A 60,948-nucleotide genomic window follows, 5' to 3' on the forward strand; every position below is an offset into this window, starting at 1 on the left:
ATCTCTGAGGGTGTTTTAGAATTTAGGGTAGTTTTAATTGACTTAGGATCCTTTGGGTTTATATAGCTTCTAGCTTTGCTATTCCAAGTGTGGCCTGTGGATCAGCAGCATCCACATCCCCTGGGAGTTGGTAGGAAGGCAGTGTCTCAAACCGCACCCTAGGTCTGCTAAATCTGAGTCAATGTTCTAACAAGATCCTCTCCAGAATCACAAAACTTGCATATTCAAGTTCTGTGGTAGTTTACAGGCATCTGAGGCCACTTCTAGGTATTAGGTCTCTAAGGTTGTTAGATACATTACCATAGGGTCATTTAAATGATTGGATTCTTTAGTGTGCTTAGACTCTAAAGAATATCCTGAAATTATTCATTCAGGATATTTTATGCATTTAGAGTTAGGATTGTTTAGGGTTCAAATGTCTTGAAAGTCTTACAGAGATTTTTAAGGTTTAGGTTCTATTTTGATTGCTTAGAGCTTTTTAGGGGTGGTTTATGTCACTTGGCACCATTTATAGTCATGGAAGATTATTTAGCATTTAAAGTTGTTTTGAGTAATTTATACCTCTTCAGAATCTCTAAGAGCGTCTGAAGTCTTATACCACTTTGGGTAGTTTAGGATCACAAAGGATTTAGGACCATTTGAGGTGATTTCGATAGCATGGGATCATGTAAGTTCATTTTAAGAAGGATTACACTTGTTAGTGAGTTTGGGTCAGGACTTAGAGGCTGTTAGCATTGGCACACTTGGTGTTTGAGGTCTTCATGTTTATGGTACATTTGGATATTTATTCGTTCACTACACAAATATTATCAAGGTGTTGTAAATCAAAGAAAATGACCGAGATGGGTCTCAATCATTTTAAGAGGTTTATTTGTCAAGGTTAAGGACACAACCAGGAAAAGAACACAGAAGCTCAGGAAAAATCTGTGGTCCTTTGCTTTTTCCAAAGGGCATCTGGAGACCTCAATATTTAAAGGGGAAAAAAGCAACTATTGCGGGAAAAAGGAAGGAACTTTACAAAAGGGTGGGCAATGAGAAAGGCAAGCAGTTGCATTCTTTTGAGTCTTCTTCTATCAGCGTTCACTGAATACACATTATACATGCAAGAAAAGGGTAGAGGAATAGTCACTTATGCATTCGTCTGATGCTCAGTGAATCAGCATTTTTACATAAGGTAAAATAAACTTAGGGCAGAGGAAGCAGTCAGGTGGACAGAGAGATGACTTTTACTTCTGTCCTTTGTCCTATCCGTGTGAAGGTCAGGGTGAAATTCAATAGAACTCTTTTAAGGTAAAGATCTTGGGACCCACGAGGAATTTCCTTGTGGGCACATTGTGAGGGAAGTATGTAGCTCTTTTTATCTTTGCAGCTATCTTTTTCTGAACAAAATGGGAAGCAGGTTTGCATGACCCATTTCCTAACTTGACTTTTCCCTTTGCCTTAGTGAGTTGGGGGTCCTGAGGTTTATTTTCCTTTCACAGTGTCTACCAAGAATCAGGTGCTGCTCTAGGTGGTTGGGATGCCTTCACAGAGCTTAGGTTCTAGTGGAGGAGATACATAAGTCAACGAATACATTCAGACTGAAAAAAAGCACTTAGAAGAGTGTGGAAGCAGAGGATAGCTGGCAGGAGAGCAGCTGATTTGGGTGTTCGGGGAAGGCCTTGCTAGGAAGGAAGAGTTGAGCTGAGACCTGAATCAAAAAGGAGGCAAGCATGTGATGAGCTTGGGTGAAGAGTATCCCAAAAAGACCAAGTGGCAAGTGCAAGTCCCAGAAGCAGGACAGGTCTGGACATGCTTGAAGAGCAGCAAGGCCAGTGTAGCTGATCCCAAGAGGAGGCCTGAGGAAGACCATGTAGGTCTGAAACTGACCCAGTTGTCCCATAGAGCTGATGTTTATGGTTTCTTTGAATAAACAGAGAAATTGATCCTCCCAGTCTTAAAACCTGAGAAAATGACACTTGTCTTATCTGAGTTCCTTTCTCAGGAAACCAGCTATCAGGCCTTCTAGATAGCATCAAGGATCTGACACTCACCAGATCATTGTATCTAGACAATGAGAGGCAAAACCCCCTTACCCATCATGATTGTCTAAGCAACCACCTGCTTCCCGTTAATCAACTCTTCTTGCTTACCCCTTGCTAATTCCTGTTTTCCCACACATGGTTACATTTATTTCCTGCTATATAAACTCCTAATTTTAGTTGCTCAGGGAGATGGATTTGAGACTGATCTTCCGTCTTCTTAGCTGCAGCACCTGATGAAAGCCTTCTTCCTTGGCAAGGCTCATTGTCTCAGTGATTGGTTTTCTGGGAGGCGAGCAGTAGGACATAGACTGAACCCCTGGTTGGTTCAGTAGCAGGTCCAGGTAGGCTAGATAAGGACTTGGGATTTTTTTTAAAAAAAAGGTTTACAGTCATTTAGGTCACTGAATATCATTTGGGTTCTTTGATTTTAAAGTTGGCTCATTCAAGGTTTAGGAACCTCTAGGGATGTTAGGAGCCACCAAAGATCATTTAGAATATTTTTGGCTATTTAGGATCTTTTACTATTATTTATGATTTTTGAAATTCATTTGGGATGATTTAGGGTTATTGTTGTTAAGGATTTGGTTTTAAAGTTTTTAGGTTTACAGTTGGTAGGAATGTGGCTGGTCATGTAGCATTTGCTGTCATTTAGACCTTTTTATTATATCTTGACTTCATTAAGGTTATTTAGGACCTTTTTCAATTATTACAGCATTTAAATTTTTTTCTAGAGTTTATGGTCACTAAAAGTTATTTAGCTTCTTTTAGGGTCCTCTGGGATCATCTAGGGTTGATTAATAGCGTTTAGGAATCTTAGTGTCATTTTATTGTTGTCATTTTAATTGTCTATCACCTTTAAATGTTTTACAGGGGATTGTGTTTCATTGTTAAGGATTGTTTAGATTCATTTAGGATCTTTTAAGGTTGGTAAAGTGGTCCTCAAATTCAGTGCATACAGGAGTCGGAGAGGAGGTTTGTGTATTAGTCCATTTTCACGCTGCTGATGAAGACATAACCGAGACTGGACAATTTACAAAAGAAAGAGGTTTAATTGGACTTACAGTTCCATGTAGCTGGGGAAGCCTCACAATCATGGTGGAAGGCAAGGTGGAGCAAGCCAAGTCTTACATGGATGGCAGCAGGCAAAGAGAGCTTGTGCAGGGGAGCTCCTCTTTTTAAAACCATCAGATTTCATGAGACATTCAGTATCATGAGAATAGCTTGGGAAAGACTTGCCCCCATGATTCAATTACCCGCCCCTCCACACCAGGTCACTCTCATAACACGTTAGGATTCAAGATGAGATTTGGGGGGGGACACAGCCAAACCATATCAGTTAGTAAGAAAGAGGCAATATTAAAAATTCTGCTGCCAATGCCACAGCCCAGAAGAATTGAACCACAATCTCTTGGTATGGAATATAGACATCAGTGTTCTAAAAAAACTCCCCAGGTGATTGCAGTGTTCCCCTTAGGCTCATTTAGAACAGTTAGTGCACCAGAAACATCAGCATCACCTGAGAACTTTATATTAGAGATGCAGATTCTCTGCCCTACTCCATCTGCTGAATCAGGAACTCTGGGGTTGGGGCCCAGCAGTCTGCGTTTTCACAGGAACCCTGGGTGATTCTGATGCTTCTTAGAGGTCAACCCCACTAGCATGACGTTTACAGGGATCTTCAGGATCCTTGAGGTTTTTTAGGGTGGGGGAATTCTAAGGGCATTTTAAGAACCTTAGAGTCATTTGGGTTATTTTAGGGTTGTTTATTGTCAACTTAGTGTGTGTATCCTGAGAAGGTACCAGTAGGCACCTGAGTGAACTATTTTTAAATTCAGTTTATTTGATAGTCATCTGAGTCAGCCCAGAAATCATGCTCACTGCCAGTGTCCTGGCCTCTATGGGAACGAAAGGCAGAGCAGCTCCTGAGCTCCTGGCTCAGGCCTCAGGCGCATGGGGTGGGCGGGGTGGGCTGGGGGAGCAGGAGTGTCCCATGTGCCCAGGCGGGACAAGGCACACATTTATCCAGAAGACACCAAGCAAAGGGCTTGGTTTGTGAATCAGGCACTGCATCTGGTACCCAATTCCTAATCAAGAGAACTTCAGAATATAAGAAACTGAAAGTAGAACTGTCTAACAGCACATTCTGGCTAACTTCAGGTTTCCAGGATTTATGGTGTGTATTTTTCTCTCCTTTTGAAAACTTTTGCATGTCCAGTTTCTGAAAGGAGAATTGAGAGTACAGATTGAAAATGTGTTTGGTGTCCAGGGTGACTGACTCTAAACACAGGGAATTTCCCAATTCCTCACATGAGGTCTCTAACCTCAGGCTCCCGCGTACTCGAGATGGCATGGCATGGTGACTGGTTTCCTCAAAGGCCTTGGAACTATTGACGCCATCCTTCCATTTTGCCTGTGTATTACATATGTGTGTATTTACATTACATATATATATGATTTTTGGTATATGGGACTGCATTTCCATTGCATAATGGGCCTCTTATTCTTCTAGGAATTCTGAAGTCTAGTGCTTAGAAAAACTGACCCTACCAGGGACACAAAGGCCTGACTGGCTTTAATCTTCTGGCCATTGTTGTTTTGTTGTTGTTGTTTTGTTTTGTTTTGTATGTGTTTATACGTTTTTGGATTCTCAATATTTTTGGAGTTACTAAGCAGGAAATTTTAATTTTAAAGCCAGTGTAATAGAAGCAGTAAGAAAATCTAATAGCACCACCCCAACATAACTTTTTTCATAAGCCTTTACATGTAGGCCTGCAATCATATTGAACATACTATTTTATTTACTTTACATAACAATATTTTCCATGTTTCTACATAAACTATTATGTAATTTCATTCTGAGTCTCACTCTGTCGCCCAGGCTGGAGTGCAGTGGCACAATCTTGGCTCACTGCAGCCTCCACCTCCCAGTTCAAGTGATTCTCCCGCTTCAGCCTCTTGAGTAGCTGGGATTACAGGCGCCCACCACCACGCCTGGCTAATTTTTGTATTTTTGGTAGAGACAGGGTTTCGCCAAGTCGGCCAGGCTGGTCTCAAACTCCTGACCTCAGGTGATCTGCCCGACTCGGCCTCCCAAAGTGCTAGGATTACAGGTGTGAGCCACCACGCCCAGCCTTCTACATAAACTTGATAATTACACTTCCAGTAGCAGAATAATATTCATGCTTACGGTTTTTATTTTACCTATACCATTATCACAAAGAAGGAGGAAAGCAAGGAAAAAAATGTACTTGGCTTTTTATTGGGATTACTTGAATGTTTAGATAATTTGGGGGAGATCTGTTAAATTTTCAATCCGTAAATGAGGTATATCTTCCCATTTTTTAATTTTATTTTTTAATCTTTTATTAGATTATACACCTAGAAATACATAGAAATACATTTTTATGTATCTTCCTTGTTTTAGCAACCTTGCAAAATTCATTTTATATTTCTAATAATTTATCTCTAGATTATTATGACCAACTTGAATTCAACTTTTATTTGTTGGTTTCTTTTAGTGGGTCATAGATGTCATAGTTCGCTTTTTTGCTTAGTGATTTTTGTGACAACTTGTGTTATAGTTAATATTTGGCTAAGGAACTTTAACGATTGAAGTTGAACACTACATTACGAAACGGGAACGGTTCCCTTTTCCCTCTCGCAGGGCGTGAGATAGGGACTGTGGCTCGCTTCTTCAGTGCCCTGCGGCTCAAACCTCTGAGGGACCATACAGACGGGCAGGCTGTGGGGCTCCGACCCCACACCAGTGTCCAGAGGGTGAATGTTTGCAGCTCCTAAGCCCCAGCGGGCATGTGTTACAGGGTGCTCTTTTAGTTTCGCCGTCCATAAGCCGCTTGTGTTAAGCAGCTCAATTAGACCCTCTACCTTGTCGCAAGGACAGAGGGCTTTCTGTATCCCGGTGTTCTTGCCTTGTGTACCGGAAAAATCGCATCACGGGTGAGCTTGGAGAATGAGTGCAAGGCTTTATTGAGTGGAAGTAGCTTTCAGCAGATGGGGGGAGGGGTGCCAGAAGGGAGATGATTTTCACCTGGAGTCAGGCCACTCGACCCCACGGGCTCTCCTCCAACTGCCCCAGCCAAACTCCATGCCCTTCTGCCAGTTCATGGCCTGCCAGCGTGCCAGTGCCCGCCGATGTGCTCCTCCCCACGTCCAGCCCCCAAGTGTTCCTCCGCTGACGTGCTCCTCTCGACTTTCAGCCGCTTCTGTCCCTGCCTTGCTAGGGTCTCGGGTTTTTATAGGCATAGGATGGGAGCATGAGAGGCCAGGGTGGTCTTGGGAAATGCAACATTTGGACAGCAAAGCAAAAATGCCTGTCCTCACCTAGGTCCGTGGGGGTAGAGCCCTAGCTAGGGACCACGCCCTCCTCTACCCAGCACTTCACTTCCCCACTTCTGTATCATTTAAAGGGACCATGCTCTTCCCTTCCCAGCACGTCTGTATCAATTAAGATCTTTCCTTGGGATCATTTTGGAATCAAGGCTCTTTGTAGTCCCAGACATTCAATATCCACAATGTGTGGGAGTTCTAAGTAGTTTGTTCCCAAAATTATACCCTAGACATCTCTGAGACATAATTACTTTCCATCAGCAAGACATACCCATGCTGTCATGTTCCATCTGTCCCAGTGTTTGGCACCAACTACCTTCTCAGAACCCCTGGGTTGTCCCAGGGAAGGATGTTGTAAGATACCCCACTCTCGGTGCTGTTGACCCCATAGATGGCTCTGCAGGTGAGGGTAGGTGGCATCAAGGGCAGCTTAGAGGGGCTTAGTGACTAGCAGGGGACATTCAAAGTCATGAATTATTGAGTTGTGGAAATTCCTTATGTATTTTGAACGTTAACCCCTTATCAGATACATGGTTTGCAAATATTTTCTTCCATTCTACAGGTTGTCTTTTCATTTCATTGTTTCCTTTGCTGTGCAGAAGCTTTTTAGTTTGATGTAGTCCCACTTGTTTATTTTTGCCCTTTTTTTTCTTTGAGATAGTGTATCTCTCTGTCACGCAGACTGGAGTGCATGTGATTTTGGCCCACCGCAACCGCAGCCTTCTGGGCTCAAGCGATCCTCCTACCTCAGCCTCCCGAGTAACCGGGACTACAGGTGCATGCCACCATGCCCAGCTAATTTTGGGGGGTATATTTTGTAGAGATGGGGTTTTGCCGTGTTGCCCAGGATGGTCTCAAACTCCTGTGCTCGAGCAATCCACCCACCTTACCCTTTCAAAATGCTAGGATTACAGGCATGAGCCATCACACCTGGCCTGTTTTTGCTTTTGTTGCCTGTGCTTTTTGTGTCATATCCTAAAAATCAGAGAACAAATGTTCAGTAACAAGGTAAGTTCTAGGGATCTAATATACAGTGCTGTGACTATAGTTAATAGTACTGTATTGTTTACTTGTAATTCACTAAGAAAGTAGATCTTTGACATTTTGGGCTGGATGAAGAAAAAAACAGTAGATCTGAAGTGTCCTGACATCACACACACATACACACACACACACACACACACACAATGGCAACTGTGTGATGATGGACGTGTTAATGTGATGTGGTAATCGTTTCACAATGTATATGCGAAATGTGTATGTACAACAATCATCAGGTTGTACACCTTGAATATATGTCATTTTTATTTGCCAGTTATGCCACAATAAAACTGAAAAATAAATACTTTTTAAATTAAAAAATAATAATATTCATGTTTATGGCTTATGAATTAGTAAGTCCAAGCTTAAAACTCCAATTAGAAAAATGTATCTTGCTCTAATGCAAGAACAATTAAATCGGGGTTAATAAAACACTGATACACAAAAATCCATATTATATTCTGCATTATGTCAAAACACATGTTTAGATTTCAGTTTTTCCTAAAGTTTAAACTTAACACTTAAATTCCAACTTATGGCTGCTGCTTAAAAACTTCTCATCAAAATTATGATAAGCTGCTCTTTGGCCAACTCATAGGGTGATCATATTTATCATCCATACTGGATCATTTTGAGAGTAAAAGGGGATGCTGTTAATAATTACATATAACCACAGAATAAAGTGGAAGTGTCCCAAGCAATCCAGGACTTATGGTCTCTGCCAGTGGGCCTACCTACCATTTTAAAACTTCTAAAGTTAACTTATACACTTATAAAGCATATACTTATAATTTATCACTTATATAAAGTTAACTTACTTATATAACATATACTGAAACTGTAAGTCACAATTTCTTTTTTGCATTATTTCTTCTTTTCTTCTTTCTGCCCCCATATGATCCGCAGAAAATTTTGCATGGTTTTAAACTAAAAATAGCAATGTTAATTTTACTCAAGTTCAGTTTTCAGCAGTGTTTTCTTGCATTTAAACATTTCAGCAACCTATTCAAATGTCTTCAAAACTTGACAGTGAAGTCTTGTACTCACAGCAAACTCCATTCAGTCATAGCCTCATTACCTAAAATAGATAATACCAAATTACTTCATAAAATCTGTTTCTATAAAACAAGCCAAGAACTGCCAGCACCTTTGGCAGAAGGCTATTAGAATTTTTTGGTTATTTTAGGCACTGTAACTCCTACAAGGCTTACTGCATTTTGGGGGGTCGTGGTTGGACTCCAGATGAACCATTTATCTTCAGTGTATATCACCTGCATCTACATGATGCACTGTACAAAAGTCTCACTACCTTGGAAGGGTTAACTGCTCATCTGTTTCACCCAACTTAAAAGCGGCAACTGAAAAGCTCTCTTTGAATTAAAAACTCTAAATATGGGAAATCGAAACAACACTCCAAGGGAACTGTGATTTATCCACACTTTCTTTCTGTCTCTCTCTCCCTCCTTCCCCATCTCTCTCTCTCTTTCATACTTATATATGCATTGTTTACAGAAGCATCATTAAAAATCTGGTCTTGGTTGTTACCTTCTTCTAGAGGCCAAATTATAATGGTCACTATTTCTGCTCCATGGCCAGGTTTCTTAGGAAGACAACCGTCAAATCTCATATTAAACTTTATGAACAAATGAAATTATTTCTGTGTATTAGTCAGGGTTCTCCAAAGATTGTGCGTGTGTGTGTGTGTGTGTGTGTGTGTGTGTGTGTGTGTGTGTAGAGAGAGAGAGAGAGGTGTGGGTGTGGGGAGACAGAGCTTAAGGAATTGGTTCACATAATTGATCCTGTAGTTCAAGTCCAAAGGCAGTCTTGAGGCAGAATTCCTTCTTCTCTGGGATCTCAGTCTTCGTTCTTAAGGCCTTCAACTGATTGGGTGAGGCCCACCCACATTATGGAGGGCAGACTGCTCAAAGTCCACTGATTTAAATGTTAATCTCAACTTAAAAAAAAAAAAAACAAATTCATAGTAACATCTAGTGTTTGACCAAATATCTGGGCTGTATGGCCTAGCCAAGTTGACATATAAAATTAGATATCATACCTTCCCCGTACCATAGGGTGGAACTTGGGCCCTAGTCTGAAAATCTCACACTTGGGGAGCCATGGGGGGATGCTTCCAACAGAAGCAAGCCCAGGTGCCCAACCCCTGCAGGGGGGCTTAGCCATTTTACAGGTGAGAAAACCAAGTCCTAGAGAAAGGATCATTGAGTTGGTCCCAGGGTCCAAGAGGAAGGGGTGGAGTGAGAGTGGAAATCCAGCCTCACTGAATAGAAGTTCCAAGCTCTTTCCTCCACAACTCCTGGCTCTCCAGAGCCCTCAACTGGCAGCTCCTAAGACAACCTTCTCATTTTACTTCCTATTTGGGACGTAACAGCCAGGCCCAAACATGTTCAAACCATAAACTTGGGGAAGAAAATTAACTTATCTGGTGGGTGCTCCTTCCTGTTCCTGTCACCCACCTTACAACCACCCTCTCACAACACAGAGCTCCCGCAGCCAGCAGTCACACACAGACCCATCCACGGGGCACATCTCTTTGAAAAGTGCTTTATTTCAGTAAGATCTAAGTCAGATGCATTAAAACATATCAAAATGTTACAAAAATGTATGGCTCCCTTGCTGAGGCCCTGTCAGATTATGTTAGATGAGTAAACGCATCAGTGTGTAAGTTCAGAACCAAACGTTGAATCAAGTCATGTACCATCGCTGAAAGGCAAGTTATAATTAAGAATACTTCACAAGGCTAAAACAATTGGGAAAACCCTTCAGAAACGCTAGCAATTACACACCAGAAACATCAGCCTGGAAACAGGTCTGCGATCTGCAGGGAAGACTCCAAAGGTAAACTGAGGGTTTCCCACCACAGCTTGTGCATCTTGTGCTCAGTTAAATACAGTTAAAACACAAGGGGCGCTTCAACACCCCCCTTGTGATAGGGCAGAGCTTTCTATTACATCTGGAAGAAGGGGGCGCCACATTCATTCTTATTTTTACATCTCTAGGAAATCATATCTCATCTCATCTGAGCGAAGCAAGACTTTGTGCAAAACGATTTAAGTGGAAACGTGAAAATGTGTGCTGCTATATCAGGGACGCTTATGGTGATCTCCTGTCTCCTATCTCATTCTTCACGTCATGGTTTGGCCGCTGTAAGACACTGAAATTGCCTTGTTCATGTAGAAATTTCTCTTTTGGCTGGGCACAGTGGCTCACGCCTGTAATCCCAACACTTTGGGAGGCCTAGGCGGGTGGATCACGAGGTCAGGAGTTCAAGACCAGCCTGGCCAAGATGGTGAAACCCCACCTCTACTAAAACCACACAAAAAAATTAGCCGGGCGTGGTGGCGGGTCCCTGTAATTCCAGCTACTTGGGAGGCTGAGACAGGAGAATCACTTGAACCCCAGAGGCGGATGTTGCAGTGAGCTGAGATCCCACCACTGCACTCCAGCCTGGGAAACAGAACCAGACTCTGTCTCAAAAAAAAAAAAAAGAAAGAAAGAAACCTCTCTCGGCGATGTATCTGTGACACCACATTCTCTGTGCTACAGAGCTTTGACATAAAACATGGTTTTTGGTTGTTTTGTTGTTGGTGGTGGTTTCTTTAAAGAGAATTCCCTTTTCTTAAGAGAGCTTCTTGCTCTTCTGTGGCCAATTTCTTCACTCTCCTGACACTTTGAAGTAACCACTCAACTCCACAGACTTCTTGTTGAGACTTTTTTGCATGGAAAACAGATATTTTGGGGGGGGCATTATATGCTACCGATATTAGGATAAAATGTGTTTACCTAGAGGTTTCTAGGAGAGAGTACTGTTCTCTTCTGGTGAGGGAAGAGAGGATTGTGAAAATATTTCTCCTTGAAGCATCAGCATGTCTCAGATCAAAATCTTGACCCGAGGCCTCAGCATTTTTCTTGCAGATGGGTGACTAATATCCAGAAATCCTCTTGCCTCAACTCAACTCCAAGTTGAAGTCCATCCAGCCTTGTGCACGTTCTTCACCAATACGTACAGGGAAGACTATCTTTTGTGCTTTTCAGCCTCTCCCCAAGATAATCCCCACCCCCTGCCATTTAAGTCATCACCTTCCCTCTCATGTGATCACAGAGAATGTGACCTTGTGCTTAATTCCACCATCCCAGCCAGATAGGCTCAGGTTTTTCCTTCACTTGATCACCTTGTAACATAAGCCCCTCCCGGGGTGGGGGTGGTGGGGAGACAGATGCAGCTAAACTGCTTTTCACAAGTTGGAAAAAAAACCCAACCCTATAAACTGGTCTTTTGTCCTTTACACAATTTCAGGTTCATTGCACGCAATTACATAAACTCCCACAAATCGGTCGAAGAGTTCAAAACTGCAAGACCATGTGATACCAGTGAGAAAATCTGCTCCACACTGTGGCAAAGTGTCTCTGTTTCAACTGCTGCTATTTCAAAGAACCCTTCCAAAATTTCTGATCAGGTTCTTAGGACGTGAGAAATGACCTCTCAAGAGGGCAGGACAAAATGGAAAAGTGTGGTCTGCATTACGTGGAAGTGTGTTGTGTGAGATGGGATCTCCTCTCACTTCCACCTCCTGACCTCCCATCTTTAAAAAGCTGAGTCTGCCTTAGTATCGCTCCCTTGGAAAGTGATCTGGCCAACTGGACATGTTGCAGTATTTCCCCATCTAACACTATCGTAGTGCTAGTGCAAATCAAAGAGAACTCTTATAAGCCAGAAATCGCTGTCCAGTAAGAGCTAGTGGTTAGTAGTTTGCTTTGTGGAAATTCTTCTCCCAAGTCCTCCAAGGAGAATTACTGGGGCCAACTAAGGCCCTGAACATTCAAAATAAAAATTACCAGAAGAGAAGTTCTCCAAATCATTTTCTCAATTGCAAAACTCAGGAGGTGTTTGCATTCACAGAACTGTTCTTTCCCAGCTGTAACAAAGGAAGCCTCTCCCGGTGGCTACTCTTTGTCTTCTTACCCCAGTTCTGTGCAGCTTGCAGAAGCCCTTCTGGGCTTCCACTCCATGCCCCACAGGGCTGGTGCTGCTGTCCCTATGGAGGAAGGAGACTTGCTATAAAACCCTTGGCGAAATGCCAGGGGCCGCATGCCATCTTTCTGCAGTCTACGTTAAGACCACAGCTGTGAGCCTTCTCAAGAAGCCATAGGTATGAATCGGGGGCAGGAGGGTGCCCAGGGCAGAAACGTCTCCACCAAAAAAGTCCACCTTCCTTTGGAGGCACCAACCAGGGGCTGTCCTTTCCTCAACTGCCCAGCTCTGCAAACATTCTGTGGAGAGAAGGTGGAGAAGAGATGGGCAGTGCCTCTACCCCAGCTAGGCTCAAAGACGCCTGCTATCAGGAGCTCCTGATCTTGCTTGGTCAATCTCCATAGCCAGGCACCCAGGTCCAAGCATCTGTCTCCCTCCTCAAACGATATCAGCTGCACTGATGCCCAGCTGCCTGTCAAGCTTCCTGATAGGAGTCCCAGGGCACAGACTGTTCTTGCCCTTTTCTCCCATTGGGGTTGGATTTAAAGATCACATAGGTGGCTGCTCAGAGGAGCTGAGGAGAAGCTCCATCCTCCCCATGCACCTTCACCAGGTGGCCTAAAGAGCTTCCCTGAACCCCACACTCAGTAGCAAGATGAGGCTTCATTCTTGGAATGCATCTCCACACACAAGGTGAGGGCAACTTGCAAGAACCCAGAGGTTGGAAAGAATGGTCTTGACTGCAAACATCGCCCCAGCTTCAAGTGCAGGAAGACCTTTGATGACATGAAGATGGGCTGCGTTCAAGGCACCTGTCATATCTGCAGGTAGCCTCGACATTTCCCTTCAACCTGAAACTTCCTGGCCACCAGGCCACCAGGCCCTGGCCACACTAGCTGGTCAGCACTGTGTACGCACCAGCGAGATCTTTGTTTCTTGAGACATTTCCTTCCACTCAAGGAAGCGCCATAGAGACAGGCTGTCAGCTGGGTACAGAGAAACACACAGGATCTTCTCTGTCTCCTAAAGGTAGCCATGGAGGCAGAGATGGAGGCAGAATCCACTCTTCACAGGTTTCCACATAGAACATCACATATGTCTTTGTCATTTAAAACAATCAACGTTTCCAGTGTAAAAATACGTGGGCTTATTGCATCTACCCCACGGATGGTTTATCTTTTTCTTTCCATCAGACTTGCCGCAAGGTTATGTGGCTGTTATTTTGTTAATTTCCAAGGCTCTTACATTCACTGATCCTTCTAGGCATACAGGGAGAATTTCTACCAACATATAAACAACCCAAATGGTGAACCTGGAGAACCCTCTTCCCTCTCTAAACACAGACAGACGTGTGGCTGCTCCCTGGCACTTGAGAGGAGAAATCTTTCCTTCAACCTAAATACCACTCAGATCAGTGGCTCCTCTGATTTTCCTGCTCACGAGCAGCACATGTGCCAAGCTCACGGCTCTTGTGCTGGTTGCCTGGAATTTAATTACATGTGAAAGTATCAGGTAGGCACATGGACACGTACCATGTGTGCACACACATGTACACACACACATTTTGGGTCCTCCTTATAACTAAAATCAAAAGTCCTTGTGAGCAGAAAAAAGGAGGGCAGGGGTCCAGGGATAGGGAGCTGTCTGCTGACTTCTACATCCAGCTCCAGGTAGCAAATGATGGCTTGGCCGGAGCTGGGGAGGTTTGTGTCTAAATGTTTCCATGGAAAGAAAGTGCCTAGCTTCCTGGGGGTCTTATGGGCAATGGCGGTTCCTGGGGTGCCCAGATCCCCTCGTTCTCATGGCTCAGATTGTTGCTGGGGTCTCGGCTATCTCCTCCAGCCTCTGTCGAATCATTAGCCGGAGCACGGTGTACCTGGAGACAAGAAACAGGCTCAGATGGAGAGCAGCCAGCAACACACCCCTGCCCAGGACCTTCCCGGCCACCTGGGTAACACCAAGGTCACACCAGGTAACAGTGCAGTCAAGTGCCCTGCTCCTTTGCTTCCATTACTGACCCCTCTTTAGCTACTTTGTTGCTTATGTTCATTCCTACAACACGATGAGAGGAAATAAAGAGGCCAAATCCAAATTAGATTATTTTACTATGGGTAGAACATCTAGCCAAAAAAAAAAAAAAAAAAAAAAAGGTAAAAAAAAACAACAGCAATAATAAGCATTCTACGAATTCAGTGCGTTTGCTTACTATGTCCAAGACACTATGCATAGTACTTCATATGCACAGCAGCTCATGAACCCTCACCTAGGCTAGATGATATAAAATTGCTAACAGTTGACCCTCTTGGGGATCCTACAAAAATGGCAACTTCGTATGGTTCAACCTTATAACAGAACCTGCATTTTGCAGAAGAGGCCATAGCAGCTACTAGGCGTGGAGGTCCGTGGCTTGGGGGGAGTTCTGTTTTCCCACGACTTCCCTGAGCCGTGGCACTGCAGCTGCAGGAGTGGGCACTGTTGTGCAGGGATCAATGGACATATTCCTTATGTTCAGGGATTTGTGCTGCACAGAAAAAGCTATTTTTAAAGTTTAGGACATAGTTGGCTGGGCATGGTGGCTCACGCCTGCAATCCCAGCACTCTGAGAGGCCGAGGAGGGTGGATCACTTGAGGTCAGGAGTTCAAGACCAGCCTGGCCAACATGGCAAAACCCCGTCTCTACTAAAAATACAAAAAAAAAAAAAAAAAAAGAAAGAAAGAAAAAAATAGCTAGATATGGTGGCGCATGCCTGTAATCCCAGCTACTGGGGAGGCTGAGACGGGAGAATCACTTGAGTCTGGGAGGTAGAAGTTGCAGTGAGCCGAGATCGCATCTCTGCACTCCAGCCTGAGCAACAGAGCAAGACTCTGTGTCAAAACAAAACAAAACAACAACAACAACAACAAAAACTTTAGGACATAGTAAGTGTTCAGTGTGTTATCAGACTAGTTATGATCATCGATACAGCAAATCCAGCAGCGGCTTTATTCTCCAGTGGCAAAAATGAATCATTAATTCCACCATATCTATGAAAGGCAGTCTCTTCTATGACTAAACATAGCAAAGAAATCACAAAATCCTTCCCAGAAAGCCGCTTTATTTTTCAATCCAAATGCAATTTCCAGAAGATAAATGTTACAAAGGGAGGAAGGGGGAGAGGAGAGGATTTTGGAGGCCAGTAGCTCAGGCTACATCCACGGCTAAGACAGCCTTCCTGAAATCCCTGGAACCTCCGGGTCTTGGTTAGCACTCCTTGCCTTCACCCCTTCAGGCAAGGGGTGGTAACACTAGCCCCAGGGACTGCACTATCCCTTGAGGTTACCCCAGACTCTGCCCAAGTCTTCGCAAATAGTCCCTTCTTCAAACACCCGTCAAAGACCCTCATCGGAGTGAGCATCTGTCTCCTGCTGGGAGCCTGATCGTATACTTAAGAAACCAGCGTACAGTCACCTTCCCTATTTCTGCATCTAGACCCCAAAGAAATTTTAAACCAACACCTTCTTTTCAGAGTCTTTCCATAAGAGGGAGGACAAGAGACACTTTGATGTCCCACATCAAAACGAGAAGCTGACACAAGAAGTAGATGAACACACTTAACTGTCACGTCCTCACTTGAAATCCAGGTTTGTCAATGGGCAGCCCTCCAAAGAAAGCCGAGACTCAGGCCCATGCAGCAGCTCAGCACAGTCCCTGCGAGGACCCAGCAGAGGCCCCTCTGTTGAGGCCCCAGGAGAAGTGCACCCAGTGCCCCAGAAGCCACACTTACTTGCGCATCAGCTTCTTTACTTCCCGATCTTCTTCCTCCTGGAGCTTCTGAATGAAGCTTTTAAGTACCGGCATCTCGAACTTTATATACTGGGCCACCTAGAGAGAAAGAAGCAAGTCTGGGTGAATGCCCTTCCCAGCATTATTCCAATTCCTTTCAGGGTTGTCCTTATACAAGGCACAAAGCCTTGGGAAGTCTATTTTTTTCAGAAACCCAGGATTTCCTTAAAGGCAGCAGCCAAGCCTCATTCCTCACCAGGGTGGGAAGGAGTCTGCGATGATCGCTTCGCTTACGTGACACCATCTCATAACTTCTCATTTTTCATGTCATGCATTCAATTCATGATGAGGTGAAGCCAAACACAGAAAAGTACTTTCTTTTGACACAGTGATGCAGAGAAAGAACTGAACCCATTATGTTTAATAAACCCCTTTGTTCTCCCCTAAGAGAATGGAAGGAATCAGGGTTCCAGATGACGATTTGGGTCTCAAGGCTCAAACAAGCATCCAAATATGAACTCGCTTTGGAGAGGCTGTGGGTGGCTATGGGGTGAGTTAAAGTTTAAAAACGGTGCCAGGCATCGTGGTTCATGCCTGTAATCCCGGCACTTTGGGAGGCTGAGGCGGGCGGATCACTTGAGGTCAAGAGTTCAAGACCAGCTGGCCAACATGGTGAAACCCCGTCTCTACTAAAAATACAAAAATTAGCCAGGCATGGTGGTGCACACCTGTGGTCCCAGCTACGCAGGGGTCTGAGGCAGGAAAATAGCTTGAACCAGGGAGGTGCCACTGCACTCCAGCCTGGGCAACAGAGCGAGACTCCATCCCAAAAAAAAAAAAAAAGTTAAAAAATGGCTTCCCTTTCCCCACAAGAATCCCCACCCTGCTCTATCAACTCTTCTCCCTGGGATAAGTACATTTCTCTACCCTATTAATGCTGAGCTTGTCCATGTGACTGGCTTTGGCCAGTGGAATGTGTGTGGACATGACACACCAAATCTGAGTGGAGGCTTCAAATATGCTTACATGATTTGGCCTGGTTTCTCATGCTCCGCCATCTGCCATGAGGACCACACCCATGTGCAGTAACTACTGCCCCAAAAGCCTGGGCCTCTGGGTGAGTCACACAGTGCAGACTTGAACTCAACCCATACTTAGAGTAGAGCCATTGCTACTAGACCACAGAATCATGGGCAAAAAAGCAAATGTTTGCTGTTGTCAGCTACTATGATTTGGAGATGTTTGTTACTCTGCAAAAGCTGGCTTCGAGAGAACCTGGTGCTGAAGAAGTAAAAGGGGGCATGGTCGTTGGTCAAAAAAGTCATTCTATACCCCAGTTACAGGTGGTCCAACCAAATCCCCACCCTCCTGAGGACAGATCGCCTGACCCAAAGGGAACTCACGTCGTAGGTGACTTCCTCCACCTGGTCCTTCTCCATTAGGAACACTTTGGAGATCTGCTCACATGGGCCCTGGAGGATTCGGGCAATCAGCGGGTAATCGGTGGCCTTCAGCTTCTGTTTCTCTGCAACCACACACACCCAGGAGCAGCCCTGAGAGGCCTTTCTCACATTAAGTAGTGGTTAATGCAGGGGTCCAAAGGCACCTTAGGAGATGCCGCCATATACGTCAGGAGACTGATTTATAAGTGAACTATTCCATAGGTGTTGTGAAAAGCAACTTCCTCCCACTCCTCACCCCTCAACAATACCACCATGCCTCAAACTCCTTGGAGGAATTGGGTTTATCTGTCTCTTAAGAAAATCTAGTTCCTCTTTTAATAGGCAGTTAGGTTTAGAATTTGTTTACTGGCCATATAAGGCAATCCCTAGTAGACTCATACAGCAAGCCCATCAGCCTTGAAGGCAAACAACATTTGGAAGTTTCCAAAACTCAAACAACAAGCAAAGGAGGCAGAGGTATTTTTTTAACTTGCTATTTTGAGTTAATTAGAAGTTTTAAAGTACACTGTGGTCTTCAGACTTACCACCACTCGTATGGACCACGTACAAGGCAAACTCCTCTGCTGAATTCTCAATCTGAAGCAGGAGCAAAAGATTCTTGTTGAAAGTTTCTATTTAAACATCCCAACTTCGAGGCTTTTCCTCTTCTTTAGCAATGCAAAGCTAAGTCAATTTTAGGCTGTTTTGAGGGGAGAGCTATTTATCTACAACTCTCAGAAGTGATGAGAAGATCGAGAAGGCAGATGACTTTATCAATAATACAGTCATGCACTTAACCACGAGGATGCATTCTGAGAAATGTGTCACTAGGCAATTTCATTGTTGTGCAAACATCATAGAGTGTGCTTACAGAAACCTGGATGGCATAGCCTACTTCACACCTAGGCCATATGGTATATAGCCTATTGCTCCTAGTGTACAAACCTATACAGCATGTTACTGTACTCAATGCCGTAAGCACTTGTAACACAATGGTAAGCATTTGTGTATCTAAACATATCTAAACACAGAAAAGGTACCATAAAAAATGGATTATAATCTTACGGGACCACTGTCGTATATGTGGTGCATCATTGACCAAATTGGTCATTCTGTAGCACACGACTAGGATAGATAACAGCTATCGTCTATTGCAATGTGCCAGGCATAGTTCTACAAATGTTAAAGGCTTCAACCCATCTAATGCTCACGACGATACCATAGTGAAGTCCCATTATCCTCATTTTATGATGACGAAGCAGAGGCAGGGGCAGGTTAAGTAACCTGCCCAATTCATCCAACTAGCAGGTGCTCAGTGGAGATTTGAACCCAGAGCCTGTGTTCTTAGGTTGTTAGGCTACACTGGCTTCCATTAAAAATAAGAACACCTGGTCTCCAAAAGATCTCTGGTCTCCAAGAGATTGTGGAAAACACAGAGCAACAGAACTTTAAAAGCACTCCTGCACTATAATTTGCACGTCTATTTAAGTATCATATTTCAAAGTAGGTTTCCCAACTGTGTCCCAGAAGTCAATCTTCGCACTGAGCCCAAAACCAGTCAGCAGGCCCCAGGGTCCTTCTAAAGTAGCCCATAAAGGATTTGAGGGCTGATGTTTCTCAAACTTCGGTAGGCATCCAAATCCCCTGCAGGCTTGTTAGACGGCGTCCCTGGCCTACCCCTCACAATTTCTGATTTAGTGGGTCTGGGGTGGGGCCTGAGAATCTGAATTTCTAACAAGCACCCAGGTGATGCTGATGCTGATTCTGTGGACTTTGTCCTGGATCGTGAGGATCTAAAGAACCGAAGCCCTCTGCTCAGCATCCCACAAAACACACAATTTCCATAGCTCCTCGCACAACCACTCTAGGAGTCCCAAGGCACAGCTGTGACCCCATCTGTGGCCACTCAGCAAAGGGAACTTGCCTTAAATTTGTTGAGCAGCAGCTTCAGGACCTGTGGGGTGGTCATGGTGCTGTTGATGCGGACGTTGGTGACAGAGCCATAGGCTGGTGTGAACACGGATGTCTGTCAATAGAAGGGCCCAGCTCAGGGTGGGAGTGGGAACAAGGACCCAGTGCTAAAATCCAGGTGCGGTACAGGGCACAGTGACAACGATACTCAGAATGTACTCCCTGGGAGCCCCCGGCAGACTGGCAAGCAGCAGGCTTTGTAGACAAAGCAACCCTCGGGGTTTGCATAATTCAGTTCATGCTCCACGCTCAAAAAGACCCTTCCTCTGGGACTTCAGCACAAGGCTGTCTCTGACCACTCTCCCACCATGTATTGCCTCCGGGGGTAGGATTTGAACAAAGCAGGAGGAAAGGAGGGATCAGCAAGATGGGGTGGGGTGGGTGGTGCACTGACACCCCAGGTCTGAGACCTGCAGCTCTGCTTCAGCTCTGGGAAAAGCCAGACCATACACCAGCTGGGGGCACAGTGTGCAGGAAGAGGGTAACACGTGGATTTTCTTGGGAGAGACTGATGAGCTGCGTTTATGGGGTCTTCAAGGCTACAGCAGGGACTGCTTTGTACAGCCCCACTGAATTCACCCACCACCTTAAGGGGAACCCACAGGGGGACTTTGAGGCTTCTGACCTGGGGTCCCTCAGCCCTCAGGAAGCCAGCAGGGCTTGCAGCCCACCCACAACCCAAAGACTAAACAGCAGCAAACACTTGGCTTCCCAGGCATCCACACCACCCACCATATGGCTGTAGCCCTGAGGTGGCATCTACCCAGGAAGAGGTCTTCCACCCTCCCCGTCCCCCTGTCCACCTTACCTTATGGTTGTAGAAATGGCCGTTGATGGAGAAGCGGTGGCGTCTGATTCGCCGCTGGTCACTAGGCGTCCTCACATTGCCACGGCGACGCACCCCAACATCACTGCGTGTGCGCATCAGCTGTGGGGTGTCCTCCTGCAGGGGCTTCAGGCCCCTGGAGTCTGAGAGAGGAGAGGGAAATGAACTCTGTCTGTCTGGACCTGGGACATGGCACATGGTCCCCAATTTGTGGCCAGTGCGACAGCACCCACTGTCTCCACAAATATATATTTTATACAAATAATATTTTCTGCTGGGGGAAAAACATAATGCAGAATTTACAGAGAACCTATACAAGGAAAAGTTCAGAGAACAGACTTCAGAGCCGGACTCCCTGGGTTCAAATCCCTGCTCCATGATTGCCATATATCACTAACCTCTCTGTGCCTCGGTGCTTTTATATATAAAATAGGGATAATAATAACACCCACCTCAGAGGGTTGCTGAGGGTTTAAATGAGTTAGTATACATAAAGCACTTAGAATAGTGCCTGGCACAGGATAAGCATGATATAAGAGCTAACAAGATACTGCAAACAAACTCTGACACATGCTACCCACGGATGAACCTTGATGACATTATGCTAAGTGCAACAAGCCAATTACAAAACAGCAAATACTGAATGATTCCACTTATATGAGATACTTAGAGTGTACCTCATATAAGTGTACCACATATAATTGAGGTACACTGTAAGTACATTCTAGGTACATACAAAATTACAGAGACAGAGAGTAGAATGGTGGTTGCCAGGAGCTAAAGAGAGAAGGATGTGGGGAGCTATTGGGAGTTTAATGGGTACAGAGTTTCAGTTTCACAAGATGGAAAGAGTTCTGGAGATGGATGGTGGTGATGGTTGCGCAACATTATGAGTGCTTTTAATACCACTGAACTGTACCACTTAACATGGTTAAGATGGTAAACGTTATGTTATGTATATCTTACCACAATAAAAAATTAGAAAAAATAATGTTTAACAGAACATGTATCTAAAAATATGTGGGGTTCCCATGGCATATGTCTATCCTTGTATGTGTATAAATATACAATACTGACATTAATCACAAGTAGGTTAATCTGCTCTTATTAAAATATATTTAATCCACGTAATATAAAAAAGATTTTGCAAACTGACAATATCTATGAAAATTAAAAATGCATATGGCCTTAAACCCAGAAAGTCCACTTGAAAGAATCCTACACGCTGACAAATGTGTGACGTGACACATGTATAAGGCCGCCGACTGCAAACTCGTTTGTCATAGCAGAGGCTGAAAATGACTTAAATGTCTACCAGTAGGGAGTGATTACATAAATTATCCTTTTTCCATACAGTGAAAGAATGCAGAGCTGTAAAGAATAAGGAAGTTCTTTACAAATGTATATGGAAACATTCCCCCAGATAAACTGATAAATAAAAACTGGGATCTGCACAATGCTACCACTTGTATAACTAGGGGAAGAAAAGAAACTACATCCAACCAGGCGCGGTGGCTCATGCCTATAATCCCAGCATTTTGGGAGGCTGAGGCGGGCAGATCACTTGAAGCCAGGAGTTCAAGACCAGCCTGGCCAACATGGCAAAAACCCATCAGCACTAGAAATACAAAAATTAGCTGGGCATGGTGGCCCATGCCTTTAATCCCAGCTACTCAGGAGGCAGAGGTGGGAGGATCACTTGAACCCAGGAAGCAGAGCCAAGATTGCACTACTGCACTGCATCCTCCTGAGTGACAGAGGGAGATGGGAAGGGAAGGGAAGGGGAGAGGAGGGGAGGGGAGGGGAGGGGAGGGGAGGGGGAAAGAAACTACATCCACCCATAAAGACATGTCAGTGTGTTTTGCTTATATTTGCATGGACTATCCCACGAAGGATGTTCTCGGGATGCTTCTAGGTGGGTGGATGAGGTGGGTGACTTAATTCTCTCCCTTTGTATCTTGAACCATATACATTTTATATTCTCAAAAATAAATAACAGTTTACAACATCTATCACAGCGGTCTTCACACAGTTGGTCCCTAGCTGGAAGTACCTTCCACTCACATGTACCTGTGGAGCTTGGCATCTGGTCACCCTCCGGCGGGGCATCCACCTCTGAGATCTGAACTTTGGGCACAGTCAGGGGCTTCAGAGTGGTTCTGGGAGTGGAGAAGACAAAGGGGAGGGGGGAGACTAGTTTAAGCCCTGTGGAGAGACGCCCCCGCACCCGCTGGACCCCACTCCTGAAAGGGGAGCACTTTGCTAGTGCCAGGCTGGGTACTGGCACACATCAGGTGATGAAGGGTGCAGATGGGCTGCGCGGAGCATCCCGTGAAAGGCTGGCCCAGCTCCCAGGTCAAGCAGTGGGTGGGGCAGGGGGAGTTCCGGAGGGAGAAGATGTTCTTTTGCAGCAACTGCAGTAACACACCCAACCAATTCATCAAGCCCAGGATGGATAATACCAAGGAACAAAACCCACGTGTTGCCTGCACTGCTTCTAAGCATGTATGGATTCTATGGCTTACTTGGAAAACTCTAATAGTGGCCATTCGTTTTGCAGGGTAAGATTCCAGTTTAGACTCATTGCTGTTGAAGAAATAACTCATAATTGCTTCTGGCATTCAAAAGGAATGGAAAGTAATAAGTTGGCCACAACAAGGGCAGGGGCAGCTTTGGAAGGGACACTGACAGTGTTCTCAGCGTTGCAAGGATGGAGTCCTCATCCAAGCTGAAGAAAGGGTTACAAGCAGGCAGTCCAAGCTGAGACCCTGGTTTGCCATCATAACTGGCAAATAACTTCTCAAAGCCAAAAAGGACAAAGGGAGCAGCTCAGAAAAACATCCAAAATCAACAGAGGATTTGGCTAGAAAGGAGAATCATATTTGACCAATTAGGAACAACCCATGGTGAGAAGAGCATGGGCTCCCTGGGACCCAGTAGAGATAAACCTCATGTTCTGGGGAGGATCGTTTTAAGGAAGGACAATTAAAATGGAAAATCTGAAAGAACTTCCTATTGTAATTTAACTCATATACTTCTGAACCACAGAATGGACCTGGTCAGAGCTTCTGGGGAATGGTGAACACTTGGCACCCAGAGCAGCGACTCCCACTCCCTGATTTAAAGCCTTCATTCTTGCTGAAGCAGGAACCGGTCTCAGCATCCTTATTTTTTTTTTTTATTTTATTTTTTTGTAGAGACAGGGTTTCACCATGTTGCCCAGGCTGGTCTTGAATTCCTGAGCTCAAGTGATCACCCGCCTCAGCCTCCCGAAGTGCTGGGATTATAGGCACGATCCACCACGCACAGCCTCAGGATCCTTCTTAAGACAGCAGTCTAGGCATTCACTGTATTATAGCTGACATCTAAATGACACCATTTACCATTCCTGAAAATTCTACCAAAGTATTTTGCAGAGTCAGCCAGGACCAGCTTGATGCCGCAGAGAAGGGAGAAGAAGCAGGCGGACCGAAGGACCCTTTAGCAGCCCAAACCAAAGGCCACAGGCTCAAACGAAATCTTAAAAATCATCTCACTTAGGGAATAGAATAGTCTGGGGGTCAGGGTCAGGCTGTGAAATGGGCTTGGCCATTGGCAGTCAAATACAGCAATAATACAGTATAGTATAACAAATACAGTATAGTATAACAAATACAGTACAGTGTAACAAGTACAGCTGGGCATGGTGGCTCACACCTGTAATCCCAGCACGTTGGGAAGTCAAGGTGGGAGGATTGCCTGAGGCCAGGAGTTTGAGACCAACCTGTGCAACATAGTGAGACCCCATTTCTACAAAAAACATGAAAATTATCCAGGTAGGGCCAGTATGGTGGCTCACCCCTGTGGTCCCGGAACTTTGGGAGGTCAAGGAAGGTGGATATCTTGAGGTCATGAGTTCAAGACCAGCCTGGCCAACATGATGAAACCCCCTCTCTACCAAAAAATACAAAAATGGCTGGGTTTGGTGGTGGGCACCTGTAATCCCAGCTACTCAGGAGGCTGAGGCACGAATCGCTTGAACCCGAGAGGCAGAGGTTGCAGTGAGCCGAGATCGCATCACTGCACTCCAGCCTGGGCAACAGAAAAAAAAAAGGTCGGGGTGGGGCGGTGTGCACCTATAGTCCCAGCTGCTGGGGAGTCTGAGTTGGGAGGATCACTTGAGCCTAGGAGGTTGAGGCTGCAGTAAGCTGTGATTAAGCCACCGCACTCCAGCCTGGGAAACAGAGTGAGACCTTGTCTCAAACAAAACAAAACAAAAATATGGTGATAGTGCTGAAAAGCAGAGCATGAAACCTGCAAAGTTAGATGAAACCAAAGAACCTTAACCAGACATCCTAGCACCTATGGGGTGGGCAACAATTTTCCTCCTTAAATCCCCTTGGAAAGAAACCAGACCAGCCCCAGGGCTGGCCACATAGTAGGTTTCTCTCAATTGTAGAGAAACATAGATTTGGCTGTGGAGTTTAGCAAAATGTTCAATGTGGCCAACAGAGAGGGCTTGGTTTTCATTTAAACCAGAAAAAAAGGTCACTGTGGTTTTGGCTGAGAGGCGAGCACACTCCACCCAGGCTGGGGCCGAAGGCAGTCAGCATCAGCAGGTTTCAGGATGGAGACAGGCTAGTCACTTGATCCTAAAACTCAAGTCCCAGAAAGACAATAAAGAGGGCATGCCTTGCTAGAGGCATTTGGCGGCGCATTTGGCGGCTTATTCAGCCATGGAGGATAAGGAGGGATGGACTAGGTCTTCCCAGCCCTTCTGGTGGGAACTTAGACTACCACCATCTCACCAAACCCTGGCTCCCCGTATGGTCTGCAGGGAGCAGACCCCTGGCTGATCTCGCTTGGCTGACTCTGACAGAGCCTGACATTCCTTTTCCTCTTCTAGGTTCCCCCAAGATTCAGAGAGCTTTGGTCAGAAGGTTCAAGTCATAAATGCTTTGGAGTGGGGCTATTCTATGAGGAGTGGTCCCAGTGGGGAGGGTGCTGGGGCATGGGGCGCCCTGTTAGAAATATACAGGCTGGGCCTCACTAGCCACTAGCAGCTCCACTCAGAGACTCCTGAGTTCTCCCTAAGGGAGGACTCTGACTCAGCAGCTCCCCTCGTATGACTCAGCAGCTCCCCTCCTGTGACCTCATCAGTGATTGCAGTGACAGGAAGGGGGCTCAATCACAACCACATCTGCTGCTTGTTCCTCATTCCAAGGCTAAGGCAGGTGGGCAGTAGAGGTAGTAGGAGGAGGAGCCAGGGTCAGGGCTGGCTGGAAGAAGGCAGCATTTATCTGCTTGAGAACACATAGAACACCCAAGCATCCCAGTCATCTCCCTGCCCCGTCTCTCCTCACTCACCCCTGAGCCCCCAGGTTACAGCCAGAGTGCCAGGAGGAGGAGGATGGAGGGGGTCGAATGCGTTCGTTGTCATCCTGCATCTGCAGGCGAATGGGCCGGCGCAGGCCCCAGGAGATGTTCAGGAGCCCCTCCACAATGAACTCGTCTTCTTCCTGCCCACAAAGCAATCAGAGTAGTGAGCCTAGAAAAGCCCCCACAGAAGCCAAGACCATGCTGAGGGACAAATGACACATTCTTCACATGTCCTGGCTGGGGGCCCCCAGACTGTATTCACAGGATAGGGGCAGCTGCCCAGTTCACACCGCAGCTCTGAGATACTTTCTGACGTCAACTACTCCAGATCCTGAAGCTGACCTCACAGGTCAGCACAAAAGTTGCTGTGAAATTCAAATACATAGGTATAAATTATAAAAAGCATTGTTTTTCTTTTTATCCTAATGACTTTTAAAGAAAGCGGAATACATTTCTTAAAATAAGTGAGATTAGCCTTGTTAACAGAAGCAAGAACTGGAGTTAGCTACGTCCCATCCCCTACTACGGAAAATGATGTCTCTTTAGCTACAACATCTGTTTAGCAATCCAACCTGGTGGTTGAAGGAAATTTAAAGCAACATTTGCCGAAGTTTATTCTACAGAACACTAGCTCCTCTAGCAGATGAACTGCTGTCTTTAAAAGGGTGTCAAGTGATCATGAGCTGGGAGAGGCTGTGCTAATCAGATTTCCAAACAGCAGAATGTCCCAGGTTCTGTAATAAACTAACGGGCTAAATGACAACTCTCCAACAGGTGAATAAATCTTGCAGGAGTCCCCAATTTATACTCAAAGGTTGCTGACTAATTAGACATTAAATGTAAAACCATTCTAGAGGCATTTATATGTTCTATCCCGAAGAATTGGGACTCGCTTATGACTATGAAATCCTTTAATCATGAAGCACTTTTAATCATTTATTCTATAGGACATAACCCAGGAAAGCTATTTAAGAACTAAAATCTTGCATGGCCCAGCTGCTGATTAGTAAAAGCTTGAAGGGCAGTTCCTAAAAGAATCGGTTCTCCTCCCTCTAGTCTCAGAAAAACCTTTTTGGAGCCATGTTTTATGGGCTATTCAAGTGTTAGATCTGGGTCATGGAACACATCTTCAGGACAAGCCCCATAGGTGAAAATAACATCAGCCCATTGAGCAACTAACTAACTTGGGCCCCAAAATCATCCTCAAAGAGGGAGGAAGGAATAAAAGAGGGAAGGAGAGAAATGAAACAATTTTACGGTGCTTAGGCGTCTCAGGGAGGAAGGCTTTATGTAAACATAGGCAATTTACATGGCCTTCCCCTGGTCAAGGTGGGCATCATTCCTTTACACAATTGTAGGTCAAAATTTAACCCAAAACAGGATTTTGTCTAAGTGGAGTGGTTTGAGGGACACAGAATAGGCCACTACATCCCACATACTGTCCCCAAGCAACCTGCCCTAGCAGCTGAAATTCCACCATCTGTTATCTGTTTCTATGGTTAAATCGCCACAGCTTGATAACCTGAAAATGTGTTTCAAAGGGCATTACACATAGGGACCTTTTTATCAGTCACAGGCGCTTGAGTATAAAGTACCCTACCAGACTCCTTTATAACTCATCATCTATCTGATAACAGGCTTTAGAGAAATGGATACAGGATGAGTAAGCTCAGTTTCAGGATGGGAATCAGATGAGTAACAAAAGCAACCTAGGATGACCAAGTGTGGGGACGGGCCCACTATCAGTGGGGACTCTGCTAACATCCAGAGCTTATGTGCTTTGCCCAGGTCACTGCAGTGATAGGACTTGGGCCCAAATGTTTAAACACAGAGGACTGGGTGGGGTTCCCGAATTGCCCAACGAGAGAACGTCTGCTTGGGAGCCACCTGGAAAGGTCATTTCATGAAAGCTCCCTCTGGAGAATCTCCCCCATGAGACTGGGCTAGCCCTGCCACATTTCTACAGGAATGTCTCTGGAACACATCTCTGAAACATTCATCCTTTTTGGAACAAAACTGGGCCTGGAGTCTTCTTCCAAAGAACCCCAAGGACTCTCACTAGCAACCTAAATAAGAAGCAGGAGAGGCAGGGTTCTCTTGGGACCTCAGGGACCTTCAGACCCAGGACACATGGTGACAAGCCCTGGACTAGCCAATCAGGGCCGTCCCTGGGGACTCCTTACCTCCCGGTGCCGGAGCTGTAAATTCTGGCCTTCATAGTACAAGTTGTAGGTCTTCAGATGCAAGAGAAGTTCATTTCTTAGGGGGAAAAATAGAAGAGATATAACATTATCAGCTGAAGCCACTTATAATGCAGTTGTTCCCTCTTTCTCTCACCTCTCACCTGGCCTTCAGTCACCCCACTTTGGGTAACTGTCCACATGTACATACACACACATGCACATGCACACAGAGTTCTGCCACCACCACCCCATAACCATCTTCCCCCAGGATCAAAGTCAAGAGTGAGCACCACCCCAGAACAATGCTTAAAGTAAGGAGCAACTCCAGGACACCAAGGCAGGCCTCGTCTACCGACAATACTCCCAAACTCAAGCTGAATGAGCAGGTGTTAATAAGCCATGGATTCACTGAGGCGAGCACTTCAGAGCCCACACACAGCGATTCTCCTGCATGGCTGTGGCCTTTTCTCCCTCAAGCACGCTGTGAGTGAGGAAAGGACAATAATGATAGGCCTTCACAAGACTCAGAAGCTGGCTGCGCGCAGTGGCTCATGCCTGTAATCCCAGTACTTTGGGAGGCCAAGACCAGCGGATCACTTAAGGTCAGGAGTTTGAGACCAGCCTGGCCAACATGGTGAAACCCCATCTCTAACAAAAATACAAAAAATTAGCCAGGCGTGGTGGTGCACACCTGTATTCCCAGCTACTCAGGAGGCTGAGGCAGGAGAATCACCCAAACCTCAGAGGCAGAGGTTGCAGTGAGCTGAGATCGCGCCACTGCACTCCAGCCTGGGCAAAAGACTGAGACTCCATCTCAAAAAAACAAACAAACAAACAAAAAAAAAAAAACTTGCAAACTCCCATCAGCATCAGAATGGGTGCATAAAGGAAGCAATAGCCACACAACGGAAAATTATCAGCGAAGAGAATGTGAATGAACTACACAACTACACGCATGTGTGTGACTCATGGGAATTATAGGATATGTGCTTTTCTTGTGTCTAGCTTCTTTCACAAAAAAGCACAGATCATATTCCATTGACAGAAAGTTCAAAATGGAGTGTTAGAATTCAGGATAGTGGTTCACCTTGGGGAGTAGTGACAAGAAGTGGGCATGAGGTGGCTTCTGGGCCCTGGCAATACTTTTTCAGTTCTAAAAATTAAAAAATAAAAACCCTTAGAAACTCCCCCTCTGAAGCCCAGCACTGGACCTCCTTAGCCACCAAGTTTTCCAAGTGGCTGCACTGGGAGTACAGCTCTACTGCACGTGGCCAGAGAGGAGATTTCACCCCCTTTGTGATCAGGGAAATCCCTCATCAACCCTGAGAATGCACAAGTCAAGTTTCATCTGAAAGTGCATGTTTTGCACTCCAGGTGGGATGAGAGGGGCGAGAGGTGGAGGGGGCCACTGTGCGCTTTTGTCTAGTCTCAAGTAAGAGGTGGCAGAGTTCAGCCTCTCTGAACCCAGCCATTCAGTGGAGAGATTTTGGACCACGCCAGGAGTCAAGACCCACTGGAAATGCCAAGAAAATCCTGACAAGTTAAACCTAGATAAAGCAGCATGATTCTATGCAAGCTGAAATAAATTTGTGGAAAATGTGATTCGAAATCACCTAAGACAAAAGGCCGTTTGGTACTTTTGAACACACAGATCTGAAACCGGGAGAGAAAATCATTGGTTGGTAGAAGTCCCTGGGGAAATCTGTCCACAAAGAGATAAGAATGGTCAGATGTCACAAAACATGTGTCAAGTGTGCCTAAGGACTTCCAACAATTTAGTCCCAGATAAATTAAATATTTCGTTAAGATAGAGAAATCCCAGCTGGGTGTGGTGGCTCACGCCTGTAATCCCAGCACTTTGGGAGGCCAAGGCGGGTGGATCACCTGAGGTCAGGTGTTCAAGACCAGCCCGACCAACATGGTGAAAGCCCACCTCTACTAAAAATTAAAAAATTAGCTGGGTGTGGTGGCGCATGCCTGTAATCCCAGCTACCTGGGAGGTTGAGGCAGGAGAATCACTTGAACCCAGGAGGCAGAGGTTGCCATGAACTGAGATCACGCCACTGCACTCCAGCCTAGGTGACAGAGGGAGAGTCCTTCTAAAAAAAAAAAAAAGAGATAGAGAAATCTTATGCTGGAACTTCCAATTCAAGGGTCTATTTTGGCTCAAGCCCAGTCACATTAGCAAAAAGCCTGAGCTCAAGAGACTTTAGTGCACAGAAAGCAATTAAATTGTCCCCTTCTATTCAGAGGGCATTAGCCAGACCCAGAGCAGCCGAGGGACACACTACTCCAGCCAGGACTCCCTGGGAACACAACGGACAGGACGGGGAGCAGTGTCTGAGTCCATTCTGGCTGCCGGACCATAGACTGGGTGGCTTCTAAAGAACAGAAATTCATTTCTCACAGCTCTGGTGGCCAGGAAGTCCAACGTCAGGGTAGAGTCAGTGTCTGGTGACAGCCCTATCCTCACAGACAGTGCCTTCTCACTGCGTCCTCACACCGCGGAGGAAAAACAATCTCCCTTGGCCTTTTATAAGGGTACTTAGATCTAATCACATCCCAGAGGCCCCACCTCTTATACCAGCACCTTGGGGTGAAGTTTCCACATAGGAATTTGGGGGAGACACAAACATTCAGAAGATAGCGAACAGCCACCAGCCAACTCCTCCTCCTGGAAGTCTTCCAGGATACCACATCTTTTGAGCCCCCAAAGTTTCTGCGTCTTGACTTCCCCTTTACTTCACCTCCAGGCCAGGCTCTCGGGACATGTTTTTATCTATAGCAGCAGCCCTGACGCTCTTACAAGTCCAAGTTCAGCTGCTTGGCTCCTTCCCCCATGCAGGAGCCCCACCAGTCTGATATACAGTGGGGGGCCCTCTGCCAGCGGCTGCCGTCCACCCACAACATCCCAGCACGGGACTGGTCACTGAGGACAAAACACTCCAGCAAAACGTCTTACTTGGAAATGTATTTATCTTGTCCACATGGGACTAGGGACGTTTGGTGGCTGTAGTCCATTCTTCCTTTCTCTTTTCATCGGAAGGAGAGGCCTACATTTGGAAGGAGAAGACAGAGGTTAAAGTCAAGTTGTGTGCTTGGGAACTCAGCAGAACTTGGGGTGGGGAGGGGGCACAAAATTGGACGCCATGGCTCTCCGTTCCTCCCCACCCAGATCCACAGCTAACACTGACCCAAGGCTGTGAGGGGCAACACTGCTGGCTGCTGCCTCGGCTTGCCACAGCCTCTGAGAACAAACATCCAAAGGAAAGACGACAACCCTTGGACAATCCAAGCACAAATGCCCCAGCCACAGAGCACACTGACAGCCACATTGGTTCCAAGGATGACTGATGAGTCCTCCTCTCTGAAGAGACCGTCACAACACAGAATAGAGAGTTATCTCAGGGACAGCCCGATTCTACTGAGGTCTACTGAGGATGGGTAAACCACCTGAAAATGCCCAAATACAGCCGAGTGCGAGAAATCACAGTATGTGTCTACAGACACCACTAAAATATTACAATGTGAAAGACAATTTAATTATAACAATACATTACAAAAACACAGGTAACAAAACTATGGGTCTAATTTTGTTTAAAATCTATGTAAGTATAAAATATGCATATACATACACACATTTACATGTATAAATATTTATTCAGATAGGTATATATATACATATATATATCAGGATTTCTCAACCTTGGCACTATTACCATTTGTTTTGTTTTGTTTTGTTTTTTGAGAAAGAGTCTCACTCTCTTCGCCCAGGCTGGAGTGCAGTGGTATGACCTCAGCTCACTGCAACCTCCCTCTCCCAGGTTCAGGTGATTCTCTTGCCTCAGCTTCCCAAGTAGCTGGAACTACAGGTGCCCGCCATCACGCCAGGCTAATTTTTTGTATTTTTAGTAGAGGAAGGGTTTCACCATGTTGGCCAGGCTGGTCTCAAACTCCTGACCTCAGGTGATCCGCCCGCCTCAGCCTCCCAAAGTGCTGGGATTACAGGCGTGAGCCACCGCGCCCAGCAGCACTATTACCATTGGAGCTGGCCCATTCTTTTTTAATTTCTATTTGGAGAGAAGCGATGTCACTTTGTCACCTGGGCTGGGAGTGCAGTGGCATGACCATAGCTCACTGCAGCCTCAAATCCCTGGGCTCCCTCGATCCCCCCGCCTCAGCCTCCCGAGTAGCTGGAACTACAGGTGTGCCCCACCGCCCCTGGCCTTGGACTGTTCTTTGTCGTGGGACTGTCTTGTGCATTGCAGGTGTTTAGCAGCATCTCTGGATTCTGCTCACTAGATGCCAGCAGCACTACCCCAGTGATGATGACCAAAACTGTCGACAGACACTACTAAGTGTCCCCAGGGGCAAAATCACATTACTCACAACAGCCCAAAGGTGGAAGCAGCCCAAGTGTCCACTGAAGGATGAGCAGATAAACAAAATGGAATATACGCATCCAGTGGAATATTATTCAGCCTTAAAAAGGAAGGAAAGGCTGGCACATGCTAGAACATGGGTGAACCTTGAAGACATTATAACAGGCCACACCCAAAAAGAAAAATACCATATGATTCCACTTTTATGAGGTACCTAGAGTAGTCAAAATCAGAGACTGATTTTATAGAATGGTGATTCTTCAAAAAGTAGAACGGTGGTTGCCAGAGGCTGGGAAGAAGGGGAAATGGAGAGTTTCTTAATGGGTACAGAGTGTGCAAAAGGAAGAGAGTTCTGGAGATAGACGGCAGTGATGGTTACACAACATGTGAAGTTACTTAATGCCACTGAACTAGACACTTTAAAATGGTTAAGATGGTAAATTTTATGTGTATTTTACCACTATATACATATACACGTGTATGTGTGTGTGTATATATATATATACATATATATATATATATATTTTTTTTTTTTGAGACAGAGACTCACTCTGTTACCCAGGCTGGAGTGCAGTGGCATAATCTCAGCTCACTGCAGCCTCGACTTTCCCAGGCTGAAGTGATCCTCCCACCTCAGCCTCCCAAGTAGCTGCGACTAAAGGCATATGCCATGATGCCCAGCTAGTTTTTTGCATTTTTAGTAGAGATGGGGTTTTGCCATGTTGCCCAGGCCGGTCTTGAACTCCTGGACTCAAGCAACCTGCTTGCCTCGGCCTCCCAAAGTGCTGGGATTACAGGCATGAGCCACCGCACCCAGCCCACAATATATTTTTTAAGTGGAAGAGGGAGGCATAGGAACCAGTATTACAGTGAGACAATGTGAGAAGGATTCGACCTCCTGGAAGAAGGATCCACGACCCGAGGGACACAGACAGCCTCTAGAAGCTGGAAAAGCAAGAAAATGGACTTGTCTTAGAGTCTCCAGAAAAGAACACATCCCTGTTGATACCTTGATGTTAGCTCAGTGAGATTCGTGTCAGACCTTTGAACTACAGAACTGTGAGATAATCAATTAGCGTTGGCCAGGCATGGTGGTTCATGCCCGTGACTGCAATACTTCATGAAGCCGAGGCAGGAGGATCATTCGAGGCCAGGAGTTCGAGACCAGCCTGGGCAACAGCAGGAGACCCCATCTCTACAAAAAAAAATTTAAAAATTAGCTGGATGTGGTGGCACGCACAGGTAGTCCTAGCTACTTGGGAGTCTAAGGTAGGAGGATTGCTTGAGCCCAGGAGCTCAGGGCTGCAGTGAGCTATGATCATACCACTGCACTCTAGCCTGGGCAACAGAGTAAGACGTTGTCTCTTAAAAAAATAATAAAATAAGGCCAGGCGCAGTGGCTCACACCTGTAATCTCAGCACTTCAGGAAGCCGAGGAGGGAGGATCGCTTGAGCCCAGGAGTTCAAGACCAGCCTGGGCAACATGGGGAGATCCCATCTCTACAAAAAATAAAAAATTAGCCAGATGTGCTAGCATGCACCTCTGGTCCCAGCTACTAGGCAGGCTGAGGCAGGAGGATAAATTGGGCCCGGGAGGCCAAGGCTGCAGTGAGCCACAATCACGCCACTGCACTCTAGCCTGGTCGACAGAGTAAGCCCATCTCAAAATAAATTCATTAAATTAAATAATAAAATAAAATAAAAATAAATGTACTTTAAGCCACTAAGTTTTGGTAACTTGTTACTGCCGGTTACCATGGGTGATTCCATTCAGAAAACTCAGACCCTACCAGTGTCCCCAAAAGTGGGACCCTGAGAACACAATTGGTCTCTCTAAATTTTAAATTTTATTATTTTTTTTACTTTTCCAAAAAAGGAAGAATAATCTGATCATGAAAACCGGAGTACACATGTAACGCGCAAAAAGAAAAAAAGGAAAGTCGAGCTAGTGAGAAAGCTTTCTTTTTTTTTTTTTTTTTTTTGTCACCCAGGCTGGAATGCAGTGGTGCGATCTCAGCTCACTGCAACCTCTGCCTCCCAGGTTCAAGCAATTCTCCTGCCTCAGCCTCCTGAGTAGCTGGGATTACAGGTATGTGCCACCACGCTCAGCTAATTTTTTGTATTTTTAGTGGAGACGGGGTTTCACCATGTTGGCCAGGCTGGTCTTGAACTCCTGACCTCAGGTGATCTGCCCGCCTCGGCCTCCCAGAGTGCTGCGTTTATGGCCTGAGCCACCATGCCTGGCCAAAACTTTTCTTTCTTAAGTGACAATTACCCGTAACTAGTCAGTGTCCCTTTTTCTAAAAAGTTGCCCCTTCTACACATGTATAAATTTACACATTCAACAAGCATTTATTGTGTCTACAACGTGCCAAGCATCGTGCTTCACGATGGTGGCTCAGCAGTCAAGGAAACAAGGCACATGGTGCAGGAGGAGGGGGATGTGTGGGGGCAGAGGGCTCTGTCAAGGGAGGGTGAGTGCTATGGTAGCAAACAGGAAGGACACCTACGGATGAGGGTGGGGTCCTGGGGGGCTTTCTGGAGGAAGAGACCTCTAAACTGAGACCTCAGTGTTGGCAAAGATGAGGGGCGAGTAGGTCCAGGCAGAAAGAGCAGGCAACTCGGAGCTGTGCGAGATGGGGTGGCACGAGCAGAACCCCGACCTGGTGAGGAGTCTGGACTTCATCTGGTGGGCAATGCTGGGCCATGTGAGTGTGGAGGATGAAGAATGGCCCCAGAGACACCTGGGCCCCGACCTGGAGCCTGTGAAAATTACCTTATATGGTAACAGGGACTCTGCAGATGTGATTAAATGAAGGATCTTGAAACGAAGAGACTATCCTGGATTATCTGGGGGGCCCTAAATGTAACCACCAGTGTCCTTATAAGAGGGAGGCTCTGCCACAGCAGAGAGAAGGCGACGTGACAACTGCAGCAGAGGGAGAAATCTGAAAACGCTGCACTGTGGACGAAGATGGAGGAAGGGGCCATGAACCTTGAAGGCAGCTCACAAGCTGGGAAAGGCAAGGACACAGATTTGCCTCAGAGCCCCTGGTGCGAGCAGAGCCCTACCACCACCTTAGTTTTGGCCCAGAGAAACTGACTTCAAGACTTCTGGACTCCAGAATATAAGTATTAAATTTCTGTTGTTTTAAACCACCAAGACTATAGTCATTTTTCTCGGCAGCAAGAGGAAAACAAGGGGAATTCCGAGGGCAGGGATGTGATCTGATGTACATTTTGGAAAGGTCACCCACCCAATGCCTTGCTTTGTGGAGAAATAATCCGGGAGAAGAGCATCCCGGGGACCAGTTGAGAGGCCGGAGCCCGAGTTGGAGAGACAGACTCTAGAGAGTTCGAAGAAGAAGAGGAAAGTCGTGATGTGGAAAGCACACCCTTTGGGGAAAGGGTGTGCTGCCGGATGAAACGTGGGGTGACAGGCAGAGTCCTGGTGACGCACAGGCTGCTGGCGAGGACCGCAACGTAGGCAGAGGTGCCACCTTCACAGTTGCTGAAGTGAGGACCAGGACTGAGTTTCAGGCAGACCCATGGAAACTTCCAGTGCAGATAACCAGAAGTACAGCAGGCCTGGGGCCCAGGAGAGCAATTCCTGGCACGTGAAGTGAGGGGAGAGGATGAGGTCATCGGGAAAGAACAGAAGGGGTGAAGGGGACAGGGCCTAGAGCAGGGTTCCCATTAACCCAGTTGGTCAGCATGGGCAGAGGAAGGAGTCCCTGGAGAAAGAGGAAAAACAGGAGACATGGTACCAAGGAAGCCCAGGAAACAAGGGGCCTTGAGAAGGAGGCCAAGGCCAGCAGAGCCAGGAGCTGGTGGTCAGAGCCCAAGGAAGGGGAACCCAGAGCAGCCTCTGTTAAACCACACAAAGGTCATGGGGGAACTCAGCCAGAGCTGATCGCGCAGCCTGGTTGGAGTGGAAATCAGGTGAACGGTGCCTGCTGTCGGCAGCCCTTCTCACTCTCCAACACTGGAGTCTTTCCTCAGCCAGGGAAATGTTATTCTATCTTTCTTTGATTATTTCCCCTCTTCCTCCCATTCTTGGTTCTTTTTTTTGAGACGGTGTCTGGTTCTGTCACCCAGGCTGGGGTACAGTGGAGCCATCATAGCTCACTGCAGCCTCAAACTCCTGGCCTCAAGCGATCCTCCCGCCTCAGCCTCCCGAAGGGATTAAAGGCATGGGCTGCCACACCTAGCTAATTTTTTTCTTAATTTTTCTTTTATAGAGACAGGGTCTTGTTATGTTAACCAAGCTGGTCTTTTACTCCTGGCCTCAAGTGATTCTCTCACCTCAGCCTCCCAAAGTGCTGGGATTACAGTGAGCCACTGCAGCCGGTCCATTCTTGGTTCTTCTGCAATCTCTTCTCTCTCTAGCACTATGCATCCATCCACCCCGGCAGCTACCCTCCATTTCCTTATTTTTCTCAGAATTCTCCAGCTAATCTTCTAACTCACCAATTGAATTTTCTCCAGGACTCTCTCTTTCGTTCTTTGCCTCCAACATAACCTATCATTTGGTAATTTAGTTCTGCATCTGTCCTGCTCTTAAGACAATTCTTTTTAATACCATGTCTTCTTAAATCTACTGAGAATACCAGTTAGAGAATTTGATTCTTAAAACTATCTGGTTCTACAGAAAAAAATAGCCAGAGCAATGAAACAATAAACATACAGAAATAGACCCAAATATATCTGGGAACATGGAATGTAAGCAGCAGTTCTAAATAGCAGGGGAAAGGTAGCTTAATTTTTTAAAATATCACTAGAGAATTCGCTGGCGTTTGGAAGGGGGAAGACAGGGAAGTGAAATCGCTAGCTTACTCCTTCCACCAAAAGAAATAACTGAACCAAAAATTTAAACATTGAAAAATAAAATGCTGAAGAAATTGATACCAACCTGTGAAAATTTTAAACTTCTGTTCAGAAAAAAAAAAAAAAGGAAACTATACAAAGTCAAAAAGGCAAATTGAAAACTGGGGAAAAATATTTACAAAACATATGGTAAAGGGCTAATGTCCTTAATACATAAAGAGCTTTAATAAATCAGTAAGAAAAAGGTTCTATGCTCATTCATAAAATGGGCAAAGGACACGCACAGTAGTTCATGGAAAACTCAATACAAGTAATTAATAAATCCATGAAAAGGTGTTCAACTTCCCTCATGACCCTACTTTTTACTTACCAGATTGATACACATCAGATAGTCTGATGGCCCCGACTGTGGGAATTTTCTAGGGCTCAGCCACTCTCTACCTGTTGGGTGATCTCACCAAGGCCATAGCTATAACTCCGACCTATGGGGTCATGTTGCCCCATCTTTGTCTATGGCCTGACTTCTCCCCACCTTTTTTCTTACTTTGACATTTCTTGGGAAAAAAGTGTTAAGAAAATATTTGCATAGCCTAACCCAAAGTTGAACTGAAATTACAGGTAGGTGATTCTAGGACCCAATCCCTCTTTTGCCCCACTCTGGGCATCTGCACCTTTCTTCACAAACTTTCCAACCACCTTCACAAAGCACTGTCTCCCTGCAGCCAGCTAAAGATACTAAGCTACATTCACATCCACCTTAAGGCAAACAGCAGCAGCACTAACAGAGGGCCGGAAATTCACAGTTAACTCTGATATTCCTTAAACAGAGCATTGTTCCTCACACAAGGAAGGTCAGAGGAAGACGGTTTGTGGAACAGGAATGTGGATTCAATTGGATTCAACTGGACACTTCCTCCAGGGGTGCCTGCCATTATCTGTGGCCTTGGAGACAGGGATTCATTCGTTCAGCTGGCTGGTTGCAATGCTTCTGCCTCCCCTGTTATTATCCAGAATTTATGGTGCTCTCCTGGGCTCCAAAATGCCTTTAAGAACCATTTACGATCATGACTTCCCACGGGGCCTTGGGAATACAGACTAATGGTTGTTATGTCTTGTAGGAGGGAAACTGAGGCAAGGAGGAAAGAGGGGCTTCCCACATCAGCCAGCATCTAGGCACAGAACTAAAACACCTCATAGTCTACCACACAGAGAAAGGAGAAGAGGGGCAGAAAGGGGACAAGAAAGAAAGGGCAAATTTTACACAAATCTTTTTTTTTTTTTTTTTTGAGACAGGGTCTCATTCTGTCACCCAGGCTGGAATGGAGTGGCACGATCACAGGTCACTGCAGCCTTGACCTCTTGGGCTCAAGTGATTCTCTCACCTCAGCCTTCTGAGTAGCTGGGACCACAGGTACACGCCACCATACCTGGCTAATTTTTTATTTTTTGTAAAGATGGAGTCTCACTATGTTGCCCAGGCTGGTTTCAAACTCCTGGCCTCAAGCAATCCTCCTGTTTTGGCTTCCACAATGCTGTGATTACAGGTGTGAGCTATCTCTCAAAAATCATTTTTAATATGGAGCTGCTCTTTGGAAGTCTAAAACATATTTAAATCTACTGAACTTCCTCTATGAACATAGTTACTTACTCCCTCTAGAATTCTAAATCAGTACTTCTTTTTAGAAAAAACACTTTAGAAAATAAAGCATATATTGAATGTCTACTAACCACAAAGCATGTCTGCCAAAATAGCTGGAGATGTGAATACAGCTGGGCTTGCCTAGTTGAGACATGAGTCTCCCAGGTTCCTGTCATGCTGGAACCCTGTTGGGGCCACCAACCAGTCAAGTTTTCCCTCTGACACTGGCTTCATGCTTTGGCAGAATGTTCCAAATTCTCCTCAGCTCCATTAAATGCCTGGGCAATGCATTCTGCTTGTCAGTGGAATTCAGCTGGTTACTTGGAGACCCATTCATGACTTCCTGACTGCCTGAAAGACAGCTTGGGGGTAAGACCTTCCCTAAGACCCAGGAGGACGTCTTTTCAAAGGGAAGGTCCTCTGGCCATTTAATATGATGACATCCCAGCCACAGAGAACTTTCGGAGCCTACTTTTTATGCTCTGTGAGTGTGCCCATGCTCCCCCTCAGACCCAGATTCACATGTTCTAGCCTCGACCCTCATCAAAACTTACCTCCCCCTATAAATGACCCCTGGACAATGCAGGGACAGGCACTCCCACTTCGGCCTGCCCTTCAGCACAGCACGTACCCCACACAGAAGTCCCCTGCTGGTGTTTCTCTCCCCTCCTGGGCCTGGAGCTTCCTCTCTGGCCCCCAGCCCCCAGCTCCCAGCCTGTGCCTCTCCTGCACCCGGGTTATCATGATTACTGCTTCCAGGAAGGGGATGGGATCAGCAGTCTGTCCAGGGACACTAACCTGCTACCTTAGGCCAGGGGATTCCTAGAAGCAGAGCCTGAAAGAAAGCATGTGATTTATTGTGCAGGTGTTTTCAGGAGAAACCTGTAAGGGAGTGGGGGAGGCAGGACGGGGGCAGTGGGAGGAGCTAGGAATGAGGTGCGTTCAGCTGGAGCCCAGCCACAGCTGATCCCCTGGGGAGCTCTGTGGTGTGAAGGGCCCCCAGAGTTGTCCTACGTGGAGGTGGGCAGGTGGCGCTTCTGGACCGCTGCATGTCAATCATTGGCAGAGGGACAGCCCGTAGGCATTTCCCTGCAAGAGCAATTCTCAGGAAACGTGTGCCGCTAAGACCCAGCACTGTCAACACTCACAGCATGCAATAGATTAAGGGGACCTGGGTGGTACAGCAGCATCCATTACACCTGCTCCATATCTGAGATTGAAGCAACTACTGGGTCTGTCACTGTCCCCCACCCACTCTCAAGTTGGGAGGAAACAGCTGCCCACTCAGGACCAGCCTGGCGCTGGAGCCTAGGCTGCCGGAACGGGGTCAGCGTCACCCAAGCTCTGGACCAGCTGAAGCCCTGCAGCAGTTGCATGAAGGATCCTTTCCCTTCCTTCCCACAGATGCCACTTGCAGGTGTTTCCAGCCTCCCACAGGAGGCCTCTCCAAGAACAAATGCAGGGCTGGCCAAGCCCAAAAATCACAGCCTCAGCTTCCTGAGAGGAGAGCACACACCAAGTTCTCAAGACGCTCTAGGAGGAGGGAAAGGCGTCTGGAGCTCCCACCAAAAACAGCAGAATCCCCTCTGCTCTTAGGTCTTGCTTCCTCCAAACGCTCCATGATCAGGGAGCCTGGAGAACGTGCCACCTTTCCTTGGTCTCAGAGCATCCCCAGGACCCTGGCTCGCCCTACGTGGTTTCAGTTCCAGCCTGGAGACCCAGCACCTCTCGTCTTATTTATGAATTGGGAAGTCCTCCAAGGGAGGGGCAGCCCTGGCAGGAAAGTCCAGGGTGAGAGAGGGGAAGAGCTGCCTTTGGTGGTCACTTTTGTTTTTTGTTTCCTGAATTGTCTTTCTGGTTGTAGAGCAGGGGCCAGGCCCCAACCACCCCCACCTCAGCTCCCAGTGGGGGTGAGGGAGGGAGAGCAACAGTTGTTCTATAGGCTCCAGGCAGCCCCAGTCTCTGAGACAGGCTTGGGGAGGAGAGGGCTTTCCATGGAGAATTCCCAGGGTGGCAGACCCCACAGAGCCACCACCTGACCAGTGGGAGGGCTGAGCACTTGCCAAAGCCTGGACTGAAACCAAGGATGGGGGGCAGTGGGAAGAGGTGGCTTAGAGACACCCGACGTCACAGCGATTCTGACTCCAGGTGCTCATGAGACTCCCAGAGCAGCGGCAGGGAGTGGGTAGAGAGAGGGGTTGCTTTAAACATCCTGATGTCAGCGAGGCATGGTGGCTCATGCCTGTAATTGCAGCACAGCACAAGGACAGCTTGGGGCCAGGAGTTCAAGATCAACCTGGGCAACATTGTGAGACCCCATCTCTACAAAAAATAAAAAAATAAAAAATTAGCCAGGCACAGTTAATGCCTGTAGTCTTAGCTACTCAGGAGGCTGAGATAGGAGGATCGCTTGAGCACAGAAGTTCGAGGTTGCAGTGCGCTATGATGGTACCACTGCACTCCAGTCTGGGAGATGGAGTGAATCCCCTTCTTTAAAAAATCAAATCAAATCAAATCCTGACATCCAGATTGCAGCCCAGATCAATTACATCAGACTCTAGGGGAGGGGCCCAGGCAGAAGCACTTTCAAAGCCTCCCCAGGTCATGCCAGTGTACATCCAGGGCTGAGCGCCACTGTGGAACCTGGTAGGGAAAGAGCTGTGTAGATTGAGGACACCACCATAGGTATTTCAAAGCAGCCCTTCAAGAAAGGAAGGGGTGGAATTTTCTAAAAGCAAACTGAGTTGGGTATTTAGCACCCTCTCCCTACTACTAATATTTCCAAGGAGAAAGGGGACAGTGTAGAGTGTCCCGCAGGGTCTATGTGTGCAGGCACTGAGCTGACGCAAAGGGCTCCTTCTTGCAAGCCAGGGCACCATGTCACAGAAGCCAGAACCCCAGCCCCAGGCCCCAAGTCTGATGCAAAGGAAACGCTCACTGGAGGCCTGTAGCTTCCTCTTTTGGGGCCTGTGCACACCTCTTCTCTGAGCCCTGCCCCTCCCTCTGAGGACAACCTGGATCTCCTGGGTTGGAGAAGAAAGTTGCTGGACACAGTGCTTTCCACTACAGTGTTAAAGACCAACTGGCCAGGTCTCCTGAGGGAATCTGCTTTGTAACCAAGCAATGGCAGAGGAGATAGTGATCCCTCTGCGCTTCGGACCCCTTGTAGTGGGGCAGGAAGCGGTGTGGATGGCAAACAGGAAACCCCAGCCCCATTGCACCACACGAGGAAGGAGACTTGAGCTGCGGGCTGGGGCCCTGCCAAGACCTAGAGATGGCAAGAGATGCCAGATCATGCTTCCCAAACCCAAGCCTGTCCTGGGCATGGGCAAAATGTGGGCTGCCTCGGAAGGAAATGGCATACTCTGCCTTCTGCCTTCCTGCTTTATGGAACAGAAGCCCCATCACTGCCTGGACTCCTTTAACCCCTACACCAACCTCATTACGAAAGAAACTTTATTATCCTCATTTTGCAGTTGAACAGTTGAGGCACAAAGAAGCTATGCCACTTGCCCAAAGACACACAGCTAGAAGGGGCGGAGCTGAGGCTCAAATCCAGGGCGGTGCAGGTGCCAAGCGGAACCCCTGTAGACTACAGCTTCTCTTGAGGTGATAAGGAAGAAAGTGCTTTCAGCCAAAAATCAGCCAACCCAACTGTATTCTGGAGGAGAGGTTCTCCCACTTGAGTGTGTATTGGAATCTCTCCGAGGGCTCGTTAAAATACAGATTGCAGGTCCCTTTGCCCCAGTTTCTGATTCAGTAATTCTGGGGTGGGGTCTGAGAAGGTGCAGTTCTAATAAGCGCCCAGGGCTGCTGCTGATGCTGCTGGTGGTAGCAGGCTCTAGATGCTTTATCTTAGTCCCTCCAAGAACCTCAGGGGGAAGACTTCACTTTACAAATGAGGAAACAGAAGGTCTCAGAGGTTAGGTGGCTTGTCCCAGGTGGCACAGCCGACATGCAGCCCAGTGCTCCTGTGGCTCTCTGGCTGAGCGCTGGATCTGAGAGGGCCACTATGCGAGTAGCAGGTGCAGGCTGGCTCCAGCTACCAGCCCACAGCAGGCTGGGAGGTCTGGGGGATGGGAGGCGAGTGAGTGACCAGCCCAGAGGACAAGCTGTGGGAAAAGCAGACCCTGCAGGGGCCAGGGAGAGAGGCCCAGAGCCGCAGGTCCAGGACGTGGGCACTTGCAGTCACAGAGCCACTGACTCTCAGTCCCTTATCACACACTGGGTGGGACACTGAGGGGACAATGAACTACCCCTCCCATTCACAGGCCCCGCAGACCATCCCCACCCCATTCCCAGAAAAACCCCGATGCTTGGTAACTGACAGGCACAGCCCCTTCCTGGCAAGCTACCGCACTCCCATCCCCGGAGCTGCCCCTGCCTGGCCCACCGACACAGGAGGAACTGAAACACAGCAAGGGCCATGCTGGGGTTTCTTCAAGCATGTCAGCCTACGAAGCCGCCACTCTTCTGCCACCAACTGTGGCCCAGCCCGGCCCAGCCCTCCCTGCCCAAGCTGTCTGCACAGGCCTGGGTTCCCAGACGCGACTGTGGAAGATGGGAGGAAGCGGTCCTGGGACTCCTGCCGGAAAGGCCTGCCTCCAGCTCCACCCCAGTGGGAGGGTGGCCAGGTGAGTGACCCAGAAGGCCACCGCTGGGCCCACCCAGACAATGGCCTCGCAGACCGGAGGAGCAGCCACATGTTTACAGGGAAGCCCCACTGGCATCCACAAGTGCCTGACCTTTAGGATGGATGTTGCAGAAGGAAATTCAGAGCGCTTAGCCACTAATCAGAGAGGCAGGGCGCTGGAGCGGGACGAAAAAGGAAGCATAAAGGAAGCACAGACTCCAGAAAAAAGCAGCTGTGTGTGCGTGGGTGTGAGCATAGCTCCCGGTGTGTGAGTGAGAGTCCAGTGTGTGGCGTGTGTGTGTGTGTGTGTGGAGGGTATGGTTGGGGGTGGTGTGTATGGCTGTGTATGTGTGTGTATCCACATGTATGGTGTGTGTGCTTGGTATGTGTAGAATTAGACTCTGGCTCAGAGAAACTAAAGACCTAGAATGCTAACCAGCCAAGACATAGTCCCTCGTGGGCTCCAGTTCAACCAAGTGAGACATTCCATGTGACTGTAGGACCCAAGGGGAGAGTGGAAAGTTGGTGGAGACAACACTGGCCCCAATAAAGCAAATAAGACAAGACACTCCCTGACCTGCATTTCTCAAAGCTGAGCCAGTTTATAGGGTAGTTTTAATGTCCTACCTGGGGAAGAGCAAGGTAAGCTTTCCTCCTGTCCAATAACTACAGGATTTAAGGGAGGCCACCCTGCAGGGAGGGCCTGAGGCCTGTGTCCCCAAGTGCTCCCGATGGCCCATCTGAGGGTTCGTCTCCCAGCTCTGCAGAGACAGAGACAGACAGATCCAGGCAGGTAAGGAGGGGCTGCCTCCGGGTCCCCTGTTTCCTACAAGCTCAGATTTCTTTGGTATCGACACTTCCTGTTTACTGAGTGGTTTCCAAGTCACAGGCCACTCAGACTCATCTCTGACTTCACATCCCCTTCCTCAAGGGAACCCCAGCATTCTTCCTTTTTTGGTGCTATAGGCTGAGACTCTGAGCTCTGTGTGCGGAGATCTTGAGGTTTCCTCTACTCGCCACCTGGGGACAGGACTGAAAACCCAAAAGCTAGGATCGCTGGCCTCCTCCACCCCCAGACCCCGGCAGGTTCCTTGGACTTGAAAAGCAGTGAGTGGGAAGAGCAAAGGAAGTGCCGGGTGTGTCCAGAGCCCTCCAGGGTGGTCGGGGCGGCAGTCATTGCGGCATATCTGACATCCACCCTCCACCCTCCTTTAACCTTGAGTTAACGCATCCAACAACGTGTGCGGGGAAATTCCCCGCTCACTGCAGATCTCAGACCCCTCCTAGTGCCAGGAGAAATGGCACATCGGGGGGTTTCCAGACCGTTTCCAGGGGAAGTTTGCCACAGTAGCACATTCACAACCTCCTCTGTCTGCCCTGGGCACAGCTGACCAACCCTAAAGGAAAGTCAGCCCCATGAAAAGCAGAACTGCTCCTCCACGTGGCCCGCAGAGGCGGCTCTATCAAACCTCTGTACACCCGGACGACTACCTAAGATTAATAAGGTAGCCACCCACTGGGCAGGGCCAGGTGAAGAGACCCTGAGCGCCCTCCCAGACTCACGCTTTTACCAACTCACTGGAGGAGCCGTGGGCGCTTCGGGGAACTCACCTAACAAGGAACTCACAGCATTTGCCTCAGAGCAAATGTCCCAGAGAAAAGCCACCTGACCCACTCCCGTGACCCCTGAATAGAGTCACGTGACCTGGTTTCCCTGTTCTGGGTCCCGCAGCTTCCTGAGCTGACCTGCGGGCAAACTCTGCCTCAGCAGCCCCCCAACTACGTGGCACCATGGCCCCGACTGTACACAAAAGAGCCATCCTTGCCCTAAATGTCTGTGTGATGAGCTGTAAGACCCTACACGGCACTTTAGGAAGGGGCACTGATTATCTGAGGCTACCACCACCCATCTCCCCAGAGTACCTGAGGCCTCATGGACTCCACCAGTTAAAGTCCCCCCTGCACCCCATGCCACACTATGGACAAAACATTCAACAACCAGCCCTACAGCCACTGGGATGGGTATTTAGCAGGGCAAGCGTTGGGCACACACAAAGGATGCTTGAAATAGAAAGGCAGAGATCCTCCTTCTCGAGCTTCAGGGAAGCTAGTGTCCACACAACTCCACTTCTACCTGGTTTGAATCTCTCTCTCTGCACGGCACCTGCTCCCTCAAAGTCATGGCGAATCGTGAGCCCACATTTCCAAACTCATCACCACACAGAAAACCCTGAGATTAAGCAGCAGTGGGTCTGGGCCCCAAGGGCCAGCTGCCAGCAGCCAGCAAGCCATGCTGTGGTCAGCTCCCAAGCCAGTGGTGCTGCACGTCTGCACCCTGGCCACTTTTGTCCTGTGAGGCTGAGATGGAGGCAGCACCCTGATACTGCCCAGGCCAGGAAGGATAGTCAGGACCACATGACCCAGCCTGAGATGGAACCTCCAGGGGCCAAATACCACAGCTGTCTCCCGGGGCTTTCCTTTCAATTGCAGAAGTAAAATAAACATTTTTTGTTTTATTTTTTAAATATAGGTCAGGTTCCATGGTTCACACCTGTAATCCCAGCAATTTGGGAGGCCGAGACGGGAGGATGGCTTGCATGCAGGAGTTCAAGACCAGCTTGGGCAACATGGCAAAACCTTGTCTCTATAAAAAATAAAAAATTAGCTGAGTGTGGTGGCGTGCACCTGTAGTCCCAGCTACTTGGGAGGCTGAGGTGAGGTGGGAGGATGACTTGAGCCCAGGAGACGGAAGCTGCAGTCAGCCATGACCACACCTCTGTACTCTAGCCAGGGCAACAGAGTGAGACCCTGTCTCAAAAACAAAAACGAAAAATATATATAGATAAATGAAAAGATTAGTATCCACAAAAGGACAAATATTGTTTGATTCCATTGATATGAGGTAGCTAGAACAGGCAAATTCATAAAGACGGTAAGTAGACTAGAAGCTACCAGGAGCTGGAAGGAGAAAGGAGTGAGGGGGTTATTGTTTAATGGGTACAGAGCTTCTGTTTGGAACGACGAAAAAGTTCTGGACATGGATAATGGTGATGGGTTGTACAACGTTGTGAATGGAGTTAATGCCACTAATTTGTACACTTAGAAACGGTTAAAAGGGTAAATTTTATGGTATGCGTACTTTGCCACAATAAAACATAAAAATAAATTATTACATATGAAAAAAGATGAAGATCGAAATCTCGCAAACCTCCACCACCCAGAGATAATCACTATTGACATTTTACCATACATCCTTCCAGATGCTAATATAGATGGGTGATACAGTTTGTAAAAATAGCACATAGTTTGGTAAGCTGCTTCTTAAAAATATATCATATTCTGGTGGCTCACACCTGTAATCCCAGCACTTTGGGAGGCCGAGGCGGGTGGATCACCTGAGGTCAGGAGTTCAAAAGCAGCCTGGCCAACATGGTGAAACCCTGTCTCTACTAAAAATACAAAAAATTAGCCTGGCGTGGTGGTGCATGCCTGTAATCCCAGCTACTCGGGAGGCTGAGGCAGGAGAATTGCTTGCACCCGGGAGGCGGAGATTGCAGTGAGTTGAGATCATGGCATTGCACTCCAGCCTGGGCAACAAGAGTGAAACTACATCTCAAAAATACATATATATCATATTCTTCCACGTTAATAGCTACACACCTGCAGCCTATGTTTTTGTAGCCACTTGGTATTCCAAAGTATAGACATGCCATGGTTAACTAATGTATGACTGTTGGTCTCCATTTGTCACTATGGAGTGTTATCATTATTATAAATAATGCTGCGAGGGACATCCCCATACACATACTTTTCTGCATTTATCCAATTACATCCCTAGGGGCAGAATTCCTAGGGGTGGAACTGCTGAGTCAGGGACTTGTTTGGGAGGGTTGTCAACAGAGCATTAAGAGTAAAATTACACCAAGATGATGAATTCTGTCATAGAAAGTTCTCTTTCTCCACACAGACTTTTCTCCAAACCTCCTTCCAAAAACAGCCAGGTGTTAAACATTTACCAGGACGTCACTGGTCACAACCTAGGAATGCAAACCATGAGCAGACTCTACTTGGGTGTCTATAACTTTGCATAGTGATTCAGAAAGGAAGGGACCATCCGTTCCAAAAAAAACCAGTCCCTCCCTCCCCACCTCTCCAGGCCTCCTCTGGAGACACACCATGCCGGAGTCCTGAGGTGACACTGATATACAAGACAGGCAGGATTATACTGGGTTAATGTCCACTGAATTCCCAGGAGGAAGGACTCTAGGAGGGGCCAGTGCTGGGTGTCTCATGGTGGGTGGCACACATGTAGTCCACAGGAAAGGTTTTTTGTCATTAAAGGTTTTGTTCTTGTATAGACAGAAGGACAAGGCAATGACTCTTCTGAAAGAGATCAAGGGTTAGAAGGGACATATGGAATCATTTAATCCCTTGCCTTGGAGATGGGGAAACTGAGAACCAGAGTCTCACAGCATAAACATTTCAATAATCATTAGCCAGACGCAGTGGCTCATGCCTGTAATCCCAGCATTTTGGGAGGCTGAGACAGGTGGATCACTTGAGGTCAGGAGTTCAAGACCAGCCTGGCCAACATGGTGAAACCCCATATCTACTAAAAATACAAAAATTAGCTGGGCATGGTGGCATGCACCTGTAGTCCCAGCTACTTGGGAGGCTGAGGCAGGAGAATCGCTTGAACTTGGGAGGTAGAGGTTGTAGTGAGCCAAGATCGTGCCACTGCATTCCAGCCTAGGCAACAGAGTGAGACTCCAACTCAAAAAAAAAAACACAATAATAATCATAATCACTAAATGCACCCCAGAAGTGTCTCGCATGCAGGTGAGGTTCAACCGGTTTGGGGCAGCGCTTGAACATATCCCATGACTTGGATGCCTAATACAAATCTTATCCTCCCCTCCGCATGTACAGAATTGGAAATTAAAATCACTGGGGTCACATGCTGACTTAGTCATGGCCCGATGTGTGCTGGGGCCAGATCCTACTGGCTCCCAAGTGCCAATGGCGCACAACTCTTCCCAACTGAGTGTTCACTGATACCAGGTTGGTAGAGTGAAGTCAGCCATAGTGGGAATATTTATTTATATCATATAAACTGGAAAACACCACAAAGCAGGGCTTCCCCCAAAGCCCCTACCAAGAGCCGGGTGTTAAATATTCACCAGCACGTCGCTGGTCACAACCTAGGAATACAAACCATGTGCAGGTGACCTCAGTTTCCTCACCTAACCTAAGAGCAGCCTCTCTCCAAAGCACTGTAACTCTCTATGTTCCACCATAATACACACTCTGAAATCCATCATAGCCTGCTTCTAGCCAGCAAATGGTTTTCTACATGCTTGCTATGTGCCAGGCTAAGCACATGATAGCCCATTTGACCCTCACAATATTGCTGTGAGATACTTATTATAATTCCCATCTTACAGTTGTGGAAACTGAGTCTTTTCTTTTCTTTTTTCTTTCTTTTTTTTGAGAGGAAGTTTTGTTCTTGTTGCCAAGGCTGGAGCACAATGGCGAGATCTCAGCTCACTGCAACCTCCGCCTTCCAGGTTCAAGCGATTCTCCTGCCTCAGGCTCCTGAGTAGGTGGGATTACAGGCGCCCGCCACCATGCCCGGATAATTTTCGTATTTTCAGTAGAGACGGGGTTTCACCATGTTGGTCAGGCTGGTCTTGAACTCCTGACCTCAGGTGATCCACCCACCTCGGCCTCCCAAAGTGCTGGGATTACAGGCATGAGCCACTGCGCCCAGCCTGAAACTGAGACTTTTAATGACTTTTAACTATAAGTTAAAGCCTGTCTTAGGTTGGTTTCACCCAAAAGTAGATCGTGAAACAAGAATTCAAGTTCAAGTACAAAGGGAGTGTACAAAGTACAAAGTACACTCCCTTTGTACTTGAAATGTACTTGAGATGAGGAAGTGAGCAAGCTAACACTATGAGCAATTGAGATTCGGTCCTGCAAGGGAATTCTTAGAGACAGCACAGAACATGCCCCAAACTTATCTCAAAAGAGAGGCGAGGAAGCTGGAGTATTTGCACACCTTCTCCCATCAGTCATTGGTTGAGACCAGTGGAACATGGGCAGGAGACTGACAGCATCTATTACATTATTCAGTATCCCACAGCTAGGAAATGGTAAGATGCAATTCAAACTCCAAATCCAATACTCTTTCATGACATTTATAAAAATGAGCAGTTAATCACACTTCACTGAATGCCAACTACGGTTAAAGCACCGTGCTGATGAAGGAAATCTACTTTGCCAAATCACTTTGGGTCGACATGTTCAAAGAAAGCACAGGTATTTCTCTGCCAATTTTCACCAATTGAAGGAACAGGAAAGGGCCTTGGAAGTCATTTTGCCCGTTCCACAGGAATGGATGAGAGGGTCCCTCTCTGGTTCTGCCACAGCTGCCTTGAGCAGCAGCAGTTCCCCAGCCCCAAGCTGTCACCGCAAACAGCAGCATCAACCTGTGATGACAGACTTTAGAGTCTGCCATCCCAGAAGTGATAAAAAATGACCCACTGGCTGCATAGCCCAAGTCAGAGGATGTGCCACCCTCCTTCCCTGGTGCCTCCTGCCCCATTCACCAACCCCCGCCTCACACGGCCATGTGGTCCACAGTAACCAACAAGCAGGCCAAATAAATGAAACCAGCCGTGAGACCTGTGGGAGCTCACTCCACCTTGAGGACATTTATACATTCTTCTGGGCCAGGCACAGTGGCTCATACCTATAATCCTAGCACTTTGGGAGGCTGAGGCAGGAGGATGGCTTGAGGCCAGGTGTTTGAGACCAGCCTGGATAACATAGCGAGACTTCATCTCTATAAAAAAATAAAAATAAAAATTTAGCTGGGTGTGGTGGCATATGCCTGGGGTCTCAGCTCCTCAAGAGGCTGAGGTGGGAGGATCGCTTGGGCCCAGGAGGTTGAGGCTGCATGAGCCATGATTGCACCACTGCACTCCAGCCTGGGCGACAGAGAGAGACCCTATGTCAAAAAATAATAATAATAATAAATATAAATAAAAAATAAAACTTCTTCTTGGAGACAGGGAAGTGTTTAAATAGGACAGTGTGTCATTACAGTAAACAACTGGACGATGTTGTGAAGAGTATTAGGGAGGTAGCAGGAGGGAATTTCTACCCCTTGCTTTATAAACCCAGCTGTGGCAGTTCTCAGCTACTACAGATTGAAGATAGAGGCTAAACATCTTGTTCCATTCCAAGCACACTGCTGAGACCTGCCCTGTTTCTCGCTCTGGAAGAGAGGAGGAGATGAGTCCTGGGACTACTCTTGGGGTCACTCAGTCCATCTCCCAGCCTCTCCGTGAGACTCTCTGGCAACCTGACCCTGCCTTTCTGCCCCCACCTCCCACTCAGTAAGGACACTTCCTGCCAAAATATCCTAAAGAGGACTGAAAGTAATAATCAGGCCCATGTTCTTTTGTGCTTTGATGACAGGTCTCCTCTCTGGCAAGCAGCGTCGTCCAGCCCTCTGAGGCAGCAGATGCACACCCTGGGCACTTCTCCAGCTGACTCGCTCAGCCATTCCTAAGCAGCTCACGTATGGAACGCAGACACGAAGCCTGGCTCCGGGGCACCAGGAAATAGACCAAGAAGTCAAAGCAAAACCAATAGCAACTGGGATGTCTCAGGTGGGTCAGAGCATCCAAAGGATTGAAAACAAGGTGTAGGGTTGTCCGCCACACCAACTGGGCTCCTAAGATGGCACAAACTGGCGAGAAGACCTGAACCTCCAAACAGAAGCCATGTGGAGATGGAGAGAGGTGGGCCGCAGAGCACTAGGGACAGAGTGAGGCCACGCTCAGGGAAGTGGGGATGATGTGGCTGCAGATACAGCAGATGTGGGCGCAGCCCCAGTTGGCCAGATATGGAGGGCACACAGTCCCCTTCCCCTGGAGGAAGGCACGAAAAGGGACCTCAGATCCCTGGTCTCCTCTCAGCCAGGCTCCTCAAAGGGGCCATCACCATTCCAACCCAATTTCAACAGAATAAAAATGAGGGGAGTGGAGCACTTGGGATATGTCTAGGCTGCACCCCAACACTTACCATATGTCTCCCTGATATTCCACCTCTGCTCCTCCATCTGCTGAAGGAGGAGCGGAACTCACCTTCCAGCCTCCCCAGCACAGGGAACCCAAGCTGTACCAGTCCACACTCCACGTGCCCAGGCAGGCTGCACGCTATGCCTCCATCTTCTCCCAGGGCAAGAACACCCGCTCTTTCCAAAACTACTGCCCTCTCCAAGCTCAGCCATCATTTGAGGCCCTCTTCCACCCCTGTGAGGCCTGCTGGACTGCCACAGCCTAGGCATCAGGCTGACCTGTCCAGAGGAGAAAACACAGCTACTGCCCACCCTCAAAGCCCCCACGCAAGGGTCTCTGATCCCAAATGGCCACCACCCAGGTAGATGTCACACTGTGTCCCTGGGACACTATATTTGAACACAAGTGTTTTGGTTTTTTTGAAAATTAACTCTCCTCAAACAACCCGATATATCTTCGCCATGCGAGGCTTCTTTAATCCTTCAGACCACCTGCAGAAAAAGTGCCTGGTAAGTAAATGTGGATTTATTAGTAAAATAAGCCTAGCTGCAGATTCCTCATCCAGATGTTCCTGAAAGAAGGCCCCTGGCTCTGTCTTCCCGGCTGTTTAAAAGAATCATTGTTTCTAATTCTTTCCTCCCATTGTACTAAGATCAACTGTGGCAGGAACTGGGTCCCCCTCCAGGACAAATTGTTGTTTGTCAGCTGATTGGTTCATACATTCATTCATCATTTACAAGGTACTTACTATATCCCCAGGCTGCCGTAGACACAGCCTTTGCTCTCCCGAAAAACACGTTCTAGGCGCCGGGATTCCAGATACCTGGGAAATAGAGTGCACGCAGCTGTTGAGAGGCCTCGCGCTTGGCTTCTCCTATCACTGAGGCGCAGAGGTGCTGTGGACAGCCCAGACCCACACGGCGCCCGAGGTGAAACAGAACCCTCAGTCTCCCTATGAGGCCACTGGCACTCTCGGCTGTCCCCAGAGCTCTCCGACTTAGAGCTGAATGCAAAGTAAGCGCTCGAAATGCAGAAGTAGCCGGGGCCGCCCACGGCACCTGCCTCGCTCGGGGCGAGAGAAGACGCCAGGCTGAGGTCCCAGCGACCTCAGGCACCAGCTCCGAAGGAGGGCGGGGAGACCGCAAAGGGGAAGTGCCCGGAGGGCCAACGGCCCCCGCGCACCCTGCGCCCCTCTGAAGCGCGCCGCCTCCCCGCGCCGGGGACTGGGACCTGCCTCTGGGGAATCCGCCTAGAAGACGGCGGCGGACTGGGGTCGGGCACTCTCCAGGGCTGTCAGGCCCTCCCCAGCCCTGCACCTGCCGCGCCGCCCCACCTCGCCAGGAAGTCTCAGAGACCCCGGGGATGGGGTGGGAGCGCCTTCCCATCGCGGGCTCAAAAAGAAGGAAGGACGCCCCCAGGGGTCGTAGAAGGAGGACTAGCTCCAAGCCACAACTTTCTTCGGACCCAAGGCAGGCCGGCTGGGGCTCCGCGCCTACACGGCCCCTGGCGGGGGTCCGCGCGCCCCGGGAGCCCCGCGGCTCGGGGAGGAAAGAGGAGACAAGAGACAGGCGAGGATTACGGGGCTGACCCAGCCGGGGTAGGGACCATCGTGGAAAAACTTTGGCGAGGTGGGGGGACGCGGAAAGAGAGCGGCCCGCGCCCTGCACCTTGCGCCGGGCATCCCGCGCCAGTGCCTCGCTCCCAGTGCCCCGCGCCCCGCGCCCCGCGCCTTGCCTTCACCCCGGGCCAGCTGCATCGCGCCCGCGCCGCAGGAACCGTGGAGTTGGAAAGTGGGGGCGCCGCGGCTGGGGGGCTGCTTCAGCTGCGCCTCGGCCAGCGATCGGCGGGCCGGGCTCAAATCCAGCCAGGCTGGGCAGGCGGTGGCCGCGCGACTGGGGACCGGGCGCCCCGCCCTCCTCGCTCCCCTCCTCCTTCCTCTCCCTCCCTCCAGCCCCTTGGCCTTTTTCAGCCCCTACCGGATCTGCTCGTCCGCTGTCCTCTCTTTTCTCTCGCTCTTCATATCACTCTCCACCCCTTCGCCTTGCCTTCGCCTTTCTTCCTCCCCTTGTCTCCTGCCCCCTCCTCTTCTCCCCTCCCCTCTAGGGGCGGAGCTTCTCCCCTCCCTCCCAGACAATGCTGTGGCTGCGTCCCCTTCCCCGCCAGCTCGTCCAGGCTCCCGCCGCCAGCGATTCTTCCGGGCTGGGGGTGGGGAGGTGGGGGGGGAGTGCAGGGTTGGGGAGGATGAGCTGGCTCCCCTCACCTCCTTGCTGCTGCCCTCTCCAAGAGGGATGGAGACTTGGCCCAAGCTCCTCGGTTCACCCGGAGCTGTGACAGCCACTCCCAGGGAACAGTCACGCTGCCCTACCAAGCCCACCTCCAGCGGCCTGGATTCCCCAGGCAGAGGTTGTGGGATTTTGTTTTTTCTAACATCCCAGCTTATTCCCAAAAGGGTTTGAGCCGGACAGGGGCTAAACAGGCCCCTTCGACTTGGCGGGCCGGCCAGACGTGACAGCAATGCCAAGGAGGCCAAGTTTCTTTGTCCATTTCTCACCTCCCCCTTTTCCATCCCTGGACCTCCTGGCGCCCCCAGTACACAGAGGCCCTTGAGCAGCCCGGCTGCAGGTTCCCTATCTACTCAGAGTTCTCCCCCTCACGTGCCTATCCCCAACCCTGCAGTGTCTGCGGACCAAAGGGGAAGGGAGCCTCAGGCCAACCCCCAAGGTACAGCCAGACCAGCTCATCCAGCCTGGAAGCCAAGCATTCTTTACTAAATTCATTGTTTGGATCTTGGAATGTGTCTCCCTTAGAAACAATGTTATAAATGGTGATCTGCTTCCCAGGCCAGCCACAAAAGTCTGTTGAACCCAAAATGCAGCTGTAGGGTGGTGCTGAGAACTGTGTCAGCTACCCTGAAAAAGGAGGCCACTGATCAGCTTTATTTGTAGAAAAAATATGTATATATCTTCTGGTTCTTTCTTCTTGGGCTATAAACACTATAAATTAAATAAGTTAAAGTTCTCCCATTAAGTTTCCCCATATGGACCCACTACTCTATGTGTTAAGCTTCTTTCCTTTGCAGGTAATAGAAATAACCTTGGGGGAATGCATTTGCAGACGCAGTGGTTTCTCGATAATCTCATCTAATCTCAGTGTCAGAACTGCATGGAGAGCTCAGTATAAGAGGCAAATCCAGAGCCTAAAGGGCTTCCCGTAACCCAGAAAGTCTTCCCTGAGGGGTTCTTTCTTCTCCTTCATCACAGACTGGCCCTCCCTGCACCCCAGACACTTGGTGAAAGGTGGCCATGACTTCTATCTCCGGGGCTTGGAGCTCTGCTGCTCAGGAAAGCAGCCAGATGCTGCTAGAATCCCTTATTCTCTAATCTAATCTCCCAAAAGAGCAGCTCATCCTCCTGTGACAGTGGGGCTAGGGATGAGCTCAGGTTGTACATACTGGGCTACCAGAAACCCTGAACCTAGGCCCTATTTAAAACTAAACCCATTACTTTTGTTTTTGTTTTTGTTTTGTTTTGTAATTTTGAGATGGGGTCTCACTCTGTCACCCAGGCTGGAGTGCAGTGGCATGATCATAGCTCACTGCAGCCTCAATCTCCTGGGCTCAAGAGATCCTCCTGCCTCAGCCTCCCGAGTAGCTGGGATTACAGCCATGTGCCACTATGGCCAGCTAATTTTTGTATCTTTTGTAGAGATGGGGTCTCACTATGCTGTCCAGGCTAGTCGTAAACTCCTGGCCTCAAGCAATCCTCCCCCTCAGCCTTCCAAAGTGCTGGGATTACAAGCACAAGCCATCTTGCCAAGCCCTGAACACATTTCTCTCTACTTAGATTCTCCATCTTGGTGAATAAATTGATTGATTGATTCATTCATTCATTCACGCAAGTCACCAGAAAACATTTTTCCATTCATCAATTTCCCCATACCAAAGCCACAGGTGAGAAAGGAATAGCCCTTCATCCTTCATCCTTCAAGGCAGAATATAGCAACACATCTGAACAGGGATAATATTTTGCATATATTAAACTAATAATTAAAGTCTACCCTTAAATCATATTTTCTTTTTTTTTTTAAGATGGAGTTTTGCTTTTGTTGCCCAGGCTGGGGTGCAATGGTGCAATCTTGGCTCACCGCAACCTCCACCTCCCAGGTTCAAGATTCTCCTGCCTCAGCCTCCTGAGTAGCTGGGATTACAGGCATGTGCCACCATGCCCTGCTAATTTTTTGTATTTTTTTTAGAGATAGGGTTTCACCATGTTAGCCAGGCTGGCCCCGAACTCCTGACTTTGTGATCCACCCACCTCGGCCTCCTAAAGTGTTGGGATTACAGGCGTGAGCCACTGCACCTGGCCAGACCGTGTTTTCTTATAGGCTTCTACCACCAGAGGCCAGACCAAGAGGCTCATGGCCCAGGAAGCAACAGGTGAGCATTGTCTAGAATTGTCTAAAATTCTCCAATAGAAACACAACTTGTGGCTGGGCACAGTGGCTCATGCCTGTAATCCCAGCACTTTGGGAGGCCGAGGCGGGCAGACCACCTGAGGTCAGGAGTTTGAGGCCAGCCTGGCCAACGTGGTGAAACCCCACCTCCACTAAAAATACAAAAGAAATACAACTCAAGCCACAGGTGCAATTTTAAACTTTCTAGCACCCACATTAAAAATGGTAAAAAGAAACAGGTGAGATTAATTTTAGTAATAGATTTCTATTTAACTCAATATGTTACAAATACTATCATTTCAACGTGTAATTAATATAAAGAAATTATCCATGAGACATTTCACATCCTAGTTTCATACTAGGGCTGAAATCTAGCGTGTTTTTTGCTTGAGGACATCTCAATTTGGACATTAAAATTTCAACAAAACTACTTGATCTGAATTCAGATTTTGTAAAACTTCTAGTTGAAAAAGTAGATTCACATGCCCAAGTTGTTTCAAACATACTTAAATGTTGCCCAATAACTGAATCGAGGATCGGCATATACATTTTCATTTTAATTAATTATGAATAAATAAACTTAAAATTCAGTTCCGGCCGGGCGTGGTGGCTCACGCCTGTAATCCCAGCACTTTGGTAGGCCGAGGTTGGTGGATCACAAGGTCAGGAGATAGAGACCATCCTGGCTAACACGGTGAAACCCCGTCTCTACTAAAAATACAAAAAATTAGCCGGGCGTGGTGGTGGGCACCTGTAGTCCCAGCTACTCGGGAGTCTGAGGCAGGAGAATGGCGTGAACCCAGGAAGCGGAGCTGGCAGTGAGCCGAGATCGCGCCACTGCACTCTAGCCTGGGTGACAGAGCGAGACTCCGTCTCAAAAAAAAAAAAAAAAAAAAAAATTCAGTTCCTCAGGGGCATTTGCCATGTTGCAAGTGTTCAATAGCCACAGGCTACCAGATTGGGACAGCACAGGTTTACAGAACAAGGAGGCCACTGATGAGTTTGGAGTCTCAAAGCTAAGTTCCTTTTTTCCTTAGCAAAACAGTAGTGGGAATGACAAGCATGGCCAGAGAAAGAAAAGGAGCTTCTGCATTTCTTTGTCTCCCCGTATAACAGCTGGAGAGGCAGATCAGAGTTCTCCTGTGTGGCTTGGGAAAAGGAGGCTATGCAGAGAACTGGGAGGCCCAAAGCCCACTCCTCAGTTCCCAGTGGATTCTGGGAAAAGGGAGGAAGACAGAAAGTCCTGGATGCTGCGTCTCCCCTATTTGTGACCTTTGACCTTAGAGCAGAGGTATGTTGGTGGGTTAAGTGGAGTTCTGGGGATAGAATCAAGGATTACAGGCCAGGTGCGGTGGCTCACGTCTGTAATCCCAGCACTTTGGAAGGCCGAGGCAGGAGAATCACCTGAGGTCAGGAGTTCGAGACCAGCCTGGCCAACATGGTGAAACCCCATTTCTAATACAATTACAAAAATTAGCCGGGCGTGGTGGTGGGCGCCTGTAATCCCAGCTACTCAGGAGGCTGAGGCAGGAGAATTGCTTGAACCTGCGAGGCGGAGGTTGCAGTGAGCAGAGATGGCGCTGTTGCACTCTAGCCTGGGCAACAGGAGCAAAACTGTCAAAAACAAACAAACAAACAAACAAACAAGAACAAAAAAAAAAACACGGTCTGCCCACTCGCTTCTCCTCCAACCTAGACAGCCTCACACAAGTCAGCTCAGTGCAGCACCATAGCTACACAGAGGGAGGGCCTGGGTTCAGCTTCCTGGGGTCACCCACAATCCCCGTGTGGCATAGATGTAATGCCAAAGTTCCCACCTGCTCCCAAGGACCAGGAGCTTCAGAGGGAAGCTGAGTTGTGTGAGCCACAGGCTTTTTTAACAGGGCCTGTCTTGGTTTGAGCTCCCTCAAGAGCAGAGCCTGAGACAAGGATTTGGGTGCAGATCATTTACTGAGGACCCAGAACGCAGGAGTGAGGGAGGGAGGAAGTGGAGAGTGGGGAAGGTGCATTATTGGACAGGTTACTGCTGGGGGCAACTGGGGCTTGACTTCTCTGGGGACCGTATAAGGAACTGTGTAGAACACGCCTCAGAAATATCTCATTAAAGGTGGGGGGTTTGGGGCATTCTTCTGCTGACTCCTCTCATTCTCCTCTAGTTGAGCTTACCTCCTCTTACTTCCTGGTTTGTGTGGACATATTTGTTCTAAAAGAAACATCTGAGGCAGAAAAACAGGAGCCGGCCGGGCGTGGTGGCTCGTGCCTGTAATCCCAGCACTTTGGGAGGCCGAGGCAGGCGGATCACCTGAGGTCAGGCGTTCGAGACCAGCCTGGCCAACATAGTGAAACACCGTCTCTACTAAAAATACAAAAATTAGTTGGGCATGGTGGCGCACACCTGTAATCCCAGCTACGTGGGAGGCTGAGGCAGGAGAATTGCTTGAACCTGGGAGGTGGGGGGTTGCAGTGGCAGTGAGCCGAGATCGCGCCACTGCACTCCAGCCTGGGTGACAGAACAAAAATCCAGAAAAAAAAAAAGAAGAAAAAAGAAAAACAGGAGCCATTGTCCCTTAAGGTGGAATGAGTTCCTGTTCGTGGAGCTGTCCACCACTGCCCTGCTGGGATGAGAAATGGGCTGAGGGGATGCGACACAGAACAAACAAATCATCTGCTCTAAGCCCCAGGATGAAGAGGGGCAGGTAGACCCTGGCTAAATCAGGGGCTGGCAGGAGGACATAATGGAGACCCAGAGGGTGCATCAGCGAAGGCCGAGTGAAGATCAGAGTGCAGAGATCCGAAGGAGCCTGGAGCACCCAGACCTTGAACTGCACACGCTGCAGGCGTCAGCAGTAGATGCCAGCCCAGTACTCAGGAATGGGACCAGCCCGTCCAGCATTCTGCTTTCAAGGGAGGGTCCAGAGCAGGCCATCTGCAGCGGGGCCCAGGGAGGACCCAGAGGCCTCCCCGTGATCCTGAGCACGAGCCTCACTTGCCACCACCAGAGTAAGGTTCAATCTCTCCCAAAGATGCGTCTTAAAAAGAGCTGGGCAGGAAGGAAGAACTCTGAGAGAGGGTTTGCGTAAGAAGACCAGAGGGACCATTTAGTATTGCATAAGACTTCATTTACCAGACTAATATTCAGATATTTTTCCCCTCTGCTATCCAGGAGGTAAGAATTTACAGAGGAAGATCCAATGAGATATAGAGAAATAAGGAAGCCTAAGTGAGGTCTACCCCTGGGCTGCCGCCACCTCTTCACACGTCTGGTGCACCAGCGTGGCAGGCCAGCTGGACATCTGCTTGACGGGTGAAAAAAGACCCTCTTGGGAGAGAATCTGCATTCTAAAGAAAGAAGAAAACAAGTGGTAACGCGGCTTGAGTTGACAGAAGGCTAATGAGATTGTCACTCAACTCTGCTCCCAATCTGGTCCCCTGGACACACAGGAGGGGGCTCCTGGGAAGAAGAAGGGGCTCTAGGTTACAACTGAAGGGGCTGTTTTGTAAACCTCCGGGTATTCTCAGACCCAAGCAACCATGTTTTGGGAACCCTCCTGCTGAGTAATACTTAAGGGGCCAACCCTCCACTGTTCAGCTTCTCTATTTCAAGAGCTTGTTATGTTGACAACACTACCTAGAATGAGACAGCTTGATTGCCAAAACGGTCACGACTACTGGCTCCCAGCACACTTGCTGTTTGCAATGTGATGCTGCAGTTCCTCCAATAAGGAAGTGGAGTCTACTTCTCCACCTTGAATCTGGGCTGACAGTGTGGCTTGCTTTGGCCAATAGAAGGAGGCAGAAGTCATGTTGTGCCTTTTCAGAGCCTGGGCCTCAAGAAGCCTTGCATTCTCCCACTCTCTCTATTGGAACATTGCCTCTACCACTGAACACACCTGAGCTAGCTGGCTGGAGGATGAGAGACCACATGACCCAGAGCCAAGTGGGCCCAGCTGTCCCAGCCAAAGCCCCAGGCATGTGAAAGAGCCCAACCAAGATCTGTCAAGTCCCATACCCAAATCCAGAGCTGACCACCAATGCATGAGGGAGCCCAGCTGAGTCTAGCCCAAATAGCCAGCTGATAAAAAGCATAAACAAAATAGATGGTTGTCACTTTAAGCCACTACGGTTTGGCATAGTTTGTTTTATAGCAATAGTGAACTGTTAAAGAACTTAACAGGATACTGCAATCAAGGCTGACGCGACCAGGGTATTGAGCAGACACAAGTCTGAAGTCCCCTGTATTTGCTTATGAGCTTGTGCGAGGTACCTCTAGGAATTTGTCCCCACTGCCAGCCCTGTGCCCCCGCCCTTGCCCCCACCACCAAAGCAGCAGAAGAGGTATTTTCAAATGGCTCAAGTCTGAGTGAGTTGGTGACATTTAGATTTATGGCTGTTAATGTGACTCCATTTGTTCTCATAAACTTGAGAGACCTAGGGAAATTTGAGTAACAAAGATTTTGTCACTGAACTCTACAAGTTTATCTTTCATGGGGCAGGACTATCTTAATTAAAGAGTTCATTTTATCCACCACTAAGCAATTTCCATAGCATTTAAAATATTTATATGACACAGTGTCTGGATCCATCCTTGCAGATGGGAGAGTGGATTGAAGCTCTCGCTCAGCTGATATCTAAGTAGGCTCATGTCCACATGTCTTGGGCCCCAGACAGGAGACCTATCTTACTAGGCTTTCCCTCCTCAGTTAAAACACAAACAGGTGCTGGTAAGAGGAAAAAAAAGAAAAGAAAAGAAAAGAAAAGGACCTAAAGTACATAACCTAAACTTACTCATTTCCACCTTTTGTCTCTTTTCACAAAAAGTATTTGATAGACAGCCTCAAGGCTAAACTCTCTCTTGGCCACCTTCCTGCTAAACAAAGTGCTTATAAACAATTTGGTAACTGAACCATGTTTCAGATTACGTGGGATATGTCATAAAATTTTCCTAGGAATCCATTCCGGTTTTTTTAACCCCAGGGTTAC

The 60,948-nt window shown here is 47.8% G+C and overlaps 1 protein-coding gene and 2 long non-coding RNA genes across 17 annotated transcripts, besides 12 other annotated features; 1 reads left to right on the plus strand and 2 right to left on the minus strand.

Moving 5' to 3' along the window:
* Window positions 1-7,652: 7,652 nt before the first annotated feature.
* LOC105372511 (uncharacterized) lies at window positions 7,653-9,287 on the minus strand. The gene is made up of 2 exons (XR_937215.3): window positions 8,624-9,287; window positions 7,653-8,490 (listed from the first exon to the last, which is right to left on the minus strand). It is a non-coding gene; the product is annotated as an uncharacterized LOC105372511 (long non-coding RNA).
* Window positions 9,288-9,958: 671 nt separating this feature from the next.
* On the minus strand, window positions 9,959-53,544 carry RASSF2 (Ras association domain family member 2). 15 transcript variants are annotated; one of them, XM_017028151.2, is made up of 13 exons: window positions 53,493-53,544; window positions 52,265-52,339; window positions 33,370-33,522; window positions 30,908-30,998; window positions 27,946-28,021; window positions 25,751-25,902; window positions 22,475-22,563; window positions 20,387-20,547; window positions 19,532-19,633; window positions 18,153-18,204; window positions 17,569-17,690; window positions 16,167-16,264; window positions 9,959-14,278 (listed from the first exon to the last, which is right to left on the minus strand). In XM_017028151.2, the coding sequence occupies exons 4-13, from the start codon at window positions 30,964-30,966 to the stop codon at window positions 14,209-14,211; spliced, it is 981 nt and encodes a 326-aa protein (XP_016883640.1). In that variant the 5' UTR covers window positions 30,967-30,998; window positions 33,370-33,522; window positions 52,265-52,339; window positions 53,493-53,544; the 3' UTR covers window positions 9,959-14,208. The 15 variants fall into 15 exon arrangements, with proteins under 15 accessions (XP_016883640.1, XP_047296575.1, XP_016883639.1 ...); XM_047440619.1 differs by having other exon boundaries at window positions 22,469-22,563; XM_017028150.2 differs by having other exon boundaries at window positions 33,337-33,522.
* Window positions 10,242-10,460: a silencer, noted in NCBI's record as "fragment chr20:4760952-4761170 (GRCh37/hg19 assembly coordinates)". NCBI's record gives its function as "represses an EF-1alpha promoter that drives an FKBP-Casp9 reporter gene in an ReSE screen in K562 erythroleukemia cells {active_cell/tissue: K562}" and the evidence as "EXISTENCE:reporter gene assay evidence [ECO:0000049][PMID:32094911]".
* Window positions 24,570-25,430: an enhancer, noted in NCBI's record as "H3K27ac-H3K4me1 hESC enhancer chr20:4775280-4776140 (GRCh37/hg19 assembly coordinates)". NCBI's record gives its function as "activates a minimal SCP1, AML or CMV promoter by ChIP-STARR-seq in naive H9 embryonic stem cells {active_cell/tissue: H9 hESC(naive)}" and the evidence as "EXISTENCE:reporter gene assay evidence [ECO:0000049][PMID:30033119]".
* Window positions 25,425-25,574: an enhancer, noted in NCBI's record as "active region_17497". NCBI's record gives its function as "activates an Ori minimal core promoter by ATAC-STARR-seq in GM12878 lymphoblastoid cells {active_cell/tissue: GM12878}" and the evidence as "EXISTENCE:reporter gene assay evidence [ECO:0000049][PMID:35858748]".
* Window positions 25,425-26,291: a biological region, named in NCBI's record as "H3K27ac-H3K4me1 hESC enhancer GRCh37_chr20:4776141-4777001".
* Window positions 25,431-26,291: an enhancer, noted in NCBI's record as "H3K27ac-H3K4me1 hESC enhancer chr20:4776141-4777001 (GRCh37/hg19 assembly coordinates)". NCBI's record gives its function as "activates a minimal SCP1, AML or CMV promoter by ChIP-STARR-seq in primed H9 embryonic stem cells {active_cell/tissue: H9 hESC(primed)}" and the evidence as "EXISTENCE:reporter gene assay evidence [ECO:0000049][PMID:30033119]".
* Window positions 39,977-40,036: a silencer, noted in NCBI's record as "silent region_12647". NCBI's record gives its function as "represses an Ori minimal core promoter by ATAC-STARR-seq in GM12878 lymphoblastoid cells {active_cell/tissue: GM12878}" and the evidence as "EXISTENCE:reporter gene assay evidence [ECO:0000049][PMID:35858748]".
* Window positions 41,779-42,008: an enhancer, noted in NCBI's record as "active region_17498". NCBI's record gives its function as "activates an Ori minimal core promoter by ATAC-STARR-seq in GM12878 lymphoblastoid cells {active_cell/tissue: GM12878}" and the evidence as "EXISTENCE:reporter gene assay evidence [ECO:0000049][PMID:35858748]".
* Window positions 41,840-46,096, plus strand: LOC107985392 (uncharacterized). Its single transcript, XR_007067506.1, has 2 exons — window positions 41,840-43,427; window positions 45,957-46,096. It is a non-coding gene; the product is annotated as an uncharacterized LOC107985392 (long non-coding RNA).
* Window positions 42,758-42,937: an enhancer, noted in NCBI's record as "active region_17499". NCBI's record gives its function as "activates an Ori minimal core promoter by ATAC-STARR-seq in GM12878 lymphoblastoid cells {active_cell/tissue: GM12878}" and the evidence as "EXISTENCE:reporter gene assay evidence [ECO:0000049][PMID:35858748]".
* Window positions 44,348-44,407: an enhancer, noted in NCBI's record as "active region_17500". NCBI's record gives its function as "activates an Ori minimal core promoter by ATAC-STARR-seq in GM12878 lymphoblastoid cells {active_cell/tissue: GM12878}" and the evidence as "EXISTENCE:reporter gene assay evidence [ECO:0000049][PMID:35858748]".
* Window positions 44,418-44,827: an enhancer, noted in NCBI's record as "active region_17501". NCBI's record gives its function as "activates an Ori minimal core promoter by ATAC-STARR-seq in GM12878 lymphoblastoid cells {active_cell/tissue: GM12878}" and the evidence as "EXISTENCE:reporter gene assay evidence [ECO:0000049][PMID:35858748]".
* Window positions 52,688-52,817: a silencer, noted in NCBI's record as "silent region_12648". NCBI's record gives its function as "represses an Ori minimal core promoter by ATAC-STARR-seq in GM12878 lymphoblastoid cells {active_cell/tissue: GM12878}" and the evidence as "EXISTENCE:reporter gene assay evidence [ECO:0000049][PMID:35858748]".
* Window positions 53,038-53,447: a silencer, noted in NCBI's record as "silent region_12649". NCBI's record gives its function as "represses an Ori minimal core promoter by ATAC-STARR-seq in GM12878 lymphoblastoid cells {active_cell/tissue: GM12878}" and the evidence as "EXISTENCE:reporter gene assay evidence [ECO:0000049][PMID:35858748]".

This window comes from Homo sapiens, chromosome 20, assembly GCF_000001405.40.
Source record: "Homo sapiens chromosome 20, GRCh38.p14 Primary Assembly".
NCBI classification, from domain to species: domain Eukaryota; kingdom Metazoa; phylum Chordata; class Mammalia; order Primates; family Hominidae; genus Homo; species Homo sapiens.

Excerpts from the sequence above, each read along its gene's own strand:
- RASSF2 (XM_017028149.2), bottom strand. The coding sequence starts at position 30,966 with ATGGACTACAGCCACCAAACGTCCCTAGTCCCATGTGGACAAGATAAA. Across the intron at positions 20,548-22,468 it reads GCCAAGCTCCACAGGTACAT|ACTCCAGGGGCCTGAAGCCC; the intron begins GTGAGTGGAAGG and ends CTCCTCTCTCAG. Across the intron at positions 16,265-17,568 it reads TGGAGGAAGTCACCTACGAC|GTGGCCCAGTATATAAAGTT; the intron begins GTGAGTTCCCTT and ends CTTTCTCTCTAG.